Consider the following 72,089-nt stretch of genomic DNA (forward strand, 5'->3'; position numbering starts at 1 on the left):
CATCTTGGTCCGGGACCCGCCGGACTTAGGAAATTAGTCTGAACAGGAGGAGGTCCAAATACAAGATATCTGCGCACCTTCCCTGTAAGAGAGCTTGCCAGCAGAGAGTGCTCTGAGCACTGAAACTCAGAGGAGAGAATCTGTCTCCCAGGTCTGCTGATAGACGGTAACAGAATCACCAGAAGAACAATCTCTAAACAGAGTCAACTATAACTACTAACTCCAGAGATTACCAGATGGCGAAAGGTAAACGGAGGAATCTTACTAACAGGAACCAAGACCACTCACCATCACCAGAACCCAGCACACCCACTTCGCCCAGTCCAGGGAACCCCAACACACCTGAGAACCTAGACCTAGATTTAAAAGCATATCTCATGATGATGGTAGAGGACATCAAGAAGGACTTTAATAAATCACTTAAAGAAATACAGGAGAACACTGCTAAAGAGTTACAAGTCCTTAAAGAAAAACAGGAAAACACAATCAAACAGGTAGAAGTCCTTACAGAAAAAGAGGAAAAAACATACAAACAGGTGATGGAAATGAACAAAACCATACTAGACCTAAAAAGGGAAGTAGACACAATAAAGAAAACTCAAAGCGAGGCAACACTAGAGATAGAAACCCTAGGAAAGAAATCTGGAACCATAGATTTGAGCATCAGCAACAGAATACAAGAGATGGAAGAGAGAATCTCAGGTGCAGAAGATTCCATAGAGAACATCGGCACAACAATCAAAGAAAATGGAAAATGCAAAAAGATCCTAACTCAAAATATCCAGGAAATCCAGGACACAATAAGAAGACCAAACGTACGGATAATAGGAGTGGATGAGAATGAAGATTTTCAACTCAAAGGTCCAGCAAACATCTTCAACAAAATTATTGAAGAAAACTTCCCAAATCTAAAGAATGAGATGCATATGAACATACAAGAAGCCTACAGAACTCCAAATAGACTGGACCAGAAAAGAAATTCCTCCCGACACATAATAATCAGAACATCAAATGCACTAAATAAAGATAGAATACTAAAAGCAGTAAGGGAAAAAGGTCAAGTAACATATAAAGGCAAGCCTATCAGAATTACACCAGATTTTTCACCAGAGACTATGAAAGCCAGAAGAGCCTGGACAGATGTTATACAGACACTAAGAGAACACAAACTGCAGCCCAGGCTACTATACCCAGCCAAACTCTCAATTATCATAGAGGGAGAAACCAAAGTATTCCACGACAAAACCAAATTCACACATTATCTCTCCACGAATCCAGCCCTTCAAAGGATAATAACAGAAAAAAACCAATACAAGAACGGGAACAACGCCCTAGAAAAAACAAGAAGGTAATCCCTCAACAAACCTAAAAGAAGACAGCCACAAGAACAGAATGCCACCTTTAACAACTAAAATAACAGGAAGCAACAATTACTTTTCCTTAATATCTCTTAACATCAATGGTCTCAACTCGCCAATAAAAAGACATAGACTAACAAACTGGCTACACAAACAAGACCCAACATTTTGCTGCTTACAGGAAACTCATCTCAGAGAAAAAGATAGACACTACCTCAGAATGAAAGGCTGGAAAACAATTTTCCAAGCAAATGGTATGAAGAAACAAGCAGGAGTAGCCATCCTAATATCTGATAAGATTGACTTCCAACCCAAAGTCATCAAAAAAGACAAGGAGGGACACTTCATTCTCATCAAAGGTAAAATCCTCCAAGAGGAACTCTCAATTCTGAATATCTATGCTCCAAATACAAGAGCAGCCACATTCACTAAAGAAACTTTAGTAAAGCTCAAAGCACACATTGCGCCTCACACAATAATAGTGGGAGACTTCAACACACCACTTTCACCAATGGACAGATCATGGAAACAGAAACTAAACAGGGACACACTGAAACTAACAGAAGTGATGAAACAAATGGATCTGACAGATATCTACAGAACATTTTATCCTAAAACAAAAGGATATACCTTCTTCTCAGCACCTCATGGTACCTTCTCCAAAATTGACCACATAATAGGTCACAAATCAGGCCTCAACAGATTCAAAAATATTGAAATTGTCCCATGTATCCTATCAGATCACCATGCACTAAGGCTGATCTTCAATAACAAAATAAATAACAGAAAGCCAACTTTCACATGGACACTGAACAACACTCTTCTCAATGATACCTTGGTCAAGGAAGGAATAAAGAAAGAAATTAAAGACTTTTTAGAGTTTAATGAAAATGAAGCCACAACGTACCCAAACCTTTGGGACACAATGAAAGCATTTCTAAGAGGGAAACTCATAGCTATGAGTGCCTTCAAGAAAAAACGGGAGAGAGCACATACTAGCAGCTTGACAACACATCTAAAAGCTCTAGAAAAAAAGGAAGCAAATTCACCCAAGAGGAGTAGACGGCAGGAAATAATCAAACTCAGGGGTGAAATCAACCAAGTGGAAACAAGAAGAACTATTCAAAGAATTAACCAAACGAGGAGTTGGTTCTTTGAGAAAATCAACAAGATAGATAAACCCTTAGCTAGACTCACTAAAGGGCACAGGGACAAAATCCTAATTAACAAAATCAGAAATGAAAAGGGAGACATAACAACAGATCCTGAAGAAATCCAAAACACCATCAGATCCTTCTACAAAAGGCTATACTCAACAAAACTGGAAAACCTGGACGAAATGGACAAATTTCTGGACAGATACCAGGTACCAAAGTTGAATCAGGATCAAGTTGACCTTCTAAACAGTCCCATATCCCCTAAAGAAATAGAAGCAGTTATTAATAGTCTCCCAGCCAAAAAAAGCCCAGGACCAGACGGGTTTAGTGCAGAGTTCTATCAGACCTTCAAAGAAGATCTAACTCCAGTTCTGCACAAACTTTTTCACAAGATAGAAGTAGAAGGTATTCTACCCAACTCATTTTATGAAGCCACTATTACTCTGATACCTAAACCACAGAAAGATCCAACAAAGATAGAGAACTTCAGACCAATTTCTCTTATGAATATCGATGCAAAAATCCTCAATAAAATTCTCGCTAACCGAATCCAAGAACACATTAAAGCAATCATCCATCCTGACCAAGTAGGTTTTATTCCAGGAATGCAGGGATGGTTTAATATACGAAAATCCATCAATGTAATCCATTATATAAACAAACTCAAAGACAAAAACCACATGAACATCTCGTTAGATGCAGAAAAAGCATTTGACAAGATCCAACACCCATTCATGATAAAAGTTCTGGAAAGATCAGGAATTCAAGGCCAATACCTAAACATGATAAAAGCAATCTACAGCAAACCAGTAGCCAACATCAAAGTAAATGGAGAGAAGCTGGAAGCAATCCCACTAAAATCAGGGACTAGACAAGGCTGCCCACTTTCTCCCTACCTTTTCAACATAGTACTTTAAGTATTAGCCAGAGCAATTCGACAACAAAAGGAGATCAAGGGGATACAAATTGGAAAAGAGGAAGTCAAAATATCACTTTTTGCAGATGATATGATAGTATATATAAGTGACCCTAAAAATTCCAACAGAGAACTCCTAAACCTGATAAACAGCTTCGGTGAAGTAGCTGGATATAAAATTAACTCAAACAAGTCAATGGCCTTTCTCTACACAAAGAATAAACAGGCTGAGAAAGAAATTAGGGAAACAACACCCTTCTCAATAGCCACAAATAATATAAAATATCTCGGCGTGACTCTAACGAAGGAAGTGAAAGATCTGTATGATAAAAACTTCAAGTCCCTGAAGAAAGAAATTAAAGAAGATCTCAGAAGATGGAAAGATCTCCCATGCTCATGGATTGGCAGGACCAACATTGTAAAAATGGCTATCTTGCCAAAAGCAATCTACAGATTCAATGCAATCCCCATTAAAATTCCAACTCAATTCTTCAACGAATTAGAAGGAGCAATTTGCAAATTCATCTGGAATAACAAAAAACCGAGGATAGCAAAAACTCTTCTCAAGGATAAAAGAACCTCTGGTGGAATCACCATGCCTGACCTAAAGCTTTACTACAGAGCAATTGTGATAAAAACTGCATGGTACTGGTATAGAGACAGACAAGTGGACCAATGGAATAGAATTGAAGACCCAGAAATGAACCCACACACCTATGGTCACTTGATCTTCGACAAGGGAGCCAAAACCATCCAGTGGAAGAAAGACAGCATTTTCAACAATTGGTGCTGGCACAACTGGTTGTTATCATGTAGAAGAATGCGAATCGATCCATTCTTATCTCCTTGTACTAAGGTCAAATCTAAGTGGATCAAGGAACTTCACATAAAACCAGAGACACTGAAACTTATAGAGGAGAAAGTGGGGAAAAGCCTTGAAGATATGGGCACAGGGGAAAAATTCCTGAACAGAACAGCAATGGCTTGTGCTGTAAGATCGAGAATTGACAAATGGGACCTAATGAAACTCCAAAGTTTCTGCAAGGCAAAAGACACTGTCTATAAGACAAAAAGACCACCAACAGACTGGGAAAGGATCTTTACCTATCCTAAATCAGATAGGGGACTAATATCCAACATATATAAAGAACTCAAGAAGGTGGACCTCAGAAAATCAAATAACCCCCTTAAAAAATGGGGCTCAGAACTGAACAAAGAATTCTCACCTGAGGAATACCGAATGGCAGAGAAGCACCTGAAAAAATGTTCAACATCCTTAATCATCAGGGAAATGCAAATCAAAACAACCCTGAGATTCCACCTCACACCAGTGAGAATGGCTAAGATCAAAAATTCAGGTGACAGCAGATGCTGGCGAGGATGTGGAGAAAGAGGAACACTCCTCCATTGTTGGTGGGATTGCAGGCTTGTACAACCACTCTGGAAATCAGTCTGGCGGTTCCTCAGAAAATTGGACATAGTACTACCGGAGGATCCAGCAATACCTCTCCTGGGCATATATCCAGAAGAAGCCCCAACTGGTAAGAAGGACACATGCTCCACTATGTTCATAGCAGCCTTATTTATAATAGCCAGAAACTGGAAAGAACCCAGATGCCCCTCAACAGAGGAATGGATACAGAAAATGTGGTACATCTACACAATGGAGTACTACTCAGCTATTAAAAAGAATGAATTTATGAAATTCCTAGGCAAATGGATGGACCTGGAGAGCATCATCCTGAGTGAGGTAACACAATCACAAAGGAACTCACACAATATGTACTCACTGATAAGTGGATACTAGCCCAAAACCTAGGATACCCACGATATAAGATACAATTTCCTAAACACATGAAACTCAAGAAAAATGAAGACTGAAGTGTGGACACTAGGCCCCTCCTTAGAAGTGGGAACAAAACACCCATGGAAGGAGTTACAGAAACAAAGTATGGAGCTGAGATGAAAGGATGGACCATGTAGAGACTGCCATATCCAGGGATCCACCCCATAATCAGCTTCCAAATGCTGACACCATTGCATACACTAGCAAGATTTTACTGAAAGGACCCAGATGTAGCTGTCTCTTGTGAGACTATGCCGGGGCCTAGCAAACACAGAAGTGGATGCTCACAGTCAGCTAATGGATGGATCACAGGGCTCCCAATGGAGGAGCTAGAGAAAGTACCCAAGGAGCTAAAGGGATCTTCAACCCTATAGGTGGAACAACATTATGAACTAACCAGTACCCCTGAGCTCTTGACTCTAGCTGCATATGTATCAAAAGATGGCCTAGTCGGCCATCACTGGAAAGAGAGGCCCATTGGACACGCAGACTTTGTGTGCCCCGGTACAGGGGAACGCCAGGGCCAAAGGGGGGGAGTGGGTGGGTAGGGGAGTGGGGGTGGGTGGGTAAGGGGGACTTTTGGTATAGCATTGGAAATGTAAATGAGCTACATACCTAATAAAAAATGGAAAAAAAAAAAAGAATAAAAAAAAAAAAAAAGTAACTCTTTCTAACACTCTCTATACCCCAAGTGAATGAGCTGATGTCATGCTAAGTAGTGGGATTCACTGAAACAGCAACTGTTAGTACAGAGAATGAATGTCTGTCCTGAAAGAAAGAGAGTTAACCTCAATAAAAACCAGACAGTATGAAATCAATTTCTACCTGGCAAAAATAGTGAAGGCATAGCATTTCCCTTGTGAAATATTTTCCATATTGGTTTTAGCAATTTCTGCATCATTAGTAACATCTGCAACAGAGAGAGAAAAACAATTATAAAGGGAGGGGAGCTAGAGACCAGCACAGGAGAAACAGAAAAGGAAAGCTTTTGCCTAATACTACCTATTTATCTGCAGCTTTCCATGCCTTGTACTCCAGTAGCAGGAAATCACAAATGAACTAGGGGTGGATTTTCCCCTGTCTGTACACAGGACACATTTTCACTTTCTGTGCACAGGACTACAAACCAGACTACAAAACAAATAATCAGACCTTTATTTCTTTGACAAAATGAGGAAGGGTGACAATTTTTCAGATGATGTATGGTTATACGTGGCTAAATGATACTCCATCCCGGGCTCTCCATGAAAGTAGGCATGATTGAACCTGGCTCCATAACCATCAGATAGAAATTAACTTTTTAGTGGAACATTTCTATGGTTTAGTCCCTGGGAGCTCTGGGGATACTGATTAGTTCATATTGTTATTCTTCCTATGGGCCTGCAAAACCCATCAGCTCCTTTAGTTCTTTCACTAGCTTCTCCATTGGGGACCCTGTGGTCAATCAAATAGTTGGCTGCAATCATCCACCTCTGTATTTGTCAGGAACTGTCAGAGCCTCTAAGGAGACAGCTCCATCAGGTATCTGTAAGCAAGCACTTGTTGAAAACCACAATAGTGTTGGAGTTTTGTAACTGTATATGGGATAGAACCCCAGGTGAGGCAGTCTCTGGATGGCCTTTCTTTCACTCTCTGCTCCACACTTTGTCTCTGCATCTCATTCCATGGATATTTTGTTCCTCCTTCTAAGAAGGATCAAAGTGTCCACACTTTGGTCTTCTTTCTTCTTGAGTTTCATGTGGTATGTGAATTGTATCTTGGGTATTCCAAGCTTTTGTGCTAATATCAATTTATCAGTGAGTGCATACCATGTGTGTTCTTTTGTGATTGGGTTACCTCACTCAGGATGATATTTTCTAGTTCCATCTATTTGCCTAAAAATTTCATGAATTCATTAAAACAACAAATAATAGCTGAGTAGTACTCCATTGTGTAAATGTACCATGTTTTCTGTATCCATTCCTCTGTTGAGGGACATCTGGTTTCTTTTCAGCTTCTGGCTATTATAAATAACGCTGCTATGGATATAGTGGAACATGTGTCCTTATTTCATTTTGGAGCCTATTCTGGGTCTATGCCCAGGACTGATATATCTGGGTCCTCAGGTAGTACTATGTTTAATTTTCTGAGGAACCACCAAACTGATTTCCAGAGTGGTTGTACCAGCTTGCAATCCCACCAGCAAAGGAGGAGTGATCTTCTTTCTCCACATCCTTGCCAGCATCTGCTGTCACTGAGTATTTGATCTTAGCCATTCTGACTTGTGTGAGGTGGAATTTCAGGATTGTTTAGATTTGCATTTCCCTGATGACTAAGGATATTGAACACTTCTTTAGGTGCTTCTCAGACATTCTGTATTCCTCAGTTGAGAATTAAGGAGGTTATTTTGTTCTCTGGAGTCGAACTTCTTGAGTTTTAATGTATATTGGATAGTAGCCCTGTATCAGATATAGGATTGGAAAAGATCTTTTTCCAATCTGTAGTTTGCAGTTCTGTCCTGTTGAATGTGTCCTTACTTTGCCTTACTGAAGCGTTTCAATTTTAATAAGATCGTATTTGTGAATAGTTGATCTTAGAGCCTGAGCCATTGGTGTTCTGTTCAGGAAAATTTTCCCTGTGCCTATGTGTTCCAGACTCTTTCCCACTGTCTCTTTTATTAGATTCAGTTTATCTGGTTTTATATGGATGTCCTTGATCCACTTGGACTTGAGCTTTGTACAAGGAGATGAGACTGGATCAATTTGCATTCTTCTACATTTCAATTACCACTTGAGCCAGCACCATTTGTTTAATATGCTGTCTTTTTTTCTACTAGATGGTTTTGACAAAGATCAGGTGTCCATAAGTGTGTGGATTTAATTTCGGGTCTTCATTTCTATTCCATTGACTTATCTATCGGTCTCTAACAATTCCATGAGGTTTTATTTTGTTTTTGGTTTTTGTTGTTGTTTGTTTGTTTTCACTATTGCTCTGTAGTAAAGCTTGAGGTCAGGGATGATGATTCCCCTGAAGTTCCCTTACTTTTGAGAATAGTTTTCACTATCCTGGGTTAATTGGTATTCCAGATGAATTTGAGAATTGCTCTTTGTATCTCTGTGAAGAACTGAGTTGGAATTTTGATGGAGATTGCATTGAATCTATAGATGGCTTTTGGTAAAATAGGCATTTTTACTATGGTAATCCTGCCAATCCATGAGCATGGGAGATCTTTGCATCTTCAGAAGTCTTTGATTTCTTTCTTCAGACACTTGAAGTTCTTGTCATGAAGATCATTCACTTCCTTGGTTAGAGTCACACCAAGATATTTTATATTATTTGTGACTATTGTGAAGAGTGTCATTTGCCTAATTTCTTTCTCAGCCTGTTTATCATTTGTACAAAAGGAAGGCTACTGTTTTGTTTCAGTTTATTAATATATCCAGCCATTTGACTGAAGTTTTTGTTTGTTTGTTTGTTTTTAATCAACTGTAGGAGTTCTCTGATGTAATTTTTAGGGATTCTTAAGTACACTATCATCATCTGCAAATAGTGATATCTTTACTTCTTCCTTTCCAACTTGTATCTCTTTGACTTCTTTTGTTTTATAATTGCTCTGACTAGAAATTTGAGTTCTATATTGGATAGATAGGGAAAGAATAGGCAGCCTTTTCTAGTCCCTGATTTTAATGGGATTGCTTCAAGTTTCTCTCCATTTAGTTAGATGTTGGCTATTGGTTTGCTGTATTTTGCTTTTATTGTGTTTAGGTATGGGCCTTGAATTCCTGATCTTTGCAAGACTTTTAACATGAAGGGGTGTTGTATTTTGTCAAAATCTTTTTTGGCATCTAATGATATGATCAAGCATCTTTTTCTTTGAATTTATTTATATAGTGGATTACGTGGGTGGATTTCCTTATATTGAATCATCCCTGCATCACTGGGATGAAGCCTAATTGATCATTTTGAATGATAATTTTGATCTGATTTTGGATTTGATTTGTGAGAATTTTATTTAATATTTTTGAATTAATATTCATAAAGGAACTTGGTTTAATGTTATCATTCTTTGTTGGGTCTTTGTGTGGTTATGTATAAGTGTAACTGTGGCTTCATAGAATGAATTAGTGTTTGTTCTGTTTCTATTTTGTTGAATAGTTTGGAGAGTATTGGTATTAGGTCCTCTTTGATGGCCTGAGAGAATTCTGCACTAAAACACTCTGGTCCTGGGGATTTTTTTTTTTTTTTTTTTTTTTTTTTTTTGTTGTTGGGAGACTTTTAATGACTGCTTCTATTTCCTTAGGGGTTATGGGACTGTTTAGATGGTTTATCTGATCCTAATTTAACTTTAGTATCTGGTATCTGTCTAGAAAATTGTCTATTTCACCCAGATTTTCCAGTTTTGTTTAGTGTAAGCTTGTGTAGTTGGATTTGTTGATATTTTTAATTTCTTCAGTTTCTGTTGTTATGTTTTCCTTTTCCTTTTTGATTTTGATAATATGGATATAGTCTCTGTACCCTTTGGTTAGTCTGTCTAAGGATTTGTCTATCTTGTTGACTTTCTCACAGAATGAGGTTCTGATTTTGTTAAAAACTGGCATATAGAACTAAACAAAGAATTCTCTTCTAAGGAATCTTGAATGGCCTAGAAGCACCTAAGAAAATGTTCAATATCCTTAGTCATCAGGGAAATTCAAATCAAAACCATCTTGAGATTGATTTCAGTCAGAATGACTAAGATTACATACTCATGTGACAGCAGATACTGGCAAGGATGTAGAGAAAGAGGAATACTCCTCCATTAATGTTAAGACTGCAAGCTGGTGTAACAACTCTAGAAATCAGTTTGGTGGTTCCTCAGAAAATTAGACATAGTACTACCTGAGGACCCAGCTATACCATTCATGGGCTTATACCCAAAAGATGTTCCACAATATAACAAAGACACATGCTCCATTATGTTCATAGCAGCCTTATTTATAGTAGCTAGAAGATAAAGAACAACTTTCTGATATGTTTCTTCAGCCATGAAAATCAAAAGTTGAATAATTGCTAAGGTTTTTCTGGCCATATATGCATGTTATTTAAAAGAATTTACCATTTTGACTATAATAAGAATGTTGACTATAAATTTTTATGAAGGTAGGAAAAAAGAGTGGTTATTTAAGAAATCTATTTGTCAGATATGATTTTTTTATTAGTTGGTATAAATTCTTCAAATTGAATGGTTAAAAAATGAAACAAATTTCAAATATATTATTTTTAACATCATAGTACAATGTTAGTACAAATTACAGGTCCAGTGCATAAATAATAATATTATATATAAATATTATTTTATAAGTAAGCAAGTAGTATAAGTATAACAATATCATGTATAGTATTATATGTACATGATAGTTTATTTCAGGTAAATATTTTAGTTAAATGAATCTCTATGATATGTGCAATGAAGAGATGTCATGATTCAATTTATGGTGCTCATCACTTTGTTCTTTATCACTTCCTTGTTCTTGCTAACCTCTTGATTTAGTATTTAGGACTAAGGCATATTGTGTATTTTCTCTATGGACCTTTGCAAAATCCAGGAATGAAAAATGTCTAATAATCACTCATATCATCAATGTGAGAGCAATAAAAGTACACAAGGCATCAGACATAGAAACTGAAACACTATTCAGAAGTTTTCAACCTGTGGGTCATGGCCCCTTTTGAAAAATCTCTATCTCCAAAAGTATTTATTGTTCATAACAGCAGCAAAATTACAGTTATGAAGTAGCAACAAAAATAAGTTTATGGTTAGGGTCACCATACATGAGGAACTATATTAAAAGGTGACAGCATTAGGAAGGTTGAGAACCAATGTACCTGATGGATAAAACTAACATATAATTGGGGGTGTCTTAGCAGTTACTTAGGAATGACAAAGGTTAGATTGTTATTCTGTAGAATCGTCCTTTCTCAAAATATATATTTCTCAGACATTTTATTTTGCTTTTATGATAAGTAAATCACAATTATAGCAGTCAATATGGCATAGTACCCAAAATAACATATTGATGTCCTTTAAACAGAATATGAAAAGTATTTTTGAAATGATATAATTCTGAAGTTATTTGTGGACAGGTGGAATGACTCACTGGGTAACATACTGGCTTAGACAAATATGAGAATCCAGCACCCATATAAAAGCAAGACATGGTGGCATCCATCTGTCATTCTAAGGTGTTCATAATGTTCCTCAGGCAGGCTGGCATAGCTGAATTTACAAACTTCAGGTTTAATGAAAAGACTGTGATTTTCTGATGTTAGCTATTCTTACTGGGTCAATATGAAATCTCAGTGTAAGTTTCATGTCTAGGTTCCTAATGGCTAAATATATTAAATATAAAACAAAAAAAATGTTTCTCAGCTTACTGAATTTCATCTTTTGAGAACAATCTGTTTGATCCTTTGTCCAAGTATTAATCATGCCGTTTTCTTGATATTAGAGATTTCCCCAATCCTACCTTTTCACATGTGTTTTACTCACAATTTGAGATACCTTTTTATACATGAATTTTTGCTTTACATTAAAGTAATTTATTTGCCTCATTTTTTTGGAGTTTGTATTATAAATATTAGTTGATGTTACCTATAAATTCCTATATCAAAAGTTTTATTAAGATAATCACTTCTACATTTAATGGTAAGAGGTCTTTAAAAATAAAAATTAACCCTTAATATATTTTATTTTGAAAACATTTTGAAACAAAAATTTAATTTATATTTTCCTTAGGTGAACATTGGTATAACTTCAGGTTTTTGTCATCTTTTTCTGTTAAGAAAATCTTGCAGGACAATTAAGGAAGACAGAATGTAGCCTTTTAAAAATAGGGGGAACCAGTTCTTGGATGATGGAGAAAAGCACAGGATAATTTAGGTGACACTAAAATGATGTACTTCTGTGAGTCTTTTTTAATGAACTGAGCACACATTGATCATCACAAAGCAGCAAAAGATGGATCTGGTATTCTGCTCTTCAGGATGCTACCAAGAGTGGAGAAAACTACAAACCAGCATCAAGAAAACATGTCTCTCCTTCTGGTTTCATCTGCATCCTCCTTTGGGTTTTTGTGTGCACACTGGAGCTGACCCTGTCGAGAGCTGATTCTGTGCTACAGCTCACCATACCCAAATACTGTCAGGAGAGTCCTGGTCTCCTAGGAGTGCTGAGCCATCTGTGAGCACAGGTAAGAACACCACTTATGTTCCAAAGGACCCACCCAGAGCCCTCAGGACACAGGAACTGAAGAGTGACCTGGGACAGGATCCTTCTAGTTTCCATTGGAGCTGATACTATGCCACAGAGCCCAAGAGTCTCCCAGGAGTAATGACACACAGGCTTGTAGGAGGGACAAGCCACAGTAAAGACAGCAAGACTAGTTAACACCAGAGATAACCAGATGGAGAGAGGCAAGGGAAAGAACATAAGCAACAGAAACAAAATCCCTTAAAAAATTACAGGAAAACACAACCAAACAGGTGAAGGCATTGAACAAAACCATACAGGATCTAAAACTGGAAATAGAAACAATAAAGAAATCACAAAGGGAGAAAACCCTGGAGATAGAAACCTGAAGAGAGATCAGGAGTCATAAACACAAGCATCACCAACAGAATATAAGAGATAGAAGAGAGAGTCTCAGGGGCAGAAGATACCATAGAAAACATTGAGAGAACAGTCAAAGAAAATGGGAAAATGCAAAAAGCTCCGAACTCAAAACATCCAGGAAATCCAGACACAATAGAAGACCAACCATAAGGAGAATAGGTATAGAAAAAAATGAAGATTTCCAACTTAAAGAGTCGGTAAATATCTTCAACAAAATTATAGAAGAAAACTTTTCTAACCCAAAGAAAGAGATGCCCATAAAGATATAAGAAGCCTACAGAACTCCAAATAGATTGGACCAGAAAAGAAATTCCTCCCATCACATAAAAGTCAAAACACCAAATGCACAAAATAGAGAATATAAAAAGAAGTAAGAGAAAAAGGTCAAGTAACAGATAAAGGCAGACTTATCAGAAGCCATCCATTGGACGGAGCACAGGGTCCCCATTCAAGGGGCTAGAGAAAGTACCCAAGTTGCTGAAGGAGTTTGCAGCCCCATAGAAGGAACATCAATATGAACTAACCAGTATCCCCCAGAGCTCCTTGGGACTAAACCACTAATCAAAGGAAACACATGGTGGGACTTGTGTCTCTACCTGCATATGTAGCAGAGGATGGTCTAGTTGGTCATCAATGAGAGGAGAGGCCCTAAGTCCTGTGAAGGTTCTATACCCCAGTATAGGGGAATTCCAGGGACAGGAATGGGAGTGGGTGGGATGGGGAGCAGGGGAGAGGGGAGGGTATAGGGGATTTTCGGAGGGGAAAGTAGGAAAGGGCATAACACTTGAAATATAAATAAAGAAAATATCTAATAAAAAAGTAAATAAATAAGTAAATAAAAAGAATTATACCCGACTTCTCACCAGAGGCCATAAAGCTAGAAGTTCCTGGTCAGATGCTATACAGACCCTAAGAGAACACAAATGCCAGCTGAGGATACTATACCCAGCAAAACTCTCAGTTAACATAAGTGGGGAAACCAAAATATTCCATGACAAAACCAAGTTTATACAATATCTTTCCACAATTTTAGCCCTACAATTGATAATTGATGGAAAATTCCAGCACAAGGAGGGAAGCTACACCCTAGAAAAAGCAAGAAAATTAGCACTCACCTCAATCAGATGATTTAGTTTTTATTTGGGTAGGTGGTGATCTTTTCTTATTTGTTATTAGACAAAGTCTTACTATAGAACTAAATATAGGCTACATTTGAATGTTCTCTGCAGCTCAAACTGATCCCAAACTCATGATCTTCCTGCCTCAAATTTTAATGTTTGAATTACAGGAGAGCAGCATATCCCTAGCAAAAACTTCAATTCAAGATCTTTTTCAACGTTTGGGTTACTCAGGTTGAGCCCACTTCTGATATTCAATAAATACTCACTAACTTGCCTAATTGTGAAATGGGGTACTATTGCTGGATTATATTCATTTGCAAATTTACTCTTAGAAGCATGGCTTATATACATCATAAATTTTATACCTTTGCAAGTCCTTGATAATTTTTAAACAGTAGTTGTTCCATATTTTTATTCTTATTTTTATGTGTTGTTTTCTTATTGGTATTTCATGTCGGTTCTATCATGGCAGTGGGACCTGAGAATGAAGTCTTACAGTAGGCTATTTAGAGCATCCAACAATTACACTCTAAAGGTTAAGAATCACCACATGAGCCTTCCTTCAATCTTAGTTCTGAAATATATCTCTGTAACTCCTTCCATGGGTATTTTGTTTCCCCTTCTAAGAAGGAACACAGTGTCCACACTTGCTTCTTCTTGAGTTTCATGAGTTTTGCAAATTGTATCTTGGATATTCTGAGTTTCTGGGCTAATATCCACTTATCAGTGAGTGCATATCATATGTGTTCTTTTGTGATTGAGTTACCTCACTCAGGATGATATCCTCCAGATCCATTCATTTGCCCAAGAATTTCTTAAATTCATTACTTTTAATAGCTGCATAGTACTCCACTGTGTAAATGTATCACATTTTCTGTATCCATTCCTTTGTTGAGGGACATCTGGGCTCTTTCCAGCTTCTGGCTATTATAAATAAATCTGCTATGAACATAGTAGAGCATGTGTCCTTATTACAAGTTGGAACATCTTCTGGGTATATGCCCAGGAGTGATATTGCTGGATCTTCTGGTAGTACTATGTCCAATTTTATGAGGAACCGCCAGAGTGATTTCCAGAGTGGTTTTACCAGATTGCAATCCCACCAGCAATGGAGGAGTATTTCTCTTTTTTCACATCCTCACCCAAACCCAGACAGTATTGCATATACCAGCAAGTGCTTGCTGACAGGAACCTGATATAGCTGTCTCCTGAGAGGCTATGCCAGTGCCTGGCAAATACAGAAGTGGATGCTCACAGTCATATATTGGATGGAACACAGGGTCCCCAATGAAGGAGCTAGAGAAAGTACTCAAGGAGCTGAAGGAGTCTGCAGTACTATAGAAGGAACAACAGTATGAACTATCCAGTACCCCCAGAACTCATGTCTCTAGCAGTATATGTAGCAGAGGATGGCCTAGTCAGCCATCAATGGGAGGTGGGGTCTTTGGTCTTGAGAAGATTCTAGGCCCCAGTATAGGGGAATGCCAGGGCCAGGAAGTGGGATTGTGTGGTTTAGTGAGCAGGGGGTTGGGGGAGGGGGGAAGGGTATAGGAGTTTTTCTGAGAGGAAACTAGGAAAGGGGATAGCATTTGAAATCTAAATAAAGAAAACATCTAAAAAAAAAAAAAAAGAATTGCCACATGAGTAAAAGCTACAATTGCATGGGTGAGCCCACACATGGCAATAAAACATGCTTTTTCACAAAGGCATGTAAATAAATAGCACTAGCCAATTGTAGCAGTCTAAGGTAAAGTCACTTCTATACACTAAACTTGGGAAAGATACAAAAACCTATACTAAAAATGATTCCATGATTTTGAAGAAACAGAGATCACAAGACTGTTGTCTTGTTTTCTTGGAATTTTCTCACAAGTACTTAGAATTCCTATCACATGACTCCATTCTTGGACAATGTTCTGATGTCTCCCAGTTTTCTTATTTTAAATGCAGAATATCCAGAGCAGTTTTGATTTGAGATGTTGTAGATAAAGCGAATTGTCATTTGATGCATGGATATCCTATCAGCAAATGAATTATAAACACAATGAATAATATCAATACAATGCAAGCATTGTGTAATGCTCTGCTCCATAAACATGGATTAAGGTGATGTCCTCTACTATTTGTAACATTATTATATTGATCAGAAATATACCGAGAAGAGCTTGAATAGAAACCCCATATAATGAGTAGTATCATATAGAACATCAGTCCATATTTACATTTAAGAGCATAAATGTTATGCTATCTTATGCAAATGAAAAATTGTTCAAATAAATGTAGTCACTATGTCAGATGAATGAACGAGTCTATTACAGTCCCAAGGTTCAGGCATAAACACTGAGTCATTTGTAAAGATAACAGGAACTGGAAACATCCAATCTGTAAGTTGAAGGAAAGGAGGATGTGGAATAAAAGACCAATGTCCACGTTCACAGATATTCACTGTGGATGCACAGGTCACAGCAGCTAGCTTGACCAGTAAGAGATTCTCTGGTGACAGAGGGATGTGAGTGTCTCATAGAATAACTTTTCTTTAGGTGCATACAGCATTAACTTGGACCCAGGTATGTTGATTTGACTTCTGATGATATGGTCAATGTCTACTTTTGCCTTTACCTGGAAGTTTGCTCCTTCTGGTCATGTCCACTGTCTCTTCTCTTTTCACTTTTGTCCTTGATGTCCTGGGTCTGTAGGAACTACAGAGCAATCCATAATATTCCAGTAGTTCTATTTACATAACAAATCCATACCCCTTCCCTGTCTTCTTCTGAAGAGTTAAAATTAGGGTAGGGTACTACATCAGCTTACTTATTACATTCTGGAAAAAAGAAAGAAAGAAAAAAAGAAAAAAGAAAAAAAGAAAAAGGAAAACCAAAACCCCAAAGCAAACCACCACCAAAAAACAGGGAAGTGATTTTGTGCACAAGTATAAACCTATTTTCGGAAATAAAAAGCAGAATATGAAATATTTGAGGGTTTATGAATTAACTGTAATAGATGAATCAACACAGACAGTTCTGTTTATTGGGCTGAGAAAAAAAAGAAGTATTGATAGATTTATGAATAACTGATGAGAGACCACGCAACAGCAGATAACAATCCCACTATAAGAGGGGCTGCTTGGCCCCATCTTGCTCTCTCCTAGTCTCTCTCTCTTACTCTCTTAAACTTTTATTTTTCTTACTCTCTCTAAGCTTTTAACCTCTCTCCCTTTAAGCTTTCTTCCTCTCTAGCCTTTCTTCTCTCTCTTCTTTTCCCCCTTCTCTCCTCTTGGCCATGGCTGGTCTCTCTCTCTTTCTACCTTTTCTCTTTCCCCTTGCCTTTCTACAATAAAGCTCTAAAACCATAGACTGTCTTTGTCAAGGCCGGCTGTGCTTGTATGATGAGATAGACTTTCTTCTACCGAGCTGCTTCTAACCTCCCTCAGAAGGCCTTCCTGTGCTCCAGCCACGGACTGGACTAAGGACTCTCACCAGCATGGGAACCTTCCTCCCTCTGCCCTCTTCCCATATCTCCAGGGCTAGAGTGTTGACCCGGGGCCCCTATTCTGTTCTCAGCTCCTCTGCCATATCCATCACGGGATGCCAGAGACTGAGAACCTGGTAATAGGGCCTGCCCCTTATCCACCCCCAGCCATGTGGGGTCAATGGCTTCACACAGCCAGATGCCTACCCGGGGCCTAGTGGAAAGTGTCCTGCAGTACTCCCTTATCCACCTGCCCAGAGCTCAGGGACTCTGGCCTGACATGGACTCTCTCCCTCCCCCCTCTCCCCTTACACCCACAGCCCCGCACATCACTAAGAGTATTAGCTTGGGTCACCCTTGTGGATTTCTATGAGTTTCCATTGCACTAGGTTTCTACATCATCTCTGAAATAAGCCCCAATTACAGTTACCATTTCCAGTATTCTCGTTCTCCATCCTCCACTGGCATGATCCCTCCTGTTTCTGGTCTCACCTGCAGTTCCCTATGAAATATCCATTCTATTTTGAAATACACAGTCATGTATTTACTAAATAGAGTTCAGTGCAGAAGTTACACAGTATCCACCTAGACAGATTTTGGTGACACTTTGGCTATTCGTGGAGTACTCTGTGTGTGTGTGTGTGTGTGTGTGTGTGTGTGTGTGTGTGTGAAGTTTTGTATATCATACAGCTTTGAATTTGACCAGACTATCCATTAATCATCTCTGAAAAGTGGCCTTTAATTTTAGTCCTATTTTATAGCATTAAAAAACTTATGCATCAGGTAGCTTTCCAAAACATTATTCTCTGTATAATAGTGTTGAGCTAACAGCTTTTCATCATCCAGTTCAGAGTCACAGTACATACCTAGGACAGAGTACTCCCAACCACCTCCCTGACTACTTACCCTGACAGCATACCTTTTTGCCAGTTCACACTGCAAATGAAGACATGCCAGCAGCTGTCCTTCATACATATGGCACAGAGCAACAGGTCAGTGACATGAGAGCAGGTTTTGTCATGATATCTAGGCATGTAAATGTCCATTTTTTAAAAATGCTAAATTGAGGTTAAAAATCAAGGGTAGAAGTTCACAGCAGCAAGCTTTTACCCACATCACTCAGTTACAAAGACATTAAGATGTGATTCAAATTCATTTAGCTCAATAGGCACAGCCCTGAGGTTAATTTGCACAGTGCCCATCAAAAAATGTGATGTTAAGGAGAAAAAGTTTTACATGAGGTTATTATGCCAGTCAAGCTTGGAAGGCGTGTTGTGCATCTGTCCTAACAGAAAAGCATAAGATCCTTTTCGTATACACTGATTTTATTGAAACAAAGCAACTTGTATACTTTAACATTTAAAATAAACATCTTTTTCCTTCCAGCGAAAACCAAAACCATAAAATAAAAATAAAAATAAAAATAAAAATAAAAATAAAAATAAAAAAGTTACAACAGAGAATGTCAACTCCAAATAAAGCCCTACAGGTTCTGTTGATTTTTCCATTGAGTAGTAGGGCTCAAGTCATTATCACTAGAGAATTTAATTTTAAAAGTGTCACCTTAAAATTCAAGAATGTCTGTTAAATATCACAACTAAACATGCCAAAAGAGAAGTATTGTTGCCAAAATGCCCACTGAACACTCCAATGCCCCTTGGAGAGGGGTTCTGAGAGAAGGGGTGTTTAGGAGTGTCAAAAAGAATGACTCGAGGTCAAATCATGGAATCAAGGTGATGACCTGTATTCTGCTTGCTATTCTAAGAGATCTCTCTGTCCATGTCCTGCTTGCTTTTGTGTGTGTGTGTGTGTGTGTGTGTGTGTGTGTGTGTGTGTGTGTGTGTGTGTTTCTCCAGGCAGTTCTATCTTTTTATTCTAAATAGTTCTTTGGATTGCTCATCTGCTGCTGAGCACAGGTCCAGGCTTTTATTTTACATATCAATTCAGTCATTTACTCCAAGTTTTCTTTTGATTATTTTCTGAATCATCATCCTGTGACCTCAGCGCTTTGATTCTTAAAAGACATCAAGCATACATTTTATTCTGAACGTTGCAAAAGAATTCAGAGGTCTGTCTGCCTTTGTTAAGTAAGCACAAAGGATAAACTATTTGGGTGGGACTCCATTTTGAAATTACCATTTCTACCACACTTGGTCCTAACCTTGCTCTCTTCTAGCCTGATCCTGAAGTTAGTATCTGCTTATATTTCTATCTTTCTGACAAGCTGGCTTATAGTGTAGCTGCCTTTGTTCCTTTAGATTAATCAAGCCCTCATAACTCATATTGCATCCTTATATCCTTATATTTTACATAATTGAGAATACACACACACACACACACACACACACACACACACACACACACATATATATATATTTCAAACTCATGTATTTAGAGCTCTTTCCCATAGCCTTTTGGGCTGTCCTGAAGTTCCCAGACTTAACTATTTTGCTGAGACATAGCTACACCCTCAACTTCTGAACTTATGCTTTTTCTAATTCTCTTGGAGTTATCAACAGGGAGGACATTCTTCAGAGGAATGTAAAATATGTACATTATCATACAAACAAGACTTACACCTACAGCCTACAGCAGCCATTGACACTCATTGAGGCTCTCACCAGGGCCCTTTTCCAGGGGCAGGGACCATGTCACGCTGTCCCCACCAAGTCCATGTGGCAGGTCTCAGCACCTCCAGCCACATCAAACCCACCCTTGCTGGCTGTCTATACCTTCCTTTTTATTTATTTTTTCTTTTTATTAAACAAAAGAAAGTAGACAAATACATGTTAGTAAATGGTAACTGTCTATAGTTTCTCAGAGATTACACAAAGACACAGTGTGATGTTTTAGCCCAATAAACAGAGAAAGGAAAACAAAAAAAGCTGGAAATCACTATACTACTACATAGAGGCCTACCTAGCACTCTCCAGTCTCCAGCAGGGCCAAGGAAACTGGAGGGCTTTTCTTTTTTTCACACAGCATGGTGGCAATTTGAATCCATAGGTTTTGAGACAAGAAAGGATAAAAATGAATTTAGAAGAGAAATGTAGAGATTCTTTTCCTGTTTTGTTTTACTCAAGATATCCCTAAATTAGCTGAGTGTCATGATGTTGAGAGACCTCAAGAAATGGAACACTGAGCACAAGAAGGGCAGGATTGGCTGGAAATGACTGCAACTTGATTCCAGGGACTGGAAAAAATTTAAAAAGAAAATAAAAAAAGAAGGTTGGAATCTATGAGTCTTCTGTGCTAGTCAGGCTCATCTTCATCCTCTGGTCTGTCCTCACCTTTATCATCACCTCATCTTCTGTTTCTTCATCCTCATTCCCTTTATCAATATCTTCAGGCTCCTCCTTCTCCTCGACCTCTTCTTTTTCTTCTGCCTCTCCTTCTTCTGTCTCTCTTTCTTCATAATCTATATTACGAACAAAATAGAACTACAAGGGATTTAGCCAAATATTATCTTTAATGACATCTCCTAACTTGGCTACACCTGCATCAGAATGGCTAGTAAACCAGGGAAAGAAGCTCTCTGGCTCTTTGTGCTGTGCCTTCCTGATGGCCTTATTCAGAATTTGACTTGAGTGTTTTGTCAAATTCTATCGAGATTTCCATTTGATTTCTGTGGACTTTGAAGACAATCACCACTCTTATTCAGATAAAATTCTATGGAGAGAACTTTATTTTCCAAGTAAGTATTTTTATCAAAATAAAAATCTATTCTGTGAGCTGATTTAATGTCACATCAAATTCTGTCACATCATCTCTGGTCAAATAATGCAGAGCCTCCTCATCTTCCTCCACTTGTGTTACCCCACGATTTTGGATTTTGGAGATCAATACTGACCTGTTCGGAAAAAATGGTTGGAGGAGTTTGTTACATCTTTCTTCTACTTTTAAAGTTTCTGCACTGTCTTGTTCATTAAGTCTATTTCATTTTGAACTTCATCAATATGTTCAATTTCTTCTTGCTATTCTTTCCTCTTTCGGCACTCTGGGAAAAGACCAACTTGTTCTCCAGTTTTAGGGCATTATATGACTGAGTTTCTTGGCTAGGATTGCAGATTGCCTTTTCTTGGGACTGTGGTGCAAGGGAGGTAGCTAGAAGACAGAGGCCAGAGCCCTGAAGTTCACAGCAGGAGGAAATTCTCAGAAGTCCATTTTCTGAAATCTTCTTCAGTTTCTTTCTTCAAAAACTTGGATTACATGTCATAGATGTCTTCACTTGTTAGAGTTACACCAAGAAATTTTATATTATTTTTGTGGCTATTGTTAAAGATGATAGTTATCTGCCCACTTGGGTTTTTATTGTTGTTGTTTTTTGTTTGTTTGTTTTTTGTAAGTTTTGGTTTGTTTGTTTTGTTTTTGTTAAAGTTGTATCCAGCCATATTGCTGAAGGTGCTTATCAGCTGTAGGAGTTGCTTGGTAGAATTTTTGGGGTTGCTTATGTATACTATCATATCATCTACAAAACTTCTTTCTCTCCAATTCATGTCTCCTTAATCTGTTGTAGTTGTATTTTCGCTGTAGCTTATACTTAAAGTCCTATATGGCATAGATATGGAGAAAGTCAACAGCCTTCTCTTGTTCCTGATTTTAGTGGAGTTGCTTCGAGTGCCTCTCAATTTAATTTGATATTAGCTATTGGCTTGCTGTAAATTGCCTTTATTATATTTAGATATGTCAATTGCATCCTTGATCTCTCCAAGATTTTGAATTAAATCAATACCTTTTCTACCATCTAATGAAATCATAATGTGCTTATTTTTTCTTTCAGTTTGTTTATGTGGTTGATTATGTTGAGAGATTTTTGTATTTTGAACTGGTTTTAACTCTGGGACAAAAACCTTCTTGATCATAGTGAATGGTCATTTTCTTTTTCTTTTTTTTCATTTCGTTTTGTTTTGTTTTGTTTATACTCTGTCATTTTTTATTAGATATTTTCTTCATTTACATTTCAAATGCTATCCCCTTTCCTAGTTTCCTCTCCAAAAGTCCCCTATACCCTGCCTGCTCCCCATCCCACCCACTCCTGCTTCCTGGCCCTGGCATTCCCCTGTACTGGGGCATATAATCTTTGCAAGACCAAGGACCTCTCCTCCAATTGATGACTGACTAGGCCATCTTCTTCTACATATGCAACTAGAGACACAAGATCAGGGGAGGGGGTTAACTGGTTAGTTCATATTGTTGTTCCTCCTATAGGGTTGCAGACCCCTTCGGCTCCTTGAGTACTTTCTCTAGCTCCTTCATTGGGGGCCTTGTGTTCCATCCAATAGATGACTGTGAGCATCCACTTCTATATTTGCCAGGCACTGGCATAGCCTCACAAGAGACAGCTGTATCAGGGTCATGTAAGCAAAATCTTGCTGGCATATGCAATAGTGTCTGGGTTTGTTGGTTGTTTATGGGATGGATCCCCGGGTGGGGCAGCCTCTGGATGGTACTTCCTTCTGTCTCAGCTCCAAACTTTGTCTCTGTAACTCCTTCCATGGGTATTTTGTTCCCCATTCTAAGAAGGAACAAAGTAGTGGATTATCATTTTCATGTGTTCTTGGGTTTGGTTTGTGAGTATTTTATTGAGAATTTTTTGCATTAATATACATGAGAGAAATTGGTCTGTAATTCTCTTTTGTTGTTGTTGTTGTTGAGTCTTTGTGTGATTTGGGTATCAGGGTAACTGTGGCCTCACTAAATGGATTTGGTAATGTCCCTTCTGTTTCTATTTTGTGGAATAATTTGAGGAGTATTGTTATTATGTCTCCTTTAAATGTCCAATAGAAGTCTGCACTACAACTGACTGACCCTTTGTTTTTGTTATTGTCAGAGAGACTTTTAATGACTGTTTCTATATCTTTAAGGTAATAGGTCTATTTAAATTGTTGATAAGATCTTGAGTTTACATTTGCAAGTGTTATCTATCAAGATTTTCTATTTCTCTTAAATTTTCTAATTTTGTGAATCACAGGTTTTTGTCCCTGATTTTAATTGACTTGCTTTAAACTTATCTCCATTTAAATTGATGCTGGGTGTTGACCGGATATATTTTGCCTTTATTATGCTTAGGTATGTTTCTGGAGTTCCTGATCTCTCTAAGACATTTAAACTTGAAGAAATGGTATTTTGTCAAAGGTTCTTGTCAGCATCTATTGAGATGACCATGTTTTTCTTTTCCTTTACTTTGTTTATATGGTGGATTATATTGATGAATTTTCATATATTGAACTATCCCTACAACTCAGGAATAAAGCCTACTAACCGTGTTACATGATGTTTTTGATGTGTTCTTGAATCTGGTTTGCACATATTGTATTGGGTATGTTTGTATCAAATGTTCATAAGAGAAACTGGTCTAAAATTCTCTTCCTTTGTTGAGTGTGCAGTTCATATATCACAGTGTCTGTGCTCTCATAGAATGAGTTTGGCAATGTTACTTCTGTTTCTATTTTATGGAATAATTTGAGGAGAATGAGGAATATTGGTATTAGCTCTTCTTTGAATGTCTGGTAGAATTCTGTACTAAAACCATGTGATCCTGGGCTTTCTCCCCTGCAGGGAGGTGGGGGATTTTTAATGACCACATTTTTCCTTAGGGTTTATAGGACCATTTAATTTTTTTATTCAATCTTGGTTTAATTTTGGTAAATGGTATTTACCAAGAAAATCATCCATGTCATCTAGATTTTCTAATTTACATGATTTTGAAGCAAAGCCAAATGACTCTTTGGATTTCCTAAGTATGTTATTATGTCTCACCTTTCATTTCTGATTTTGTTGATTTGGATACAGGCCTTATTTTATGAAGTTAATTTCGCTAAGGGGTTGTTAATCTTGTTGATTTACTCAAAGAAACAGTTCTTGGTTTCATTGATATTTTGTAGTGTTCTTTTTGTTTCTAACTTATACATTTCAGCCATGAGCTTGATATTTCTTGCTGTCTACTCCTATTGAGTATATTTTTCTCTTTGTTCTAGAGGTTTTAGGTGTTTTTTTAAGTTGCTAGGATGAGAGCTCTCCAAGTTTGTTAGGAAGGCACTTAGTACTATGAACTTTCCTCTTAGCATTGCTTTCATTGTATCCAATAAATTTGGGTATGTTATGTCTTCCTTTTCATTGAATTCCTGAATGTCTTTTTTATTTTCTTTCATTTCTTCCCCAACCCAGGGATCACTGAGTAAAGAGTTGTTCAGTTTCCATGAGTTTGTAAGTTTTCTGTTGTTGCTAAAATCCAGCTTTAATCCATTGTGTTCTGATATGGTACAAGGGGTTACTTCAGTTTTGTTGTATCTATTGAGCATTGCTTCACTTTTTGGTATATAGTCAATTTTGGAGAAGGTTTTGTGATGTGCTGAAAAGATGGTAAATTCTTTTATGTTTGGGGAAATGTTATATAAATATTTTTAAGTCTATTTGGGTCATAATGTCTGTTAGTTCAATTACTGCTTTCAGTCTGGATAACTTGGCCATTCATGAGTGTTGACATCTATGACTATTAACATGTGGGGATCAACGTGTGTCATCTTGTGGGATTTTTTACTTTGATGAGTATATGTTATTCCCATCTATTTTGTTTAATTTTGGCTGAAAGTATGTTTTGTGAGATATTAGAATGGCTAATTACCAGTTGATTCTTAGAAAACCTTTTTCCAACACCTTTTCTGAGGTAATGTCTATCTTGGATGCTGAGTTGTGTTTCCTATATGCAGCAGAAAGATGTATCCCGTTTTTTGCATTCATTCTGTTAATTTGTGTCCTTTAACTGAGATACTGAGTCCATCGATGATGAAAGATATTAATGATCAATGATTCTTAATTCCTATTATTTTGTGTTGTTGCTGGTGGTGGTGGCGGTGGTAGTATGCGTGTGTGTGTGTGTGTGTGTGTGTGCGTGTGTATGTGTTTCCCTCACTTTGGTTTGTTGGTGTGACATTATTTTCTGAGATTTCTTGGGTGTAGTTAGCCACCTTGTGTAGGAGTTTTCTTCCTAGTATCTTCTGTAGGGCTGGATTTGTGAATAAATATTGTTTATATTTGGTTGCCTTATGGAATATTTTGTTTATTCCATCTACTGTGATTGAAAGTTTTTCTGGGTATAGTAGTCTGGGTTGACGTCTGTGATTTCTCAGAGAGTGCCCCAGGCGACTCTAACTTTTAGAGTCTCTATTGAAAAGTCAGAATACAGTGTAATTCTGATAGATTTGTCTTCATATGTTACTTGGCCTTTTTCCTTTTTCTGTTCTGGGTATTAAGTGTTTTGATTATTATATAGTGGAGAATTTTCTTTTCTGGTCTAATCTATTTGGGTGATTTTTCAGGTTCTTGAATGTATATAGACTCATCTTTCTTTACTTTTGGGTATTTTTCTTCTAAGGTTTTGTTCAAAATATTTCTGAAACTTGAATGTGTGAATTATCTTCTTCTTTTATTCCTGTTATTCTTAGGCTTGATCTTTTCATGGTGTCCCAGATTTGTTGGTTGTTATGTGCCATATACTTTTTAGATGTAGCATTTTCTTTGACTTTGATTTCTTTTTTTTCTCTCTTTTTTATTAGATATTTTCTTTATTTACAGTTCAAATGTTATTCCCTTTCCTTATTTCTCCCTAAAACCCCTCATACCCTCCTCTCCCCCCCTCCCATGCTCACCAACCCACCCACTTCCTTTACCTGGTCCTGGAATTCCCCTATACTGGGACACAGAACCTTCAGAGGACCAACTAGGCCATCCTCTGCTACATATGCAGCTAGATCCATGAATTATACCATGTGTTTTCTTTGGTTGGTGACTTAGTCCCAGGGAGCTCTGGGGGTACTGGTGAGTTCATATTGTTGTTCCTCCTAAGGGGGTACAAAGCATTCAGTTCCTTAGGTACCTTCTCTAGCTCCTTCATTGCCCACCCTGTGCTATGTCCAATGGATGTCTATGAGCATCCACTTCTGTATTTGTCAGGCACTGGCAAAGCCTCTCAGGAGACAACTATATTAGGCTGTTGTCAGAAAGATCTTCTTGGCATGCACAATAGTGTCTGGGTTTGGTGGTTGTTTATGGGGTAGTTACCCAGGAGGTACAGTATCTGGATGACCTTTCCTTCAGTCTCAGCTCCATCCTTTGTCTCTGTAATTCCTTCTATGGGTATTTTGTTCCTCATTCTAAGAAGGATTGAAGTATCCACACTTTGGTCTTCCTTCTTCTTGAGTTTGATGTGTTTTGTGAACTGTATCTTGGGTTCTCCAAGTTTCTGGACTAATATCCACTTACCAGTGAGTGCATGTCATGTGTGTTCTTTTGTGATTGGGTTACCTCATCAGGATGATAGCCTTCAGATCTATCCATTTGCTAAGAATTTTATAAATTCATTGATTTTAATAACTGCATAGTACTCCATTGTGTAAATGTACCACATTTTCTGTATCCATTCCTCTGTTGAAGGACATCAGGGCTCTTTCCAGCTTGTAGCTAATATTAAAAAGGCTGCTATAAAAATAATGAAGCATGTTTACTTATTACATATTGGAGCATCTTGTGGGTATATGCCCAGGAGTGGTATTGCTGGATGCTCTGGTAGTACTATGTCCAAATTTCTGAGGAACTGCCAAAATTATTTCCAGAGTGGTTGTACCAGCTAGCAATCCCACCTGCAATGGAGGAGTGTGCCTCTTTCTCTACATCCTTGCCAGCATGAGTTTTTGATATTAGTCATTTTGAATGTCGTGAGGGAGAATTTCAGGGTTGATGTGATTTGCATTTCCCTGATGACTGAGGCGGTTAAACATTATTTTTAGGTGCTTTTCAGCCATTCAGTATTCCTCAGTTGAGAATTCTTTGGTAGCTCTATACCTCATTCTTTAATAGAGTTATGTGTTTCTGTGCAGTCTAACTTCGTGAGTTCTTTGTATATATTGGAAATTAAACCTCTACCAGATTTAGGATTGGTAAAGATCCTTTCCCAATCTATTGGTTATCTTTTTGTCTTATTGTATCCTTTGCCTTTGAGAAGCTTAGTAATTTTAATAGGTCCATTTGTCAGTTCTTGATCTTACAGCACAAGCTATTGGTATTCTGTTCAAGAATTTTTTCCCTTGTGCCCATATATTTGAGGCTCTTCCCCACTTTCTCCTCTATAAGTTTCAGCATCTCTGTTTTTATGTGGAGGTCTTTGATCCACGTGAACTTGAGCTTTGTACATGGAGATAAGAATGGATCTATTGGCATTCTTCTGCATGCTAACTTCCAGTTGAGCCAGCACCATTTGTTGAAAATGCTGTCTTCTTTCCATTGGATGATTTTAGGTCCTTTGTCAAAGATCAAGTGACCATAGGTGTGTGAATCCATTTCTGGGTCTTCAATTCTATTCCATTGACCTACTTGTCTGTAACTGGACCAGTAGTATGCAGTTTTTTATACAATTGCTTTGTAGTACAGCTTGAGGTGAGGTATGGTGGTTCATGCAGAAGTGCTTTTATTGTTGAGAATAGATTTTTATATCTTCGGTTTTACTTTTCCTTTTTCCAGATAAATTTGAAAATAGGACTTTCTAAATCCGTGAAAAATTGAGTTGGATTTGATGAGGGATATCATTGAATCTTTAGATTGCTTTCTGCAAGATGACCATATTTACTACATTAATCCTGCCAATCCATGAGCATGGGAGGTCTTTCCATCCTCTGAGATCTTTTTCAAATTCTAAGAGAATTGAAGTTCTTATCATACAGATCTTCCACTTGCTTAGTTAGAGTCACATCAAGATATTTTATATTATTTGTGACTATTGTGAATGGTGTTTTTTTCCCTAAATTCCTTCTCAGACTGTTTATTCTTTTTGTAGAGAAAAGCCACGGATTTGTTTGAGTTAATATTATATCCAGCTACTTCGCTGAAGTTGTTTATCAGATTTAGGAGTTCTCTGGTGTGGATCCCTGGGTATGGCAGTCTCTAGATGGTCTATCCTTTCATCTCAGCTCCAAACTCTGTCTCTGTAACTCCTTCCATGAGTGCTTTCTTCCCAATTCTAAGAAGGGGCAAAATGTCCACACTTTTGTCTTCGTTCTTCTTGAGTTTCATGTGTTTTGCAAATTGTATCTTGTATCTTGGGTATTCTAAGTTTCTGGGTTAATATCCACTTATCAGTGAGTACATATCATGTGACTTCTTTTGTTATTGGGTTACCTCACTCAGGATGATGCCCTCCAGGTCCATCCATTTGTCTAGGAATTTCATAAATTCACTCTTTTTAATAGCTGAGTAGTACTCCATTGTGTAAATGTACTACATTTTCTGTATCCTTTCCTCTGTTGAGTTCTTTCCAGCCTCCAAACGCTGAAACCGTTGCATACACCAGCAAGATTTTGCTGAAAGGACCCTGATATAGCTGTCTCTTGTGAGGCTATGCCAGGGCCTGGCAAACACAAAAGTGGATGCTCACAGTTAACTATTGGATGGAACACAGGGTCCCCAATGGAGGAGCTAGAGAAAGTACTCAAGGAGCTAAAGGGGTCTGCAACCCTATAGGTGGAACAACAATATGAACTAACCAGTACCCCTGGAGCTCAGATCTCTAGCTGCATATGTATCAGAAAAGGGCCTAGTCGGCCATCATTGGGAAGAGAGGCCCCTTGGTCTTACAAACTTTATATGCCTCAGTACGAGGGAACGCCAGGGTCAAGAAGTGGGAGTGAGTGGGTAGGGGAGTGGGGGTGGGGAGGGTCTAGGGGACTTTTGGGATAGAATTTGAAATGTAAATGAAGAAAGTACCCAATTAAAAAAATAAATTTAAAAAATGGAGTTCTCTGGTGGAATTGTTTGGGTTATTTAAGTATACTGTCATATCTTTTGCAAATAGTAATATTTTGACTTTTTCCTTTCCAATTTGTATCCCTTTGATCTCCTTTTGTTGTCTAATTGTTTGCTAGGACTTCAAGTACTATATTAAATAGGTAGGGAGAGAGTGGGCAGACTTGTCTAGTCCCTGAGTTTTATGGGATTGCTTCAAATTTCCACTTAGTTTGATGTTGGGTTCAAGTTTGCTGTATATTGGTTTTACTATGTTTAGGTATGGGCCTTGATTCCTGATCTTTCCCAGACTTTTATCATAAAGGGATGTTGGATTTTGTCAAATGCTTTCTCAGCATCTAATGAGAATGTTAGACCTAATGGGGAAACCCCCATCCAATTCCTGATTCGGCGCGCACCCCAAAAAATCACGAAGGACCATCTCTTGATGTAATTACATGAGGATGTTTAATGATGAAGCTCCGGACTGACATGCATCTCACACAGGAGATAGTGGATGTTGGCCATGAGCCTCGAAAGCTAGGGGTTTTTATGGGGTAAGGGGCTTAAGGGTGTGGAATTCAGCATAGTGACACACTATTGGCTTTTTAAAACATTAACAGAAAGATTACATGTTAGCAAAAGGTCATCAGGACTTTGTTCCTGTGGGCTGGGGGCTTATTTTGTTCACATAGCAACCAGGTGATGTATGACTTTACCCGGTGTCAAGGGGCAGTAGACAGAGGGGAGGTTCCGGCCAGGTGGTGTTGACCCAGGCAAGATAGCTCTGCTTGTACAATCAAGCTGTTCTTAGGAATGTCTTAACAACAGCCCTGTCTGTTCTGCTTTGTTCTCGGCCCCAGGCCGCGGGCTCATAGACAACTCTTTTACATGAATCACAAGATACAAAATCTCATTTTCTTTCAAGATGATCATGTGATTTTTTTCTTTAAGCTTATTTATATAGTGGATTACATTGATGGATTTCCATATGTTAAACTATCCTTACATCCTTGGGATGAAGCCTACCTGATCTGATGGATGATTTTTTGATATGTTCTTGAATTCCATTTGTGAGAATTTTATTATTTTTGCATCGATATTCATAAGGGAAATTGGTCTGAAGTTCTCTTTCTTTGTTGGGTCTTTGTGTGCTTTAGTTATCAGAGTAATTTTGGCTTCATAGAAGGAATTGAGTAGAATACATTCTGTTTCTCTTCTGTGGAATAGTTTGAGGAGTATTGGTATTAGGTCTTCTTTGAAGGTCTGATAGTACTGTGCAATAAACCCATCTGGTCCTGGATTTTTTTTTTTTTCGTTGGGAGACTATCAGTGAATGTTTCTATTTCTTTAGAGGATACGGGAGAGTTTAGGTGGTTAATCTGATCCTGATTTAACTTTGGTACCTGGTACCTGTCAAGAAAATTTTCCATTTCATCTTGGTTTTCCAGTTCTGTTGAATACATGCTATGGTAGTAGGATCTGATGATTTTTTGGATTTCCTCAGATCCTGTGGTTATGTCTACCTTTTTATTTCTGATTTTCTTAATTAAGATATGGTCCCTGTGCCTTCTAGTTAGTCTGGCTAAGGGTTTATCTATCTTGGTGATTTTTTTCAAAGAACCATCTACTGGTTTGGTCTATTCTTTGTATAGGTTTTGTTTATTTGTTTGTTTTGTTTTTTGTTTGTTTTTGCTACCTCTTGGTTGATTTCAGCCTTGAGTTTGATTATTTCATGCAATCTATTTCTTTGGGGTGAATTTGCTTCTTATTGTTTTAGAGCTTTTAGGTGTGCTGTCAAGCTGCAAGTGTATACTCTCTCCAGTTTCTTTGTGAAGGTATTTAGAGCTATGAGTTTTCCTCTAAGGACTGCTTTCATTGTGTCCCATAAGTTTGGGTATGTTGTGGCTTCATTTTCATTAAACTCTAAAAAGTCTTTAATTTCTTTCTTTATTTCATCCTTAACCAAGTTATAATTGAGAAGAGTGTTACTCAGTTTCTCCATGTTTGTGGGCTTTCTATTATTTATGTTGTTATTGAAGATCAGCCTTAGTCCATGGTGATCTGATAGATGAATGGGATTATTTCAATATTTTTGTATCTTCTGAGGCCTGTTTTGGGACTGATTATACGGTCAAATTTGGAGAAGGTACCATGAGGTTCTGAGAAGGTATATCCTCTTATTTTAGGATACAATGTTCTATTGCTATGTGTTGAATCCACTTGGTTCATAACTTCTGTTAGTTTCATTGTGTCTCTGTTTAATTTCTTTTTCCAGGATCTGACTATTAATGAGATTGGGGTGTTGGAGTCTCCCACTGATATTGTTTGTGGTGCATTGTGTACTTTAGCTTTAGTAAAGTTTCTTTTATGAATGTGGATGCCTTTGCATTTGGAGCATATATGTTTAGAATTGAGAGTTCATCTTGGTAGATTTTATCTTTGGTGGGTATGCAGTGTTCCTCCTTGCCTTTTTTTTTTTTTTTGATAACTTTAGGTTGAAAATTGACTTTATTCAAAATTAGAATGGCTACTGCAGCTTGTTTCTTAGGACCATTTGCTTGAAAAATTGTTTTCCAGTCCTTTACTGTGAGGCAGTGTCTTTCTTTGACACTGAGTGCATTTCCTGTGTGCAGCAAAATGTTGTGTCCTTTTTTACATAATGAATGTTAGTCTATGTCTTTTTATTGGGGAATTTAGACCTTGACATTAAGAGATATTAAGGAAAAGTTTTTGTTGCTTCCTGTTATTTTTGTTCTTAGAGTTGGGATTCTGTTCATGTGTCTATCTTCTTGTAGGTTTGTTAAAAGATTACTTTTTTGCTTTTTCCAGGGCATAGTTTCCCACCTTTTGTTGAAGTTTTTCCTTTATTATTCTTTGAAGGACTGGATTCGTGGAAAGATATTGTATAAATTTGGTTTTGTCATGGTTTCTTCATCTATGGTACTTGAGAGTTTTGTTGGGTATAGTATCCTAGGCTGGCATTTGTGTTCTCTTAGGGTCTGCATGATATCTGTCCAGGTTCTTCTGGCTTTCATAGTCTCTGGTGAGAAGTCTTGTGCAGTTTTTATAGGTCTTCCTTTATATGTTCCTTGACCTTTTTCTCTTACTGCGTTTTTTACTCTGTTTTGTGCATTTGATATTTTGACTTTTATATGATGGGTGGATTTCTTTTCTGGTTCAAACTATTTGGAGTTCAGTAGGCTTCTTGTATGTTCATGAGCATCTCTTTCTTTAGGTTAGGAAAGTTTTTGTCTATAATTTTGTTGAATGCATTTACTGGCCCTTTTGAGAAATCTTCCTTCTCATCTATACCTTTTTTCCTTAGGTTTAGTCTTCTAATTGTGTCCTAGATTTCCTGGATGTTTTGGGGTAGGAGGTTTTTGCATTTTGCATTTTCTTTGATTGTTGTATCAATGTTTTCTATGAAGTCTTGTGCTTCTGAGATTCTCTCTTCCATCTCTTGTATTCTGTTTCCTATGCTTGTGTCTATGACTCTGATCTCTCTCCAGGGTTTTCTCTCTTTGTGATTTTTTTATTGCTTCTATTTCCAATTTTAGATCCTGGATGGTTTTGTTCAATTCCTTCACCTTTGTGGTTGTGTTTTCCTGTAATTATTTAAGGGATTTTTTTTCCTTTTTAAGGGCTTCTTCCTCTTTAGCTGTGTTCTCATGTATCTCTTTAAGGGAGTTATTCATGTTCTTCTTAAAATCCTGTACCAGCATCATGAAATATGATTTTAAATCAAAATCTTGCTCTTTTAGTGTGTTGAGGTATCCAGGACTCACTGTAGTGGGAGTACTGGGTTCTGATGATGCCAAGTAGTCTTGGTTTCTGTTAGTATGATTCTCGCTTTTGACTTTTGTCATCTGGCAATCTCTGGTGTTATATGTTATTATTGTCTCTGGCTGGAGCTTGTTCCTCCTGTGAGTTTGTAAACCTCTATCAGCACTCCTGTGAGACTAGATCTTTCCTGACATCACAATTTCACATAGGGCTGGTGAACAGTTCCACCTCCTGGGTGTAGATGGATGCTGGTAGGAGCCTGTCCCAGCTGCTCTGCTCCTTCTGTGTGTTCCTCAGTGGTCCCTCTTAGAAAGTCAATGGAGAGAAAATAGAAATCTCCCCTGGATCAGAGCACTCCCTGGAGGCAAGCTCCTCCCTGGCACAGAAGGTGCACAGAGGACTAAGGATCAGCTCTACCTCCTGGATGCAGATGTAGCCCATAGGTTCCTGTCCCAGCTGCTCTCTTGAGGCCTGTGTGCTCCTTAGTATTCCTGTCTTAGAGAGTCACCTGAGAGAAAATGGCAATCTCTCCTGAGTCCCAGGGCCCCTTAATCATCTTTGTAAAACTGGATTTAAGTTTATCTTTTGTGCTTTGACTGTGTTAGGATATTGAGGGCTTGATGGAACAGGATAGCTTGATTCCAGTATAGCGATATTATCATGGCTTTTACTGATTGTGTTCTTATGATGTCCTTTAGCAATCTTGTTGTTCCTGGTGGTGGCTGGATGTCCCTGATGCCACCTGGACTCCTCAGGAGGCAGGCAGAAACTGTCAATGGATCTCAAGGAACATTACACTGCTCATCTATGCTGACTGTGCCCCATGTGGACCTGGCAAGCAAAGGGATTGCTGGGGAGGGGCCTAACCTGGGTGCTCTTAGGAATCCTAAAGGTTCCTTGGGATTGGGAGGTAGGTTGTGGACCAGACAATGGAAGTCAGAGAAGATTGCACAACTCACCTCTGCTGGCCATGTGCCCCAGATTGATCAAACTAGACTAGTGTTTTGATTGTTTTGTGGTGTTGGTAGGGATTTCTGTTCTTATCCAATCTATCTGATGTTTTGTAAGTTTCTTATACCTTTATAAGAGTGTCCTCATTAAGGTTAGGAAAATTTTCTTCTATGATTTTTGTTAAAAATATTTTTCTGGGTCTTTGAGCTGAGATTTTCAATTATTATTCTTATGTTTGGCATTTTCAGACAGCCCTAGATTTCTTGAATGGTTTGTGTCAAGAATTTTTTGATTTAACTTTTTTTGACTGATATATCAATTTCTTCCAACATATCTTCTATGTCTGAGAGTCTCTCCTACATCTCTTATATTTTAGTAGTGATGCTTATATCTGTAGTTCCTGTTAGCTTACCTAGATTTTTTTTCATCTCCAGGAGTCCTTCACTTAGTGTTTTGTTAATTTCTCTTTACATTTTCAGTTATAGTACAGTTTTATTTATTTCATTCACATGTTTTATTGTTTTGTTTTCTTTAATGGACTTATTCATTTCCTCCTGTTTTTAATTTGTGTTTTTCTTGATTTCTTTAAGGGATTTATTAATTTCTTTCAATTGTGTTTTCCTGAATTTATTTATTTATTTATTTATTTCCTCTTTAAGGAACTCTATCATCATCATAGAATTAATTTTAAGGTCATTTTCTTATATTTAAGTCATGTTGAAATATCTAAGCTTCCTGTAGTAAGAATGCTGGGCTCTGGGATGCCATCCTGTCCTGGATTTTGTGTTCTTACACTAGCTATTAGGCACTTGTGCTTGGGATAATTATATGTTTAGATGCTGATTTTTGAGTTTGTTTCTGTTGAACAGATTTTGCCCTTTGCTTTCTGCTTCATCTCTGGTCGTCTGACCTATGTGGTCTTTGGTTCTGATTTTTAGCCATACTTAAGGTCCATTACGGTGGTTTTGCTGGAGTTTGGCAGCCTGCTTGAGCTCTGGGATTTGGGGTGCCAGTGTTGTCTCTGAGTTCTAATTCTTTGGATTGGCATTGCTTCTGGTAGAGCAGAGGGCTTTGGGGATTCTGGATGCTGGTCTTGGCTATGGGGTTCCACATACCAGTGTAAACCATGGCAGAGTAGGGTATTTCTGGGGAGTTGAGGACCCGGACACGTAGCCAAGGGGAGGACATGATGTTTGGGAAAACTGGGTGGACCCTAAAGAGTGTTGGCAGGTAGGGGGGTCTTAATTGTTACCTGGTGTTCTGGGTACCAGCATCCCCTCCAGGAATGCAGAAGGCTTCTGCAGGAGTTGTGACCCTGGATGTAGACTGTTGAGTGCTTTTAAATGTTTCATATAATGGAAATGTTTTTATGTTTAACATATGTTTTAGTAACTAGCTGTCCCAAATATCTCACGGTGTTTGATCTTTGTTCCTTTTCAGGTCCAATAGTAAGCCCCCTTTTAGGTAGCATATCCTGACACATATCATATACGGATGGTAGCTCATCGTCTTTAGAGGTGGCTAACAGGATATCATTCATATAGTGAATAATACAAGCCCCTGGGAAGAACTACCTCATAGGGTCTAAAACCTTTCCTAAATAGTATTGACATATAGTAAGGGATCTTGTCATGCCTTGCGCTCTTACAGTTCATAGATATCACCCTGAGGTTCTTTATGATTGACTGAGGGAACAGAAAAGGCAAAGTTTACCTTACCATCAGGATGAATATGTGTAGTACAAAAGCAATCTTTTAAATGCAAAACTATAATGTCAATCTTTAGAAATACATGTTGGAAAACTGGACTGTGAAGCTGCCAGTGGCCACATGGTGTCATTAACATTCTGTAAGTCAATCAGTTATCCCATTTACCAGACTTCTTTTTAATTGCAAAAATAGGAAGATTCTAGTGAGAAAAAAGATTTTATGCTCCAATCCTCCAACTCATGAAAAACCCAGAATTTCTTTCTTTTTCTTTCCCCATGTTTTGTTTGTTTGGTTGGTTTGGTTTGGTTTGGTTTGGTTTGAAATTGGCCTTTGACATATTATTTGAATGGCAACTATATATGTTTATGACTTTGTGATTTTGTCCTTGTGGGAATATATGTTTAAAAATCCTTTGCAACTCTTTTTCTAGTTCTTTTCAATTTTTGATATCCCATCTTTCACATAAGCCATTGAGCTTGTGAAGATTAGATAGCATTAGAGATAGAAATATAGACGGTGGCTAATATAGATTAGTTTGCTGTAAAGTGTCTCTTCTCTAAACATTACCCAAACATAAGTAACATAGGCTTTAGGACTGTCTTCATGCCTTCTGGACCTATGCACTGTAATTTTTTAGCACTTTAAAAATCTTCTTAAACCTCATACTTCCCAATCAAGTTTGAATGTATGACTATGCCACTAGGGTAGCCATTCTTTTATCACTTTAATAGAGACATCAGATGTAGAATCGATCAATCCTCTACAAGTTTTTCAATTTAAAATCCAACGATGGTATATCTTGTTCCTTCGATGAAAATGTTAAGGACTAGAGAAAATAGTAAGGACTAGGTAACTGTTTAGCCTGCCATTTTGTGCTGTTACTAATGGTATAAGGAAACTTTCTCATTTCTTCTTATTAAAAAACTTTCTCATGCTCTAGTTGATTACAGATTCTGTTATGATCTTTCCTTTTATAAGCTTCCCCTTGGATGGACCCCAATATAAGATAGACACCTGCATTAATATAAGTGACTATTTGGAATAAGATTTCCATTTTGAGTAATGGTTAAATAAAGTTTAAGTTCCCAAGAACTCCCTGGGAACTGACATCCTACTTGGAAAAAAAAAAAAGGCATGCATGTGGATTCTGGGTAACACGAAAAAAGAGACATGTTATATGGATAAATGACTTTTTTGTTGGCAAGTTAAGACATGAATGTTAGACAAGATAAGTCTTCTGACACCGTTGAATACCCCAATCATTGCAAGCAGGATAAATATACAACAAAGACATGTTTTGAAGGAAATTCTTTACCTACTTAGCTTAATTGGTGAAATAACTGGGCACAGATGTTAGGGGACTTCAAGGCTTAAAAGATCTGTAAGGTCCTGGCTTGAGGTCTCAGCCAGCTCCCAAGTCTGTCCTATGGTCCTGACCTATCATTCCTGCTGTAAATGCTCCATAAATTATCCCTGTCTTACTGAGATAAGTGTTTGTATAGTTTATGAAGTTATCCTGGACCCCAACAACAACACTTGAAACTATGGCTTTTTTTAAACTACCAAATCCTTCCTTATTGAAGTACATTTTTCCATTAAGTGGTTACATGTGGCTATAATAATAACTGTGCATGTTTTCTCCCACTTTAAATTAAAAATCAGTGGGAACTGTGATCATAACTGTAGTTTTCCACATATAGTTTTCATCAATGACTCCTATATGAGCTATGATTATCCTCATTGTTAAACTACTGTGACCCAATAAAAGTTCAGCTGTTCCAGACAATATAGGCTTCCGATAGTTTGTGTGTAACTTAAAAGGACAGTGAAGAGGAAAAATTAGTATATCTTTAGGGCAAGGATAATCAATAACAGCACTTCTTGAGTAGCAGCTTATAAGAAAAATATATTTTGATTACAATCTAAAGTTGATACAAATATTATTGTTTTTTTTTAATTCAAACACTATAATTTTGTGGTGACTGAGGTGGGCCCCTTAATCCATTTCCCTCTTGTTGACTGATATTTTTATTGTTACTAGACAATTTCTTACCATACTCATTAATTTTAGTTTGTCATTAGTCCTATGCTTTCCTTCCTTTCATTTAGGGCATAAGATGGTGCTCCTTGATTCTAAGTATTCATTCCTTATAAGGGCAATTTATATCATGTCATTAAGTGTGTATGTAAACTGCAATTGAAACATTTTGCTGACACTTATGTTTGAATTTCATAGGCTTCTAAAGCACCTAATTTTGCTCTATGTTTGTAGGTCTTCACATTTCTACATTACCTCAGAAAGTCCATAACATTTCTTATCTATCTCTGGGTTCTGATTATTATTTGGCAATTTTCATTAGCATTACCAAAAGCAAACTGTTTTAATAACTTTTTCTTTAAAAAAGATTTTTTTATTTTTATTTATATGAGTACACTGCAACTGTCTTCAGACCCATTCCAGAAGAGAGCATTGGAACCTGTTACAGATGGTTGTGAGCCACCATGTGGTTGCTGGTAATTGAACTCAGGACCTCTGGAAGAGCAGTCAGTGCTCTTAACTGCTGAACCATCTCTCCAGCACTAATAGTAACTCTTGAACTTGTTAACCTTTTACTTAAATGTTATTTGCATCTTTGAATTTCCCTATAAAATCAGCATACAGCTCAGAAAGACCTTGCATAGTTTTTATATAGCTAGACCCAAAGTCAAAGCCCATACCAATTTTCATTCAACCATGATAGGGATAGCTAATGATTCATTGATACCCATTTACCAGCCTTTCATATGTGATATTTCCAGGATGATCTTGTAGTCCTAGTTGAATTATTTCATGAGGTTCATTTGCATGCCACATTGGCCACTGAAGAAATTGGGAAGGGCTAAGAACCATTTGAAAATCATATATGAAGGGACGGACTCAAGACAGCTTGAACATGGTAAATATGTCCTTCTCTCCAATTCCCTCTGCCTTGATAAAAAACCTTTAGGTTGCATTCCTAAAGCTATCCACCAAGGTCTATTCCCTTATTTGGGCATTATCTCTTCCTAAGGCTGACTACCAAGGTCCAGTTATCTAAGTATTGAAATTCAACAATCAAAAACTTTCTTTGATTTACATAATTAACCTTTCAGATCAAAATTAATCAATCCTAATGCAGAGTTTCTTCTTGTATCTTTATAAACTGCCATTTTTCTATAGGCTATGCCTGTCTCCTCTCTATCCATAGACAGCCCTTCATTCCATTCTAGGACAAATATCTCTGTCCCCTCTTCCCTGTTTTCTCAACCTTCTTCCACATCTCTATCTCCTATCTTTGTCTCATATTCCTTGCCCTTTGTCCCTCTTCATTATTGCTCCAACTATAGTGATATTCATAACATTATAACATAACATTACATTCATAGGATAAAGCAGCAGGTCTATGGAAACCCAAGCTTTTCAAAAATCTTTTATTACATTCAGGTTCAAGCTCTGATAAATACTTTGATTTTGCTGAGATTGCACTGAAAATACCAAGCACAATTCATGAAGACAAAAAAGAATTGGTGAACAAATTCTGTATGCCTATCATGCTCTAATTTGCCTACCTTGTAAACTTAGCATTTTCTTAGACTCTCCTACATCCTTATTAGGAAGTGGAGAGCATTTAAAATTAAATTGGCTATTGAATTGCTTGTCCTAGGCATTTTCCAGCAATAGAGAATATGTATCTAAAGGAGACTTGAATAAGAGTGCTGAGAAATCAATCACAAGCCTAGTTATCAGTGGCATTATTTTTACTTATCCTTTGCTTGTGTGGGCAAAATTTCCTGTTTTGTTTTTTGGAATTTTTGTTTGTTTGTTTGTTTCTTTGTTTTTTGCCTCTTTTACCAATTTTAAGGTTTGATATCCAGTTATTTATTCATTCATTTCTTCCTCATGATTAACATCCTCCATATCTTGCTGAAGTATTTTGATTATAGTTCAAATTAATTAATGCCCATATAATCCAAAATTGAATTGGGATTGGTCTTTTGTTTACATGCCTTTTCATTATTTGGGAGGGCTCTCTCACCTACTTCTTCACCTAAACTTCCCTATTCTGGAAACCTGGGATAATAATCGTAAGCTACTTGCAGGCAGTTTACTGGTTGTATTTTAATGCTTGTCTTCCCTTAAAAATGATACAAAAGCTTGGTGCAAGGCAAAGCCTTTCCAGGGTTCTGCCTCATTAGTCTCACTCACCTCCCTTTGTGAGGGTTTCTGATCTCTTTTCAAGTAGTTGAAGTCACATGACTGATTTGTGGTGCCACTTGCTTATCACTCTAGAGGTGGTGGGACCTGAAAGAATGAGGCCAGTAAGTGGGCCAAACTAAAAAAGTCTCATGCAGTAGCCAATTTTATTCATAATATCCCACAATTTTTACTGTGAGGGTTAAAAAGAGTCACATGTGTAAAGTGTAAAATCACAAGGATAATGTCCACATGGTGAATAAGTTGCACGAAACAAAAACATGTTTTTCCATAGAGACGAATAAACAAATAACAATGGCCAGTTGGAATGAGAAATCTTAAGTAAACTAACTAAACTAACCAGTATAGTTTATAGAGTGGTACAAAAGCAATTTCCAAGAACAATTCCATGTTTTTGAATAAACTAAGTTCCCAAGAGTTGTGTTCTTACAAGCACTTAGAATTCTCCTTGTACCACTCCGTTTTTGGACTGTGTTCTAACATTTTATTTTTAAAATTCTGGAAACTCATGATACATTTCTAAAATTTAAATGCTGTTGGCTAATTTACAAAAGATAATCTTAGCTTGGCAGACCATGGTAAAAAATGATTCTGTACTAAGCTTCTCTACCTCATCATTTATATATGCTATATTTGAGAATAAAGCTATATAACTGTGCTGCTTCAAATTTACACTGAAGGAAAACCATAACCAATTGTAAATATTTGAATTGTTTTGTACACTGCATTTTGAACATAGCAAGCTTAAGTTCACTGAAAATTTCTGTTGTGCTACACAGGAATCTTAGTGCAGAGACATATCATACAGAGGCAGCATGGTTGGTAGTTTGGTTTCTACAGACAGATATATCTGGATGCAATGAATATTAACTTACCACTTACTTGAAGGAAGTAGACAATCCATTTATTCAATGATAAGAGCCGACATAAAAAAAAAACACAAAGAAATTGCAATTTGGATTACATTAAAGCTGATCAGACATGAAAATCCTTTACACAGCATATGTAATATGGGTAACTCTCTATAAATTTTACTTACAAAGCTTTTTGTGGTAAAGATGACCAGCTAAAATTGTGCTTTGTTTTTCTTAAATTTTACTCTTAAATGTTCTCTTATAATTCCTAAAATAAATAAATAAATAAATAAATAAATAAATAAATAACTCCTTATAAAAAGCAAAAGTTTTAGTGACCTCCTGAAAATTCTAATAAAGTCTTGAAAAATACATTCTTTGGATGACTGACACAAATTCACTGGACTCACTGTAAGCAGTGGGATAGCACATGATTCTCAAGGTGACCTTTAAAACTTACATTCTCAATATTCTTAGTTACAAAGTATTATTTTGTTTCTGTGAATATACTCAAAAAAGTTATTGTCTTTATAATATAGTTGTAAATTTTGTAAAATACTTTTCAAATTCTCTTACAGTCAATAATGAAAAAGATCTCTGTCTACTTGTATGAGTTTGAAGTCAGGGCTCCTTGCCAGGGACACAAAATAGACTTCAATTGACCTTAATAGCATGCAGTCTATTATTTGAGGAGGAAGATAAAAGGATAGAAGCCCATTTGAAAGAAAAAGTGCTAATTGTCTTCCTGCATAATAATGAGAATTCAAATCTGGCTTTACAATTTATATAATTTAAGCTGAACAATGTTGGCCTGCTGAAGAATGAATTTAGTTATGTGCTACTTGAAGAAAATAATAATTCTGTCTATCCAACAATTCCTTCCAAAATTGCAACAAAACAACATAAAATTCTCAACATTAGAGAACTATTTTAATTTTCAAATTGTTTGTTGAATCCTATTGTGATTCAGGTAGAATTATCTAACATGCAAAAATTCATATTCACTTCTGTACTTTGAAATACTTCTGCTTTATTTTTTAAATTTACATAATTGTTGTTGTTGTTGGTGGTGGTGTGTGTATATGTGTGTGTATGTATGTGTGTTCAATATGGATGTGCTATGGCATAAATGTGAAAGTTACAGTACATATTTCAGATATATACTCCTTCATTATAATACGTGGGTTCTGGGAATCAAAACCAGGTGGTCAGACTTGGTAGCAATAAGCTTTACATACGGAGTTAACATTCTGACTCTACTTTTGAGATCTAAATGATTATTTATTTTCTCATCACAGCTATGATAACTTGTGATATGCTTGTTTTATTTGTGTTATAAAATCATACCTATGCCTGGAGGACCTCAATCTGACACTTATTAGATCTGTACTATTTACTTTGATAATAATATGGATGATTAAAATGTATTACTTCCTTATTTGAATATCAATTCTATAATCTAAATGGCACTAAATATTAGAAGGAGATTTTAAAATACATGTATCCTATTACAGTCACAAATTAGGTAGTTAAGATATATCTAAATATTTCTTTTTTTTAATTAGGTATTTTCCTCATTTACATTTCCAATGCTATCCCAAAAGTCCCCCATACCCTTCCCCCATCCCCCTACCCACCCACTCCCACTTTTTGGCCCTGGCGTTCCCTTGTATTGGGGCATATAAAGTTTGCAAGTCCAATGGGCCTCTTTTTCCAGTGATGGCCGACTAGGCCATCTTTTGATACATATGCAACTAGAGTCAAGAGCTCCGGGGTACTAGTTAGTTCATAATGTTGTTCCACCTATAGGGTTGCAGATCCCTTTAGCTCCTTGGGTATTTTCTCTAGCTCCTCCATTGGGGGCCCTGTGATCCATCCAATAGCTGACTGTGAGCATCCACTAATGTGTTTGCTAGGCCCCGGGATAGTCTCAGTAGAGACTGCTATATCAGGGTCCTATCAGCACAATCTTGCTAGTGTATGCAATGGTGTCAGCGTTTGGAGGCTGATTATGGGATGGATCCCTGGATATGCCAGTCTCTAGATGGTCCATCCTTTCGTCTCAGCTCCAAACTTTGTCTCTGTAACTCCTTCCATGGGTTTTTTGTTCCCAATTCTAAGAAGGGGCAAAGTGTCCACACTTTGGTCTTCGTTCTTCTTGAATTTCATGTGTTTAGCAAATTGTATCTTATATCTTGGGTATCCTAAGTTTCTGGGCTAATATCCACTTATCAGTCAGTACATATTGTGCGAGTTCCTTTGTGATTGAGTTACCTCACTCAGGATAATGCCCTCCAGGTCCAACCATTTGCCTAGGAATTTCATAAATTCATTCTTTTAATAGCTGAGTAGTACTCCATTGTGTAAATGTACCATATTTTTTGTATCCATTCCTCTGTTGAGGGGCATCTGGGTTCTTTCCAGCTTCTGGCTATTATAAATAAGGCTTCTATGAACATAGTGGAGCATGTTTCTTTCTTACTAGTTGGAACATCTTCTGGATATATGCCCAGGAGAGGTATTGCAGGATCCTCCAGTAGTACCATGTCCAGTTTTCTGAGAAACTGCCAGACTGATTTCCAGAGTGGTTGTACAAGCTTGCAATCCTACCAACAGTGGAGGAGTGTCCCTCTTTCTCCACATCCTAGCCAGCATATGCTGTCACCTGAATTTTTTATCTTAGCCATTCTAACTGGTGTGAGATGGAATCTCAGGGTTGTTTTGATTTGCATTTCCCTGATGATTAAGGATGCTGAACATTTTTTCAGGTGGAAAAATTCCTAAATATTTCAAGATAGGTCACAACATATTCTTATTGAGCTAAATCTTGCAAACGATAATTTAACTACTCTAAAATCAGTAAAGGATCTTTTTACTTTCTTTTTCTTAAGTTACCACTTCAGTGAAGAACATAGTCAAGCAGGTATCTTTGTTAGATTTTGGAGCATCTTTGGGGTATATACCCAGGAGTGAAATAGCTGGTTCCTGAGATAAAACTATTCTCAGTTTTCAGAAAAAGCACAAAATTGATTTCCACAGTAGTTATACAACTTTGGACTCCCATCAGCAATTAAGAAATGGTTCCCTTGCTTCAAATCTTAATCAGCATGTGAGTTTTGTTCTTAGACATTCTGCTGGGTATAAGATGGAGTTTCAGGATTGTTTTTATTTGCATTTCCATGATGGCTAAGGACTTTTTATATTTCGTTAAGTGCTTCCCACAATTTGAGATTCCTTTGTTGAGAATTCTCTGTTTAGTTCTGTACCCCATTCTTTTTATTTTACCAAACACCACTTTTTTCACTAATTTTTATTTTTCCCATTTACATAGTTTCTTTTCTTTTCTTTTTTATTAGATATTTTCTTCATTTACATTTTCAATGCTACCCCTAAATTTCCCTATACCCTCCCCCGCCCCGCCTTGCTCCCCAACCCACACACTCCCACTTCCTGACCCTGGCATTCCCCTGTACTGGGGCATATGATCTTCATAAGACCAAGGGCCTCTCTTCCCATTGATGGCCAAGTAGGCCATCCTCTGCTACATATGTAACCAGAGACACAGCTCTGGTGGGGAGGGGGTACTGGTTAGTTCATATTGTTGTTCCTCCTATAGAGTTGCAGACCCCTTTAGCTCCTTGGGTACTTTGTCTAGCTCCTACATTATGGGCCCTGTGTTCCGACCAATAGATGATTGTTAGTATCCACTTCTGTATTTGCCAAGCACTGGCATAACCTCACAAGACACAGCTATATCAAGGTCCTGTCAGCAAAATCTTGCTGGCATATGCAATAGTGTCTGAGTTTAGTGGTTGAATATGGGATGGATCCCTGGGTGGAGCAGTCTCTTGATGGTTCTTCCTTCCATCTCAGCTCCAAACTTTGTCTCTGTAATTCCTTCCATGGGTATTTTGTTCCCCAATCTAAGAAGGAACGCAGTATCCACACTTTAGTCTTCCTTCTTCTTGAGTTTCATGTGTTTTACAAATTGTATCTCAGGTATTCTGAGTTTCTGGGCTAATATCCGCTTATCAGTGAGTGCATATCATGTGTGTTCTTTTGTGATTGGGTTACCTCACTCAGGATGATAGCCTCCAGATCCACCCATTTGCCTAAGAATTTCATAAATTCATTGTTTTTAATAGCTGAGTAGTACTCCATTGTGTAAATGTACCACATTTTCTGTATCCATTCCTCTGTTCAAGGACATCTGGGTTCTTTCCAGCTTCTGGCTATTATAAATAAGTCTGCTATGAACATAGTGGAACATGTGTACTTATTACAAGTTGAAACATCTTCTGGGTATATGCCCAGGAGAGGTATTGCTGGATGTTCCAGTAGTACTAGGTCCAATTTTCTGAGGAACCGCCAAATTGATTTCCAGAGTGGTTGTACCAGCTTGCAATCCCACCAGCAATGGAGGAGTGTTCCTCTTTCTCCACATCGTTGTCAGCATCTGCTGTCACCTGAAATTTTGACCTTAGCCATTCTGACTGGTGTGAGGTAGAATCTCAGGGTTGTTTTGATTTGCATTTCCCTGATGTTTAAGGATGTTGAACATTTTTTCAGGTGCTTCTCAGCCATTCAGTATTCCTCAGTTGAGAATTCTTTGTTTAGCTCTGAGCCCCATTTTTTAATAGAGTTATTTGATTTTATGGCTTCCAGGTTCTTGAGTACTTTATATATATTGAATATTAGTCCCCTATCTGATTTAGGATTGGTGGCCTTTTTGTCTTATTGACAGTGTCTTTTGCTTTGAAATTTCATGAGATCCGATCTGTCGATTCTTGATCTTACAGCCCAAGCCATTGCTGTTCTGTTCAGGAATTTTTCCCCTGTGCCTATATCTTTGAGGATTTTCCCCACTTTCTCTTCTATAAGTTTCAGTGTCTCCAGTTTTATGTGGAGTTCCTTGATCCACTTAGACTTGAGCTTTGTACAAGGAGATAAGAATGGATCAATTTGCATTCTATTTTTTTAAAAATGTATTTACATTTCAAATGTTATCCCCCTTCCCAGTTTTCCCTCCACAAAACCTTTCCCTTTACCTCCCCACTTCTTCTATAAAGGTGCTCTGACACCCACCCTCCCACTCATGCCTCACTGCCTTAGCATTCCTCTATGCTGGCGAACTGAGTTTTCACAGGACCAAGGGCACCCACCCTCCCACTCATGCCTCACTGCCTTAGCATTCCTCTACACTGGGGAACTGATCTTTCACAGGACCAAAGGCCTCCCACCCCATTCAGATAAGGCCATCCTCTGCTACATATGCAGCTGGAGCCATGGTTCCCTCCATGTGTACTCTTTTGGGTTATATGAGTTGTTGGTGTCTAACTTCTTGAATTCTTTGTAAATTTTAGATATTAGCCCTCTGTCATGGTTGTTGAAATTCCTTTCCCAATCTTCAGGCTGCTGATTTGTCCTACTGAAGCATTGCAGTATCATGAAGCCTACCCACTCAGAGAACGGGAGAGGGAATGGGGAAAAATTGTGAGATGGGGTGACCAGGAGTGGGGCAATGAGTGGAATGTAATGTGAATAAATTAAAAAATTGAATTAAATTAAAAATAGTTATTAGCTAACTTTTTAAGCTGTTATACTGAATGTTAACATTCATTTAAATGCAACAAACCACTAGCTTAATGGAATGTGATTTTGATAAGTGCTGATATTCTTCAGTGTGAAGGGTACTTGTGTAAACAAATCTAAATATGCCACAAAAAAAATCACAGTTACAAAAGCAACAAGAGCATGTTACTGTGGTATTCAAAGAAATTAATAATCTGTATCTTATTTTGGTCTCAATCTGAAAAAGAAAAAGTAGAATGCAATGATGGTGGTAAAGAAAATTATCTTGTAAGTGTGTTCGATCTCCACAGTATGAATCAGGTCTGCAAAAAGCAACAGCTAAGACCTGCACTTGTGAGATCCAACATTCTACCATACAGAGCCAACTTGTCCTTGTGCTTTCATTTGCATAGTTGTTTTCAGTTACAAACTCTACACCCTAGATTTAATTTCCATCTTCATTTTCTTTCATGATGGAATTTTGACTTACTTTGGAAATATCTCAACATTTTTTACATTTCTGTCGAATTAATTAATTAGTTAATTAATTAATAGTTCTGAGTGGGTTCACTACCCATCTCAATGATTTATATTCCCAAATTAAAGACTCACATAGCCTTTATATTTTAATATGCCTTATTAAACTCAATAGCTGGGCCACTGCCTAACCTCCACGTGGTTAATACCGAGTTATTATTTACTAATTCAATGTTCTATCTTGGCTACTCTGGACCCAGAGGGCTGCCCAACTTGGCCACTCTCTGTGACATGCTCTCCTGACTCCTTCACATGGTGGCTATGACTCTGTCTAACATTATTCTCAGGCCTGGCATCTCTTCTCAACTACCCACTCTCCCAACATGGCATATCTCCTCTTCTTTCTGATTCTTCTGCTCCCAAGCCTGGGAATCCTCAGCTTCACCTATGTCTCTTCTCCCCAGATATTGGCTGCTGGCATCTCTATTTACCAATCAGAATGAACTGTGTGCAGGCTCCATCAGTGTCTAACTTGTGGACTCTCTTGTACAAACAATTTTGGGCGATACAAATTAACACTAGAATACAAGCAGCGCTAGGCCAAAACCACTACATGGGAAACACAGAACCACTTTCACATACCTCCTTCATAAGGTATTGAGTATGCATAGTAAAGTACACAAAAATCATTTAGGTAATCAAAGAGGGTTTACCAAAAATCTTGAATTTCTGACATGCCACCATCAGTGCCTCACTTTCTACTTTCACCTTAGTTCTCACATTACAGTTACAGGAGATTTGTCCTCCAAGATGAATGTAGTGATTTGGGGACTGCCAAACAATAAAGGTTGACCTGCTCAGAGTATGCTCTATGATCTGATCTACTCTACTCTACTCTACTCTACTCTACTCTACTCTACTCTACTCTACTCTACTCTACTCTACTCTATTCTACTCAATTCCATTCCATTCCATTCCATTCCATTCCATTCCATTCCATTCCATTCCATTCCATTCCATTCTATTCTATTCTATTCTATTCAATTCTATTCCTCTCTCTCTCTCTCTCTCTCTCTCTCTCTCTCTCTCTCTCTCTTTCTGCACACATTATATATGCATTATACTATGTATATGTATCACAAGTACTGCAGGGCAATATTGTGCATGAAGTACGTCTGAAATGAAAGGATAATTTTTGAGAAGATCTAGAACTTAGTACAACAGGTAGCTGGCTGGGTAGATGCAGCCCAATACAGAATACTGAAATATATTTGCTGAGACCTGGAAAGCTATGCTGCCTATAGCACCTCCTTAGTGTTCTATACTGGGCAAGCACAGGACTAATTAATCTGAACAATAAAAAGAGAAATCCAGGAATTATGGAAATTTCTGGAGACTAGGTATGTATTTTACTTTCTTTCCTAACTTAAGATAAAAAAATCTACATTTAAACTCACTTTTAAAAAACTCATTTTTTCCCTAACCATAATTCATCCCATCTCTGAGCTAGTCCCATATGCTGTGGTATATTTTCTGTAATTTATACAAAGACCGACTTCTGTTTTATTTTGGTATTTAACATCTTGGTAATATCTATAGTATATAGTATACCCTTATTCTGAAGAAAAGACATTCTTCTAATTCTAAACAAATGACCATGATCTTTCTTAAATACACAATTACCATATGCTTTGACATCATGATAGTTAAGTTTTTAAATTTTATGTATTTGCTTTATTTATTTATTTATTTATTTATTTATTTATTATTGTATAGGGTGTTTTATTTTCTGCAAGGAATCTGCACACTGCAAACATTCCTGGTTCCTGTGGTGGCCAAGAGAGCATTGGATTTCTAGATCCTAGAGTTTGAGATGTTTGTGAGCTGCTGTATGAGTGTTGAGAGTCGAACTCTGGAAAGGCACACATCTTCTTAACTACTGAGCCATCTCTTCATATCTCAAAGACTCTTATTTTTATAATTATTTTCCCTGCTACCTACTAGTTACTGCATGAACCCAATATACTTTATTGATCTCAGTAAAAGCCAATAATTTAAATATTACTAAAAAACTCTTCCTTTAAATTTTATAGCCTTTAAGCTGTGACTTCTCACAGAGAAAGGTGCAAATCACCATTGCCATTCTTTGCAACTATATTTAACTCAAATCTTTGTCAAATTCAACAGTAACACAAACCACTTCCTAGCCAAATACTTTTTGTTTAGGTGTTAAGTCATCTTAGTCTCTTTACCTTGACCATGGCCTGTTCTCTGTTTTTGTTTTTGTTGTTGTTGTTTGTTTTGTTTTTGTTTTTTGTTGGTTTTGTTTTGTTTTATTTTGTTTTGGTTTTTGGTTTTTGGTTTTTGGTTTTTTGAGACAGGGTTTCTCTGTATAGCCCTGGCTGTCCTGGAACTCACTTTGTAGACCAGGCTAGTCTGGAACTCAGAAATCCGCCTGCCTCTGCCTCCTGAGTGGTGGGATTAAAGGCGTGTGCCACCACATCTGGCTTAGTTTGTTTGTTTGTTTGTTTGTTTTTTATGGCCTGTTCTCTGAAGTTATGTTGGTTATCTCTCTTCTGTGACTAACTTAGTCATATCTTTTGCACATATACATAGACATACAACATTACAGTAAAATAATTTGTTGCTTTGACTCCTTCTCTAGACATTCTACCTCTCAGAACTGTGATATTTTCTTATAGAATCCTTATTTCTAGTTCTTATTCAGTATTAGGATCGAGATATGAAGGATCCCACAGAGACTCATGAAGCAGTGTTCTGGTTGCTGCTGAATTCTTGTAAAGTCAGAGGATTCTGAAAGCTGTGACTCAATAGAAGGATTAGTTTCTTGATAGACTCGTGATTTAATGGAAAACTAGAGAAATAATCAAGTGATCCCCAGCTGGAACAAATAGGCTACATCTTTTCTTCTCGTTGCTTCCTGCAGGGAGCTAAACTACTTTGCTCTACCACAATAGTATCCATCCTCATCACAGCTTAAAATATACACATTTACCCACTATGGCCTGAAAAATTTGAAACAATGAACAGAGAGTCTGTAGAATTGATTTTTAGGTGACTTCCTTATCTCAGGTCTCTGTCTCATCCTGGAGATGCCCCCACTTCTTCACCCCTGTCACTTGCAGATTTCCATTAATTTTCATGGCCATCTGGCCATCTGTCTTGACTTCCCACACTTGATCCTGAATCCCCATTCCTCTCCCCAGCCCCTCCCTCACAGTTCCCTCTCTCCACTGGTGTCTTATGACTATTTTATTCCCCTTTCTAAGTGAGATTCATGTCTACTCACTTGGGCCTTCCTTGTTTATCTTCTTTGGTTCTGTGGAGGGTAGCATGGTACCTGTATTTTATGGATAATATCCATTTATAAGTGAGTAAATACCAGGCATGTCCTTTTGTGACTGAGTTACTTCAGGGCAATATTCTCAAGTTCTCTCCATTTGCCTGCAAAATTCATGATGTCTTGGTTTTTAATAGCTAAATAGTATTCCAATGAGCAGTCAACCCATCCAAAAAACTTTCAACCCCAAACTTGTCCTGTATCTAAGTAATTTAGGTATATAGGTAGAACAGAGACTAAGGGAATGGTCAACCAATAACTGGCCCAAATTGAGACACATCCCATGGGCAAATACCAATCCCTAACACTATTAATGATACTTAAAATGCTTGCAGATAGGAGCATGATGTCCTCTGAGAGACTCAGAAGAATGCAAGTACCCATAGCCAAAGAGTGGATGGAGCTTTGACTCTTATGGATGAATAAGAGGAAGGATTTCAAGCCCTGAAGGAGATAGGAATTCCACAGGAAGACCAACAGAGTCAACAACTAACCTAGACCTTTGAGGCTTTCAGAGTTTGAACCACTAACCAAAGAACATACACGGGCTGGACCTAGACCACCCTGCTTACATATAACACATGTGCAGCTTGACATTTATGTGAATCCTGAACAACTGGAACGAGGGCTATGCAAAAAGCTGTTGCCTGTATGTAGTATATGGTCTACTTGCTGGGCTGCCTTGACTAGCCTCTGTGGGAAAGGCAGTGCCTCGTCTTGCAGAGACTTGATATGCCAGGGAGGGAGAGGATGCCCAGGGAGGCCCTCACCAGCTTAGTGAAGAAGGGAAGGGGAGAAGGGAAAGGCTGTGGAGGGGGTGACAGGGAAAGGTACAGTGAGTGGGATTTAAAGTGAATAAGTACACAAAAAATTAATTTAACTTTTAAAAACGTGACAGAGAAAGTGGATAAACTTTCTAATTGCTCTCAATCTATAAAAAACTATATAAATTTATATTATTGAAAACAAATGATGAAAATTAAATGTATTAATTTTAAAGAAAATACTATGTTTAAATACTCATTCACTTATTAAAAAGATTTTTTTTGGGGGGGGGCACACTATATAACTCTTTTCATAGTGCGGTCCAGGTAACAAATTTTTGGAAGGTAATTTTGAGCAGGGGAAAATTTGATTCCTTTGCAGGCTTGAGGAAGCATTTTAATACTGCAATCTTTGTACAACCCATTACTTCAATTGCAAAATTAATGATCATTTAAACGCATGCTTATAAGTTCTCTGAACCTGTTCCTAGGACTCAAGGAGTGTACAGGATAAGATTCCCACCACTTAGCACTGCTATCTAATACAGCAATTACTTGTTAGATACGTCATACCTGTTTGTGCTCTGCAGATATTTTTGTTTTTTATTTTTGTTTTAAATGCCTCTGGGTGTTTGCACCAGCTTTTGTTCTGCTACTTGTTACCACTCTGTTTTGTTTGCAGAATACTGCTTCTTTAAAATTAAATACAAATTCATCTTCTAATGCAAAAATGCTGTAAACCTCATTCTTAGTTAGAATTCTATAGAGTCATAGTGTTATATAACTTTATAGGGCTAGCAAACAATAGCATATATACAATCAATTAAAATTGAACAAATATATCAATAATTGTCTGAGTTTGTAAAGACCCAGCGAATACTGTTAAAGGTTTGATTCTTTTTTTTTTTTTTTGATATTTTCTTTATTTACATTTCAAATGTTTTCCCCTTTCTAGGTCTTCACTTCAGAAACCCCCATCCCATTCCCCTTACCCCTGCCTCTATGAGGGTGCTTCCCACCCATTCACCCACACTCACCTTTCCACTTTGGCATACCCCTTCACTGGGGCATCAAACAACCTCAGCTACAAGGACTGCTGTTCTCACTGATGTCCCCAAGGCCATCCTCTGCCAAATATGTGGCCAGAGCCACTGGTCCTTCCATGTGTACTCTTTGGTTGGTGGTCCAGTCCCCAAGAGCTCCAGGGGCGTCTGGCCAGTTGACATTGATGCTCTCCACATGGGAGCAAACACCCACATATTCTTTAAACCCTTCTCCAATTCCTCCATTGGGGACCACTCCCCCCCCCCCAACTCAGTCCAATGGTTGGCTGTGAGCACCCACTTCTTTATGTCAGGCTCTGGCAGAGCCTCTCAGGAGACAGGTATACCAGGCTCCTGTCAGCAAGCACTTCTTGTTATCCACAAGTGTCTGGGTTTGGTGACTGTATATGGGATAGTTCCCCAGGTATGGCAGTCTCTGGATGTCCTCTCCTTCAGTCTCTTCTCCACACTTTGTCTCTTTATTTGCTCCTGTGAGTATTTTGTTTCCCCTTGTAAGAAGCACTGAAGTATGCACACTTTGGTCTTCTTTCTTCTTGAGCTTCATATGTTCTGTGAATTGTACCTTGGATATTCAGAACTTTGGGACTAATATCCACTTATTAGAGAGTGCATACTGAGTGTGTTCTTTTGTGACTGAGTTGCCTCACTCAGGAAGATATTTTCAAGTTCCATCCATTTGCCTGTGAATTTCATGAAGTCATTTTTTTCAATAGCTGAGTAGTATTCCATAGTGCAAATGTACCACATTGTCTATATAGATTCTTCTGTTGAAGGATATCTATGAACATAGTGGATCATATGTTCTTATTACATGTTGGTACATCATCTGGGTATACATATGCCCACGAGTGGTATAGCTGTGTCTTCAGGTAGTACTATGTCCAAATTTCTATGAAACCACCAGACTGATTTCCAAAGTAGTCAAAGGAGCTTAGAGTCCAACCAGCAATGGAAGAGTGTTCCTATTTCTCCACATCCTCTCCAGCATCTTCTTTCACCTGAGTTTTTTTATCTTAGCCATTCTGACTGATGTGAGGTGGAATCTCAGGATCATTTTGATTTGCATTTTCCTGATGATGAAGGATGCTGAACATTTCTTTAGGAGCTTTTCAGGGCCATTTGAGTTTCCTCAGTTGAGAATTCTCTGTTTAGCTCTTTTTAAAAATGTAATAAGGTTATTTGGTTCTCTGGAGTCTAACTTCTTGAGTTCTTTCTATATATTAGATATTAGCCCTCTATCAGATGTAAGATTGGTAAATATCTTTTCCCAATCTGCTGGTTGCCATTTCATCCTATAGACAGTGTCCTCTGCCTTATTTGTTTTCAGAACTAAATGGTTTGCTAGCCTCTCATAGAGTTTGGAGGTATAACACAGGTCAGGTAACAACTTCCTATCTATCTTTCTTAATTCACATTTTGAATATTCTTCCACATCTCTGTACCATCATATAGACAATAAGTCATATAAATTGTTACACTCATAAAAACAGAGTAATGATTTACCTATTATTAATTACTCTAGCTTTAATGAGATCCATTATTTCATAACATAAGATTTTAAGGAAAAACAAGATCAGACATTACAATCTACCACTCTCAAACATTTACTTCTAGGTCTCTTTAAAAAGAAAACTTTCTCATATTAGCATACACTAATACAAATTCAATTATTAAACATCACCGTGAAAAATACTACTTGAATAAAATGAATTACCGATACTTTCATTTAGTCTTATTTACTAGTTAAAAGAAATGTTGAAAATGACGTTTTGAGAAATAAGAAATAAAGTTAGAGTTTTCTGTGAATAATTCCTGGCCAGTTGGGTCATATTTGGCTTTAAGCCACTAGAGAGACTGTTTTAAAAATATACTCTCTGCCTATGATTTTTATGGCAAGTCCTTAAGGTATAGAATGTGTTCCATATGACTTATGACCAAAGTGTGCCAAACTAATGAATTAAAATTAGTTAATGTGGGAAGTCAAAAAAGAAAAAATGATCTTTACCAAGTTGGAAGAAATGGGCTGAGACATGTGTCGTCAGTATGGAGCAGGGACATTCATCATGTCTTCTGTCACTGTGTATGCAGGATCGTGACAGTGTGGACACAGATAATTTGTAACAGATGTTAATGTAAAAATGCACTTTCACCTTCTCCAAAATATCATGTTTTAAAAGGGTAATATTTGCTATTTGTATCACATTAGTGATTGTAATGTATTTTCTAATAATTTACTCTAAAATAGATTTAGGCAAGAACAAAAGAAATTTCAACAAAGTAGATTTAAATGCTGTATAATATCAAGGTATGTGTTTAGAGAGCCACAGGCCAGAGAGATTCACTAAGAAACAAGCTCTTCAGAAGCCCTGCTTCTGCTACTTCTCAGAGGCCAGAAGATTATTTTATTTAATGCCTGATAGAAAAATGTAGTCTGCTTTTATATTTACTGATTATGCGATAGATGAATTCTCTTACATATAAATAAAAAACATCATTTAGAACAATGAAAGTTCAGAAATAGATAAGAGATAAAAGTAAAAGTAGGATTTGCAATTGGAGGGGTAATGGACAGAATCTGAACACTGATTGCAACAGATACCAAGCCAAAAATACACCACTCTCCAAGGCTTTTCTAACTGAACACATGCAAAGTGCACACTGTGCATCATTTTTTTGCCTAGTTTAGATTTGTAATTTCCTACTTGTACTAGTGAGAAATTTCATGTTATTATGTTAAGCATGCTGTGTATTGATGAGAGTAACCATGTAGCATAAAACAAGGTTTGACTCCTCAGTTTTCCAGCATTCTTTGCCACACAAATAACCTTATATCCTACTTTGTATATTTCACTAGTCTATTAAGTTGATACTCACAAACTCGGTGGACGGTCCCAAGGTCCCCAGAGGACTCTCCACACTTCAGGCACCCTAGCACACTCAGAATCTTAGGATCACTGGTGAGTGGAATGCAACATCTGTTCCAAAACAACTGGGAGAGGCCTATGCCAGGAAGAACAGGGACACAGGAAACCCACCCGACCAGTGGCTGGGGTTGCTTCAGGTCAGTGCCAGTTCCAGGCCAAATTGGGTATGAACTTGGTGGACAGTCCCAGGGTCCCCAGAGGACTCTCCACATCACAGGTGCCCTAGCACACCCAGGATCCTAGGATCACTGGTATGGGTTAAAGACGAAGCTTTTTAGAAAACCAAGATGATGGAATTATAAGAATTGTTGCCTGGCATTTGAAAGATAGCATCTTAGTTACAGTTGTAATTTCTTTTCTTAAAATTGTTTTTGACTATGTGCACCTTCACCACAGACTAAGGCTTATCTTCAATAACAACATAAATAATAGAAAGCCAACATTCATGTGAAAGCTAAATAACACTCTACTCAGTGATAACTTCGAAAACTAATAAATAAATAAATTAATTAAAGACTTTTTAGTATTTAATAAAAATGTAGCCACAACATACCCAAACTTATGGAACACAATGAAAGCAGTCCTAAGAGGAAAACTCATAGCTCTGAGTGCCACCAAAAAGAAACTAGAGATACCATACACTAGCAGTTTGACAGCACAGCTAAAAGCTTTGGAACAAAAGGAAGCAAATTCACCCAAGAGGAGTAGAAGGCAGGAAATAATCAAACTCAGGGCTGAAATCAACTAAGTGGAAACCAGGAGCTTTTTTTTTTTTTTTTTTTTTTTTTTTTTTTTTTTTTAACAAGAATAACTAGAGGGCACAGGGACAGTATCCTAATTAAGAAAATCAGAAATGAAAAGGGGATATAACAAAAGAATCTGGATCTTGGTCCGGGACCCGCCGAACTTAGGAAATTAGTCTGAACAGGTGAGAGGGTGCGCCAGAGAACCTGACAGCCTCTGGAACAGGCAGAAGCACAGAGGGGCTGAGGCAGCACCCTGTGTGGGCCGGGGACAGCCGGCCACCTTCCGGACCGGAGGACAGGTGCCCGCCCGGCTGGGGAGGCGACCTAAGCCACAGCAGCAGCGGTCGCCATCTTGGTCCGGGACCCGCCGAACTTAGGAAATTAGTCTGAACAGGTGAGAGGGTGCGCCAGAGAACCTGACAGCTTCTGGAACAGGCGGAAGCACAGAGACGCTGAGGCAGCACCCTTTGTGGGCCTGGGACAGCCAGCCACCGTCCCGACCGGAGGACAGGTGCCCGCCCGGCTGGGGAGGCGGCCTAAGCCATAGCAGCAGCGGTCGCCATCTTGGTCCGGGACCCGCCGAACTTAGGAAATTAGTCTGAACAGGTGAGAGGGTGCGCCAGAGAACCTGACAGCTTCTGGAACAGGCGGAAGCACAGAGGCACTGAGGCAGCACCCTTTGTGGGCAGGGGACAGCCAGCCACCGTCTGGACCGGAGGACAGGTGCCCGCCCGGCTGGGGAGGCGGCCTAAGCCACAGCAGCAGCGGTCGCCATCTTGGTCCGGGACCCGCCGAACTTAGGAAATTAGTCTGAACAGGTGAGAGGGTGCGCCAGAGAACCTGACAGCCTCTGGAACAGGCAGAAGCACAGAGGGGCTGAGGCAGCACCCTGTGTGGGCCGGGGACAGCCGGCCACCTTCCGGACCGGAGGACAGGTGCCCGCCCGGCTGGGGAGGCGACCTAAGCCACAGCAGCAGCGGTCGCCATCTTGGTCCGGGACCCGCCGAACTTAGGAAATTAGTCTGAACAGGTGAGAGGGTGCGCCAGAGAACCTGACAGCTTCTGGAACAGGCGGAAGCACAGAGGGGCTGAGGCAGCACCCTGTGTGGGCCAGGGACAGCCGGCCACCTTCCGGACCGGAGGACAGGTGCCCGCCCGGCTGGGGAGGCGACCTAAGCCACAGCAGCAGCGGTCGCCATCTTGGTCCGGGACCCGCCGAACTTAGGAAATTAGTCTGAACAGGTGAGAGGGTGCGCCAGAGAACCTGACAGCTTCTGGAACAGGCAGAAGCACAGAGGCGCTGAGGCAGCACCCTGTGTGGGCCGGGGACAGCCGGCCACCTTCCGGACCAGAGGACAGGTGCCCGCCCGGCTGGGGAGGCGACCTAAGCCACAGCAGCAGCGGTCGCCATCTTGGTCCCGGGACTCCAAGGAACTTAGGAATTTAGTCTGCTTAGGTGAGAGTCTGTACCACCTGGGAACTGCCAAAGCAACACAGTGTCTGAGAAAGGTCCTGTTTTGGGCCTTCTTCTTCGGCCAGGAGGAGGTCCAAATACAAGATATCTGCGCACCTTCCCTGTAAGAGAGCTTGCCAGCAGAGAGTGCTCTGAGCACTGAAACTCAGAGGAGAGAATCTGTCTCCCGGGTCTGCTGATAGACGGTAACAGAATCACCAGAAGAACAATCTCTAAACAGAGTCAACTATAACTACTAACTCCAGAGATTACCAGATGGCGAAAGGTAAACGGAGGAATCTTACTAACAGGAACCAAGACCACTCACCATCACCAGAACCCAGCACACCCACTTCGCCCAGTCCAGGGAACCCCAACACACCTGAGAACCTAGACCTAGATTTAAAAGCATATCTCATGATGATGGTAGAGGACATCAAGAAGGACTTTAATAAATCACTTAAAGAAATACAGGAGAACACTGCTAAAGAGTTACAAGTCCTTAAAGAAAAACAGGAAAACACAATCAAACAGGTAGAAGTCCTTACAGAAAAAGAGGAAAAAACATACAAACAGGTGATGGAAATGAACAAAACCATACTAGACCTAAAAAGGGAAGTAGACACAATAAAGAAAACTCAAAGCGAGGCAACACTAGAGATAGAAACCCTAGGAAAGAAATCTGGAACCATAGATTTGAGCATCAGCAACAGAATACAAGAGATGGAAGAGAGAATCTCAGGTGCAGAAGATTCCATAGAGAACATCGGCACAACAATCAAAGAAAATGGAAAATGCAAAAAGATCCTAACTCAAAATATCCAGGAAATCCAGGACACAATAAGAAGACCAAACGTACGGATAATAGGAGTGGATGAGAATGAAGATTTTCAACTCAAAGGTCCAGCAAACATCTTCAACAAAATTATTGAAGAAAACTTCCCAAATCTAAAGAATGAGATGCATATGAACATACAAGAAGCCTACAGAACTCCAAATAGACTGGACCAGAAAAGAAATTCCTCCCGACACATAATAATCAGAACATCAAATGCACTAAATAAAGATAGAATACTAAAAGCAGTAAGGGAAAAAGGTCAAGTAACATATAAAGGCAAGCCTATCAGAATTACACCAGATTTTTCACCAGAGACTATGAAAGCCAGAAGAGCCTGGACAGATGTTATACAGACACTAAGAGAACACAAACTGCAGCCCAGGCTACTATACCCAGCCAAACTCTCAATTATCATAGAGGGAGAAACAAAAGTATTCCACGACAAAACCAAATTCACGCATTATCTCTCCACGAATCCAGCCCTTCAAAGGATAATAACAGAAAAAAACCAATACAAGAACGGGAACAACGCCCTAGAAAAAACAAGAAGGTAATCCCTCAACAAACCTAAAAGAAGACAGCCACAAGAACAGAATGCCACCTTTAACAACTAAAATAACAGGAAGCAACAATTACTTTTCCTTAATATCTCTTAACATCAATGGTCTCAACTCGCCAATAAAAAGACATAGACTAACAAACTGGCTACACAAACAAGACCCAACATTTTGCTGCTTACAGGAAACTCATCTCAGAGAAAAAGATAGACACTACCTCAGAATGAAAGGCTGGAAAACAATTTTCCAAGCAAATGGTATGAAGAAACAAGCAGGAGTAGCCATCCTAATATCTGATAAGATTGACTTCCAACCCAAAGTCATCAAAAAAGACAAGGAGGGACACTTCATTCTCATCAAAGGTAAAATCCTCCAAGAGGAACTCTCAATTCTGAATATCTATGCTCCAAATACAAGAGCAGCCACATTCACTAAAGAAACGTTAGTAAAGCTCAAAGCACACATTGCGCCTCACACAATAATAGTGGGAGACTTCAACACACCAATTTCACCAATGGACAGATCATGGAAACAGAAACTAAACAGGGACACACTGAAACTAACAGAAGTGATGAAACAAATGGATCTGACAGATATCTACAGAACATTTTTCCCTAAAACAAAAGGATATACCTTCTTCTCAGCACCTCATGGTACCTTCTCCAAAATTGACCACATAATAGGTCACAAATCAGGCCTCAACAGATTCAAAAATATTGAAATTGTCCCATGTATCCTATCAGATCACCATGCACTAAGGCTGATCTTCAATAACAAAATAAATAACAGAAAGCCAACATTCACATGGAAACTGAACAACACTCTTCTCAATGATACCTTGGTCAAGGAAGGAATAAAGAAAGAAATTAAAGACTTTTTAGAGTTTAATGAAAATGAAGCCACAACGTACCCAAACCTTTGGGACACAATGAAAGCATTTCTAAGAGGGAAACTCATAGCTATGAGTGCCTTCAAGAAAAAACGGGAGAGAGCACATACTAGCAGCTTGACAACACATCTAAAAGCTCTAGAAAAAAAGGAAGCAAATTCACCCAAGAGGAGTAGACGGCAGGAAATAATCAAACTCAGGGGTGAAATCAACCAAGTGGAAACAAGAAGAACTATTCAAAGAATTAACCAAACGAGGAGTTGGTTCTTTGAGAAAATCAACAAGATAGATAAACCCTTAGCTAGACTCACTAAAGGGCACAGGGACAAAATCCTAATTAACAAAATCAGAAATGAAAAGGGAGACATAACAACAGATCCTGAAGAAATCCAAAACACCATCAGATCCTTCTACAAAAGGCTATACTCAACAAAACTGGAAAACCTGGACGAAATGGACAAATTTCTGGACAGATACCAGGTACCAAAGTTGAATCAGGATCAAGTTGACCTTCTAAACAGTCCCATATCCCCTAAAGAAATAGAAGCAGTTATTAATAGTCTCCCAGCCAAAAAAAGCCCAGGACCAGACGGGTTTAGTGCAGAGTTCTATCAGACCTTCAAAGAAGATCTAACTCCAGTTCTGCACAAACTTTTTCACAAGATAGAAGTAGAAGGTATTCTACCCAACTCATTTTATGAAGCCACTATTACTCTGATACCTAAACCACAGAAAGATCCAACAAAGATAGAGAACTTCAGACCAATTTCTCTTATGAACATCGATGCAAAAATCCTTAATAAAATTCTCGCTAACCGAATCCAAGAACACATTAAAGCAATCATCCATCCTGACCAAGTAGGTTTTATTCCAGGGATGCAGGGATGGTTTAATATACGAAAATCCATCAATGTAATCCATTATTTAAACAAACTCAAAGACAAAAACCACATGATCATCTCGTTAGATGCAGAAAAAGCATTTGACAAGATCCAACACCCATTCATGATAAAAGTTCTGGAAAGATCAGGAATTCAAGGCCAATACCTAAACATGATAAAAGCAATCTACAGCAAACCAGTAGCCAACATCAAAGTAAATGGAGAGAAGCTGGAAGCAATCCCACTAAAATCAGGGACTAGACAAGGCTGCCCACTTTCTCCCTACCTTTTCAACATAGTACTTGAAGTATTAGCCAGAGCAATTCGACAACAAAAGGAGATCAAGGGGATACAAATTGGAAAAGAGGAAGTCAAAATATCACTTTTTGCAGATGATATGATAGTATATATAAGTGACCCTAAAAATTCCAACAGAGAACTCCTAAACCTGATAAACAGCTTCGGTGAAGTAGCTGGATATAAAATAAACTCAAACAAGTCAATGGCCTTTCTCTACACAAAGAATAAACAGGCTGAGAAAGAAATTAGGGAAACAACACCCTTCTCAATAGCCACAAATAATATAAAATATCTCGGCGTGACTCTAACGAAGGAAGTGAAAGATCTGTATGATAAAAACTTCAAGTCCCTGAAGAAAGAAATTAAAGAAGATCTTAGAAGATGGAAAGATCTCCCATGCTCATGGATTGGCAGGACCAACATTGTAAAAATGGCTATCTTGCCAAAAGCAATCTACAGATTCAATGCAATCCCCATTAAAATTCCAACTCAATTCTTCAACGAATTAGAAGGAGCAATTTGCAAATTCATCTGGAATAACAAAAAACCGAGGATAGCAAAAACTCTTCTCAAGGATAAAAGAACCTCTGGTGGAATCACCATGCCTGACCTAAAGCTTTACTACAGAGCAATTGTGATAAAAACTGCATGGTACTGGTATAGAGACAGACAAGTGGACCAATGGAATAGAATTGAAGACCCAGAAATGAACCCACACACCTATGGTCACTTGATCTTCGACAAGGGAGCCAAAACCATCCAGTGGAAGAAAGACAGCATTTTCAACAATTGGTGCTGGCACAACTGGTTGTTATCATGTAGAAGAATGCGAATCGATCCATACTTATCTCCTTGTACTAAGGTCAAATCTAAGTGGATCAAGGAACTTCACATAAAACCAGAGACACTGAAACTTATAGAGGAGAAAGTGGGGAAAAGCCTTGAAGATATGGGCACAGGGGAAAAATTCCTGAACAGAACAGCAATGGCTTGTGCTGTAAGATCGAGAATTGACAAATGGGACCTAATGAAACTCCAAAGTTTCTGCAAGGCAAAAGACACTGTCTATAAGACAAAAAGACCACCAACAGACTGGGAAAGGATCTTTACCTATCCTAAATCAGATAGGGGACTAATATCCAACATATATAAAGAACTCAAGAAGGTGGACCTCAGAAAATCAAATAACCCCCTTAAAAAATGGGGCTCAGAACTGAACAAAGAATTCTCACCTGAGGAATACCGAATGGCAGAGAAGCACCTGAAAAAATGTTCAACATCCTTAATCATCAGGGAAATGCAAATCAAAACAACCCTGAGATTCCACCTCACACCAGTGAGAATGGCTAAGATCAAAAATTCAGGTGACAGCAGATGCTGGCGAGGATGTGGAGAAAGAGGAACACTCCTCCATTGTTGGTGGGATTGCAGGCTTGTACAACCACTCTGGAAATCAGTCTGGCGGTTCCTCAGAAAATTGGACATAGTACTACCGGAGGATCCAGCAATACCTCTCCTGGGCATATATCCAGAAGAAGCCCCAACTGGTAAGAAGGACACATGCTCCACTATGTTCATAGCAGCCTTATTTATAATAGCCAGAAACTGGAAAGAACCCAGATGCCCCTCAACAGAGGAATGGATACAGAAAATGTGGTACATCTACACAATGGAGTACTACTCAGCTATTAAAAAGAATGAATTTATGAAATTCCTAGCCAAATGGATGGACCTGGAGAGCATCATCCTGAGTGAGGTAACACAATCACAAAGGAACTCACACAATATGTACTCACTGATAAGTGGATACTAGCCCAAAACCTAGGATACCCACGATATAAGATACAATTTCCTAAACACATGAAACTCAAGAAAAATGAAGACTGAAGTGTGGACACTATGCCCCTCCTTAGAAGTGGGAACAAAACACCCATGGAAGGAGTTACAGAAACAAAGTTTGGAGCTGAGATGAAAGGATGGACCATGTAGAGACTGCCATATCCGGGGATCCACCCCATAATCAGCATCCAAACGCTGACACCATTGCATATACTAGCAAGATTTTATCGAAAGGACCCAGATGTAGTTGTCTCTTGTGAGACTATGCCGGGGCCTAGCAAACACAGAAGTGGATGCTCACAGTCAGCTAATGGATGGATCACAGGGCTCCCAATGGAGGAGCTAGAGAAAATACCCAAGGAGCTAAAGGGATCTTCAACCCTATAGGTGGAACAACATTATGAACTAACCAGTACCCCTGAGCTCTTGACTCTAGCTGCATATGTATCAAAAGATGGCCTAGTCGGCCATCACTGGAAAGAGAGGCCCATTGGACACGCAGACTTTGTGTGCCCCGGTACAGGGGAACGCCAGGGCCAAAGGGGGGGAGTGGGTGGGTAGGGGAGTGGGGGTGGGTGGGTAAGGGGGACTTTTTGTATAGCATTGGAAATGTAAATGAGCTAAATACCTAATAAAAAATGGAAAAAAAAATAAAAAAAAAAAAAAAAAAAAAAAAAAAAAAAAAAAACAAAAGAATCTGAGGAAATCCCAAACATCATCAGATCCTACTACAAAAGCCTATACTCAACAAAACTGGAAAACCTTGTTGTAATGGACAATTTTCTAGACAGATACCAGGTACCGAAGTTAAATCCAGATCAGATTAACAATCTAAACAGTCCCATTTCCCCTAAAGAAATAGAAGCAGTCATTAATAGTCTCCCAACCAATAAAAGCCCAGAACCAGATGGGTTTAGTGCAGAGTTCTATCAGACCTTCTAAACAGACCTAACTCCAATTCTCCTCAAACTATTCCACAAAATAGAAACAGAAGGTACTCTACACAATTCCTTCTATGAAGCCACAATTACTCTGATACCTAAACCACACAAAGATCCAACAAAGAAAGAGAAATTCAGACCAATTTCCCTTATGACTATCGATTCAAAAATACTCAATAAAATTCTCGAAAACTGAATCCAGGAACACATCAAAACAATTACCCATCTTGATCAATTACGGTCATCCCAGGGATGCAGGGATGGTTTAATATATGGAAATCCATCCACATAATCCATTATATAAACAAATTCAAAGACAAAAACTACATGATCATCTTGTTAGACACTGAGAAAGCATTTGACAAAATCCAACACCCATTCATGAAAAAAGTCTTGAAAGATCAGGAATTCAAGGCCCATACCAAAATATAATAAAAGCAATCTACAGCAAACCAGTAGCCAACATCAAACTAAATGGAGAAAAACTTGAAGCAATCCCACCAAAATTAGGGACTAAATAAGGTTGCCTATTCTCTCTCTCCCCAGTCAATATAGTTCTTGAAGTCCTAGCCAGAGTAATTCAACAACAAAAGGAGATCAAGGGGATACAAATAGTATAAGAAGAAGTCAAAATATCACTATTTACAGATGATATGATAGTATACATAAGTGACCTTAAAAATTCCACCAGAGAACTCTTAAACCTGATAAACAACTTCAGTGAAGTAGTTGGATATAAAGTTAACTCAAACAAACCAGTGCCTTTCTCTACACAAAGAATAAATAGGCTGAGAAAGAAATTAGGGATCAACACCCTTCATAATAGTCATGAATAATATAAAATACCTTGCTGTGACTCTAACTAAGGAAGTGAATGATCTGTATTGATAAGAACTTCAAGTCTCTGAAGAAAGAATTCGAAGAAGATCTCAGAAGATGGACAGATGTCTCATGCTCATGAATTGGCAGGATTAATATAGTAAAAATGGCTGTCTTGCCAAAAGCAACCTACAGGTTCAATGCAATCCCCATCAACTTAATTCTTTCCTGAGTTAGAAAGGTTAATTTGCAAATTCATGAGGAATAACAAAAACCTGGGATAGCAAAAACTATTCTCAACAATAAGAGAACCTCTGGTGGAATCACCATGCCTGACCTCAAGCTGTACTATATAGCAATTGCGATAAAAACTGCATGCTTGTGGTACAGCGACAGACTGGTAGATCAATGGAATAGAATTGAAGATCCAGAAATGAACCCACACACCTATGGTCACTTGATCTTTGACAAAGAAACTTTAACAATCCAGTGGAAAAAAGACAGCATTTTCAACAAATGTTGCTGGCACAACTGGCAGTTATCATGCAGAAGAATGTGAATTAATCCATTCTTATCTCCTTGTACAACACTCAAGTCTAAGTAGATCAAGGAACTCCACATAAAACCAGAGACACTGAAACTTATAGAGGAGGAAGTGTGGGAAGTCCTCGAAGATATGGGCAAGGGGAAAATAATTCCTGAACAGAACAGCAATGGCTTGTGTTGTAAGATCAAGAATCAACAAATAATGCCAGGCGGTGGTGGCACACGCCTTTAATCCCAACACTTGTGAGGCAGAGGAAGGCAAATTTCTGAGTTCAAGGCCAGCCTGGTCTACAAAGTGAGTTCCAGAGAAAACCCTGTCTCGAAAAAAACAACAACTACAAAAAAGAATCAACAAATGTGACCTCATAAAATTGCAAAGTCTCTGTAAGGCAAAAGACAATGTCAGTAAGACAAAAAGGCCACCAACAGATTGGGAAAGGATCTTTACCAATCCCAAATCAGATAGGGGACTAATATCTAATATATACAAAGAACTCAAGAAGCTGGACTCCAGAAAATCAAATAACCCCATTAAAAATGGGGTACAGAGCTAAACAAGAATTCTCAACTGAGGAATACTGAATGGCTGACAAGCACCTGAAAAAATGTTCAACATCCTTACTCATCAGGGAAATGCAAATCAAAATAACCCTGAGATTCCACCTCACACCAGTCAGAATGGGTAAGATAAAAAATTCAGGTGACAGCAGATGTTGGCAAGCATGTGGAGAAAGAGGACCACTCCTCCATTGCTGATGGGATTGCAAGCTGTTAAACCACTATCAAAATCAGTCTGGCTGTTCCTCAGAAAATTGGACATAGTACTACTGGAACATCCAGCAATACCTCTCCTAGGCATATACCCAGAAGATGTTCCAACTTGTAATAAGGACACATGCTACACTATGTTAATAGTAGCCTAATTTATAATAGCTAGAACCTGGAAAAAAACCAGATGTCCTTCAACAGAAGAATGGATGCAGAAAATGTGGTACATTTACACAATGGAGTACTACTCAGCTATAAAAAACAGTGAACTTATGAAATTCTTAGGCAAATGTGTGGATCTAGAGGATATCATTCTGAGTGAGGTAACCCAGTCACAGAAGAACACACATGATATGTATTCACTTATAAGTGGATATTAGGCCAGAAACTAAGAATACCCAAGATAAAATTTCTATAATACATGAAACATAAGAAGAAGGAAGTCCAATGTGTGAATACTTCATTCCTTCTTAGAATGGGGGAACAAAATACCCATGGAAGGAGTTACAGAGACAAAGTTTGGAGCTAAGGAGAAAGTAAGGAGAATCCAGAGACTGCCCCACCTGGGGATCTATCCCATAAACAACCCCCAAACACAGACACTATTGCATATGCCAGCAAGATTTTGCTGAAAGGACCCTAATAGAGCTATGTCTTATGAGGCTATGCCAATGCCTGGCAAATACAAAAGTGGATGCTCACAATCATCTTTTGGATGGAACACAAGGCCCCTAAAGAGAGAACTAGAGAAAGTACTCAAAGAGCTAAAGGGGTCTGCAACCTTATAGGAGGAACAACAATATAAACTAACCAGTACCTCCCCCCCCCACCCCGCCCCAGAGCTTGTGTGTCTAGTTCATATGTTGCAGTGGATGGCCTAGGCAGCCATCAAGTGGAGGAGAGGCCCTTGGTCTTGCAAAGATTATATGCCCCAGTACAGGGGAATGCCAGGGCCAGGAAGTAGGAGTGAGTTGGTTGGGGAGCAGGGAGGGATGAGGTTTTAAGAGAATTTCAGAGTAGCATTTGAAATGTAAATGAAGAAATCATCTAATAAAAATTGTATTTGAAAAAAAAGAAAGAAAAATAAACATTCTTGGAAAAAAATTCTTGGAAGGATTATATTTTACCTTCTGGTATCAGTGAGATCACTTATTAATTGTTTACATCTTTTCTTCATATTTTTAACCTCTAAGAATATAAGTGATGAAAATCAGATTATATATATATATATATATATATATATATATTCAATAAATTTAATATAATAGTAGCATTTTCTCTTTTAGCATCTATGATCTTTCTAAACAAAGTTTTGTAGGCTTAGATTTTGTTTAAACCTACTTTCAATAAGGGTTCTCAAATGCTTTGACCATCTTTCTTTCCACTATCCAAAGGTAGGGAAGAAAAGATGGTAAATAGGACAAAGGGACATGGATATGTTTTGAAGTAATTCCTTGGAGTGATTACAATCTCTTTCAGGATACCAGTAGTTTAGTGTTGGGACCGGCCTGTGGTTCTCATGTCTGGGTTCGAGCCTGGGAGGCATCTTGGAACTGAAAGAAAAGAGGGAATCTAGGTGGGTAGAGAGAGAAATGGAGCCAAGACAGTATTCTGATCAAGACTCAAATGTTTAATGATAATCTGTACTTTATAAAGAGGGAAGCCCATCCCCAGTCATGCCAAGTTCCTTGTGAAGTTGTCAGAATTGGCTTTTAGCAGGAAAATCACAGTACAGTGTTAACTCTGGAAAATCTTGGAGAACCAGTTCAGCCTCAGGCAGGTATCAGGCAATGTAACATGAAAGGAGAGTGGTGAGAAGCAGCACAGCAGGTGGCTCCGCCTCAGTGGAGGATGGTCTGAACCAGCCTAGCTGGGCTGAAAGGAGGTTACAGTTTAGATCAGTTGAGTAAAGATACCAAACATGAATCAGTAATGGTGGCATAAAATCACACAGAAACAACCAGGATTCCACCAAATTGGGATGAGTGAGTAGGAGTAACCAGGACCCACCTGGATGCCAGGAGAATTTTTCTGCAATGCCTCTCTCAACAAAGATAAACAAAGGCACAAGGCTAACAAAGTGTTGCAAAGCTAACTATGCTAGTGTGGTATCACTATCCTTTGAGTCCTATTTATACTTTCTACAAACATCATGTATCCACCGATGAGTCTTACCTCATAAAATACCATATGAGCCAGGCAGTGGTGGCACATGCCTTTAATCCTAGCACTTGGGAGGCAGAGGCAGGCAGATTTCTGAGTTCGAGTCCAGCCTAGCCTACAGAGTGAGTTCCAGGGCAGCCAGAGTTACACAGAGAAACCCTGAATTGAAAAACTAATAATAATAATAATAATAATAATAATAATAATAATAATAAATGATAATAATAATAATAATAATAACAAAATACCATGTGAGTAGGCCTTACCATGTGAGTCTATATTGAAAGTATACCGTACAAACAAAATTCTAGGCCTTTAGGCCCAGGCTTGGAAATGTGACCTCTGTGACTCATTGCTCCAAGGTATGCTAATCATAAAACAGATAGCAACATTTCTTCACCCACCTGCTTCCTGGTTTCAAAGAGTGTTCATTCAAAGAAAGTCACCCTGACCATTGCTGGAACCCGCTATGCAAATGTGCTATTGTTAGGGGCTCTTAGAAACTGTCTTGAGAGATAATCTGCACAATTACCAGGTATTTCTTGTGACTCTTGTGACTTTGCACTTCCTTGGGACTCTTAACTGGTATCTTTGGTATTTTCCAACAACGCCCTCCCCACTTCCTTGAGTTGTGGTTTCTTCCTTTAAATACGCCCTTACCCAGCTACTCGGTGCGCCAAGGTCCTCTACCCCTGCGTGGTGTATGACCGTGGGCCCATGAGCGCTCTTGAATAAAAATCCTCTTGCAGTTTGCAGCAAAACCGTTTCTTGTGAGTGATTTGGGGTGGCGCCTCTCCTGAGTCAGAATATGGGGGAGTTCTCACGTTGTGGGTCTTTCAATATCAGCAAAACACCACATGAATCTGTATCATCTGACATATCCAGATACTTCCACTTCATCATAGGTTCTTTACTTGACAATAGTGGCAGTTACAAGTTTCACTTATGAAGGCTTTAAATCCAATCAGAAAGTAGATAAATCTTCCCACAATATTCATGCCACTATTGCACTTATGGCTATGTTTTGTCTGGACATTTGTAACTCATATAGTTCTCACTTACCGAAGACCGATTATTTTTTTCTCCACTAGCGTTCATAGCACTTTCCAGTATTATGAAAGCAATTCAATAGGAATGATGCTCCAAGGTAAAGACAAGCTTGATATCTCCATTTCCTGTTACTCTGTTATTTGATATATGGATCTGTTTTAAAGATATTGGCAAGAATATCTACATTGGGCTAGGACAAGGAAGTAGGCTCAAGATAAATATAGCTGAGGAATGTGCTGCTTGAATCTTGATCATCTTGATAAGTCCCTGAATACAGGGACAATGTGATTTTTGATTATGTCTGCTTGTTCCTTGAGTACTTTGTTTATGTATTGTTTATTCTTTGACTACTTTCTTTATGCTTTATAACTGACTGTATTCCTTGCATGTACCTAGAATGGTATTAAAGAAGATTGGCAAAAATTAAACTTGTATCAGCATTTGCTGGAATCATGCAATGTCTGTCTCCTTTTTTCTTTAACCCTCATTCCCTTCTTCTAGTGTGTGTTGACTGACTGAGCCAGCTTGGTAATTGGTATCTTTAGGAATAGTGTCATATTGTTGAGATTTGAAAAGTAAATAAGAGCTCTGACAATCATCTCTAATATTTTGGGATCTTTGGGAAGTCACTGGTGAGAAGTTCCAGAGGAAGTAACCCATTTGGGGGCCAGACCTTAGCCTTTTTTTTTCTTAGCACTATTCATGTCATTTAGACTTCTGTTGATTGGATTTTGTGGCTTTATTTTTGATTAATAGAACATTAAATAAAAATTGAATTGGCCTATATTTATATCACAACTTACTGATTTTCTTTTTTTAAGGTTTCCAAATCAATTATTATGAGTTTATATTTTATTAGATATTAAATTCTATTAATAATTTGATATTTAATATATTTAATTATATTTATATTTAATGATATTTTGGGATTACTTAGCTTCCAAACTTGTTTCTTTGTGTACTCAGTGCAATGGTGGCCATAGAAAACACAACACAGGTATTTACTGAGAACATTGTAGTCCTCTTCCTGCCATGCCAACACACACATGCATATACACAATAATAATTAATTAAATGTAATAAAACATTTAAAAAGAATAATTAACTTCTTCTAAATCTTATTTCTTTATTTTCTTATGAACTGTGTTACTATCAGAATGAAAATGTGAGACGGTGGGAACAGGAGTGGTAAGATTAGAGCTGAAAATTAAGTTATTTTAACAAAGAAACTATCCATATTTTGTAAATTCAATTTGTTTGAATTATTTAAGGCTGAGCTAAAAGTTGGCTGAAATTACATTATCATCTGACAGAAGAACTTACCTATAATTTATTTTGACACACACAAATTGAACACATGAAATTAAATGATGACAATTAAACTAAAACAGGTTTAATGCTATTAAATAATTATTTCAAACTTTTTGCATGGCAGAACATCACTTAAAGCTATTTTATATTCATAAAGAATTTAAAATTTATAATGACATTTATAATTTATTTAAACATTATACCTCATATTACCATTTTAAAAAATCATACAAGTATCTCATTATTCCCATGCTGACTTAGTAACACTAGTGGTCAATTCTATATGTGAAATGGCTTCAAAAATTTCTTCAGGGGCTCAATATTTTCTGTGATTGTTGTACTCCATTTAAAAATTTTATTATTTTATGCTTATGACTGTTTTGCCTGAATATATATCTGTGCACCATATTTGTGACTGATCTCTGTAGATGTGAGAAGAAAGCATCAGTTCCTTGGCACTGGAGTTGCAGAGATATGAGCAGCAATGCAGGTGCTCAGAATTTTACAAAGGTTGTCTGGAAGAGTAATCTGAGGGCTTAATAAGTGAACCATCTCTCCTGACCCCATTCCCTTTATAGTCTGAAAACACTAAGGGAGTTCAAAATGAGGAGGATTTACATTGATTAAGAGTACTTCAAACCAATTAACATGTTCAACTCATAACATTGTATTTAACAATATAAATTCCATCTTTAAAATCAGTTGTAAGGTTTTGGGTTAGGATATACAAATACAATAGCTATGAAAAGTTAGATAAGTTACAAAAATTACCAAATTTATTGAGACCACAGAACAATCAAGGAGTCATCCTCTAAGAAAACATGGTTTTCTTAAAAAGAATAAAAGAAAAAAGAAAAGAAAAAATAAAAACAATAACAACAAAAACAGCATGTGAGCATTAACTCACTTGAAGAAACAATAAAATATAGGAAGGAGATAGGAAACACAGAAGTGGATGCTCACAGTCAGCTATTGGATAGAACACAGGACTCCCAATGGAGGAGCTAGAGAAAGTACCCAAAAGCTACTAAAGGAGCTAAAGGGGTCTGCAACCCTATAGGTGGAACAACAATATGAACTAACCAGTACCCCTGGAGCTCGTGTCTCTAGCTGCATATGTAGCAGAAGATGGCCTAGTTGGCCATCATTGGGAAGAGAGACTCCTTGGTCTTGCAAACTTTATATGCCTCAGTACAGGGGAACACCAGGGCCAAGAAGTGGAAGTGGGTGAGTAGGGGAGGGGAGATGGTATGGGGGACTTTTGGGATAGCATTTGAAATGTAAATGAAGAAAATAGCTAATTAAGGAAATTTGGAAAAAAATTTAGGAAGGAACATATGGTGCTAAACAATCAGTAAAAAAAAGGTGATGAAATGTTTTCTTGATTTATATATAAATTCCTTATGCATATCCTCACAATAGCAAATTCCACTTACTCTTAAGCATTTTTGGAAATGCTCATAGGAAAGATTTAGATAAGTCTTGGTATCAGAGATACCTTCCTGCTTTGTGAAATTCAACATCCAATGTGAGAAAAACAATAAGACCTTTTTGGAATTTGCCCGCCTATGTACACAATTGGAAAATAGCATTGGTAGGCTGGTTACAGATTGATAGGTCTGTAACAGAAGACTTATCCAGTATAAATGGACCTTGTGTTCAATCCCTATTACAAAAATAAAAAGGAAAGAAGAGATACATAAGGAAGGAGAAGGATATAGAGATGGAAAAAGAGAAGAAAGGAAGAAAAAGAAAAACTATTTTGAAATGGGAAATGGCATAAAACCATCTTCATGACATTAGAGAACATGTGGAAATTTATTCTATCTTGGGAAATTAAAGAAGAAGAAAGAAATTAACGATTGGGGAAAGACAGACTGCTAAGGTCCTTTACCACTAATGGAGTTGTAGAGTAACAAGGAAGCCCCAGCACTTGAGACTCATGTTAAATCAAAGCAAGAAAAACTATTCTGTAGTCCTGTGACAGACTATCAAGTGATTAAGTAAAATAATTCCACTAGAAGA

The 72,089-nt window shown here is 38.2% G+C and overlaps 1 pseudogene; it reads right to left on the minus strand.

Moving 5' to 3' along the window:
* Positions 1 to 20,748: 20,748 nt before the first annotated feature.
* Positions 20,749 to 35,193, minus strand: Gm3496 (annotated as a pseudogene).
* Between the last annotated feature and the right edge of the window lie 36,896 nt (positions 35,194 to 72,089).

The sequence above is a fragment of the Mus musculus genome, chromosome 1 (assembly GCF_000001635.26).
Source record: "Mus musculus strain C57BL/6J chromosome 1, GRCm38.p6 C57BL/6J".
Lineage (NCBI taxonomy): Eukaryota > Metazoa > Chordata > Mammalia > Rodentia > Muridae > Mus > Mus musculus.